Source organism: Ambystoma mexicanum, chromosome 10 (genome assembly GCF_040938575.1).
Source record: "Ambystoma mexicanum isolate Mex_15411 chromosome 10, UKY_AmexF1_1, whole genome shotgun sequence".
NCBI classification, from domain to species: Eukaryota; Metazoa; Chordata; class Amphibia; order Caudata; family Ambystomatidae; genus Ambystoma; species Ambystoma mexicanum.
The window spans coordinates 1,243,951,108-1,244,023,196 of record NC_090932.1 but is presented as its reverse complement, the minus strand read 5'-3'; the positions used below and the strand labels follow the sequence as shown (position 1 = coordinate 1,244,023,196).

At 44.6% G+C, this 72,089-nt stretch overlaps 1 long non-coding RNA gene across 1 annotated transcript; it reads right to left on the bottom strand.

The window, feature by feature from the left end:
* Positions 1-30,450: 30,450 nt before the first annotated feature.
* LOC138492199 (uncharacterized) lies at positions 30,451-70,471 on the bottom strand. The gene is made up of 4 exons (XR_011276162.1): positions 69,092-70,471; positions 31,228-31,340; positions 31,023-31,117; positions 30,451-30,894 (listed from the first exon to the last, which is right to left on the bottom strand). It is a non-coding gene; the product is annotated as an uncharacterized lncRNA (long non-coding RNA).
* Between the last annotated feature and the right edge of the window lie 1,618 nt (positions 70,472-72,089).

Below are 72,089 nucleotides of genomic sequence, written 5' to 3'. Positions count from 1 at the left end.
TGCCACTCCATTACAGGGGGTCTACACTGCACTGCTTAGCATCACCACACAGGCCTGTTGCCCTCTCTGTAATTCCAATTCTGGGAGGTACTTTGCTTCCACAGCTCGCACGGTGCATTACAGTGCTGAGTTCAGATCCCTAGCCTTTTACTACAGGGGGATACCCAGCATTGCTAGATATCATCATCCTGACCTTGCAGACCTCCCAATACCACTATCCTGCCCTTGTAGACCTCCCTCCTATTCCAGTAGATGGAGGTGCTTACACAACTCTAACAGTGCAATACGGTGAAGAGTTCAAATCCCTCGCCTTCTGTACAGGTGGAGGGCGGGCGTTAGGGGGTACAAAGCACTGCTAAATATCAAGATTGGGCCCTTATGGAACTTCCTCCTATTCCAATACTGGCAGGGGTCACGCAGGTCTAACAGTCCATTCCAGTGCCTGGTTCACATCCTTGGTATTCTATAACCCACAGAGCACGGCTAGCCACCAACACCCAGACCTGCTGCCTTGCCTGCTGTTACAATATGGGGAGGAGCTTACGCAGCTCATTCTATAGTGTGGCCTACACAGCACTGCTATATATTACAATAGTATGGAGGTCCTCTGCTATTCCAGCACCGTGACACATGTTGACGAGCATCACCCTTGAATAGAACGCCCCTCTGCTCTTCCGGCACTGAAGCACCTGTGCCAGTGGACGCCGGTGCTGCCACTCAGCAGCATCTTGTATCATTTCTGCATGTCCACACACACAACTAACAGCGCTGTCAGGTTATCTTAGACTGAACTTTCAGCGCCCTTCTATTTCAGAATTAAACACCTAACGAAGCGCTCGCACACCGTCCGCCATCGCCACTTTCAGCGCCCTCGGTATTGCATTGCAGAAAACACTAAAGTGAGAGGTGGCCCACGCACATTGGTTCTGATGCACAGCACCATCTCGCCATTACACAGCGCCACTGTTTGGTCCTGAATAGATGAGGCTAGCGTGCGTAAACTATTGGCATTTCTTAAGCGCAACAGGGAAGGAATTCGGCCGAACAAGAGGGACTTGCGCTCTCTGGCAAACACTACCTGAACGCCTTTCCTCGAAGCGCTAGGCACATACCCAGAGTGCATTGCAGGCTCGGGAGGAATGCACGTTTGAAATACTGTTACAGACATGTTTGATAAACTGGTGGTCATTCGTATGTTCCCAAAATGCATAGTTTTATGCAAAGCAGCCAACATCCTGCAGTGAATGCACCCACGTTATCCTACAGCTAGACCCGCCATTCAGTCCCGCCACTGACAATCCACCTCTGCCAACTACCCTCTCACCCGCGTGCAAAGTGGGGGGTGGGAGGGAGGTCCCCAGTACACTATGCCCATTTTCAGCACTGAAGTGCAACAGTTGCTTGCAAGCCTTATCAGGGCCAAGGAAGCCAGCAGATAGTTGCGCCCAGGGCTGGACTGGGAACTAAAAGAGGCCCTGGAAATAAAGTTCAAAGTGGCCCTATATGACACATTTTCAGCAAACCCAATGTTTTTCCTATGAGAAAATCTGGAAATACCACAGAAAAGAGGCCCAGGGTGCAGAGGCCCACCGGGAAATCTCCAGAGTTCCCTAAAGGCCAGTCCACCCCTGGTTGCGCCACATTGGTAAATTATGAGCCAGTTTGTTATGCCTTTTACATTCCAAGGCATACACGAGAACGTGCCCCTTTCCATTTGAGAGATGCTGGTCTAGTCCTATGCTTTGCATTATGGGGCTTGTAGTCCTGGATTTATAATGGTTAAAAAAGGACTAAACAATACTAAGAAAAAACTGGAATAAGCTTCAACCATCTCCTGATTGCAGCGGGCAAGTTGGCATGTGTGAGCGAGGGGGAGGGGTGCAGAAGGGAGGTGGGCAGGTTGCATCAGGGATAGAGAGGCTGCAAAAGGGTGTGACAGAAGGCAATGAGACTGTGGAAGGGTTTGAGGAAAACAGGAGGTTGCTGGTGTGAGGTACAGCGCCGGTCTGCAAGTAAGCACAGGCTGCAAGAGAGAATGTGGCCGCAGAGGTGGGGGGGCGCAGGTTGCTGTATTACAGAAGGACGTAGCAGGGGCTGCAGGAATAGGGGGTGCGGGCGGGATGGAAGCAGGATGTCACAGTAGGGAAAGAGGCCCGAGAAGCCCTATTAGCAATGGCGCGTTGCAACCTGGGGAATCCTGCTGCAGAGAAATAGTATTGTGCAAGCCTTTAAGTATTGAAATATATGATCGATTCCCCTTAAAAATTACCTGTTAAAATATGCTGTTGGCCACTGTATTTGGACAATTGTACGGTTTGATGCAATATTTGACTATGTGTGTCCAAACATGGCTTTTATGTTCTGTTACAGTGTTCAAAGTGGGTGAAGCTGCTGTTATTCCACGTTTCACTCCGGGGACGTACACCCAATTGCTGGTTCCACCCCACTCTACTGTGCGTTCAGATACATGGATCTGCCAGGAAATCAGCAATGTTTAATTCGGCCATTAATTGGCTCTTGACCCCAAGAGGGCTCCTGGGGGTCACCAGTGCTAGTTCTTTCGCCATTATGCCCCAGTTCCTGATAGCGCTAAACGGGCAGCTCATTTCACATCCTTCATCCGTCGCCTCCTCTCCAGACAATCACCAGAAACCCAAACTTGCCTTGGGCAGCCATCGGAAATTCCTGGGCCCATTCCACAGGACTACCGGCCCAGCGACCGACCGCGGCCTTGCTCTGCTGAGAGAAACCTAAAGCAAGGCCCGATGCCCGCGAGCTGTTGAGAGTCCTTCGACATTTCAAGGACGCACCCTGCCGCCCACTCACTCCGCCCCCTGGTCTTTGGCCCCGGGGGCACGTCTGGCTCTGGAATTCACCTGCTTTCGGAAGCCTGCAGAGTCTCAGTGTGACAGGCTCAGCTCCCCTGACACACACCTATGGGGAGATAGCCTTTCATCTGGGTGATAAACGGTCACTTCTGTCAGGAACCTGGAGCTTCACTCGTAGCCAAGCCTGTGCTTGCAAGATGGTGGCAGGGTGCGTCAAGGTGTGAGCTGCCGAGGCTGTGACCCCAGTCCTACCTCTATCTCCACGGGCAGAACAGGCTACAACCCCAATTCTACTAATGTCTCTGCATTACCTATAACCCTGGCCCTACGCAGGACACGTTCTAAAAAATAAGCGGTGGCGGACTAATTAGCAGGGCCCTGGGCGAATTGGCGTCCACCGCACACCCCTGGACAATGAGAGACGGGGGGCACGATGCGCCTCATTTTTTTTCTACCTCCCCGCTCCAGCACCTCGCAGGGAGCTAAATCACTGGAATAGGACGTGTCCTGCTCCAATGAAAACCGCCTTTCTCCTGCGTCGGAGCGAAAAAGGTAATCATGTGAATAGGGTGCTGATGCTTTGCATCAGCACCTTTTTGTTATTAAATGCGCCCCTCTACTGTGGGCGCATGTAATAACAAAAGGGCGCCTGTCGTGCCTTCTCCCACTACGCCAGCTCAGGGCAGCCCTTGAAAGACTCCCGTGATCTGGTGTGGCCGGGGGCTTATGGCGACCTGTGGGGTACGGCACCCCGGCTGGTCGCCCGGCCCGCCCTGCCCTAAGGTTGGCCCTGCTAATTAGCAACACCACATGAAGTGATGTCTGAGCGGCATGAAGTTACATCAAAGCAAAGACCTTTTTCGAAAATGGCGGGGTACAAATCTCCATGGGGTAAAATGTATGGATTAGCAGTGGGACATGTTTTATCTTTTGCCACACAGTAACAATCTGCATTGAAAGTACCTGCGGAGGAGGAGGAAATGCTTATTACTGACCAGTAATCTTAACTACACCTTGTCCTACTCTTCCTCGTTAGAAGTAGTTACGTCACACAGTCTTGGTGAGATTTATCCACATAACACTCAGAGACAGAGATGCTGCATACACAGTGATTTATTGAATTCAAGGTCTCAATTGCGCCACCTGCAATACTGCATGACCAAACTGCTGCTCCACATTCACCCACCGGTGGAAGCAGCAATGCCTAAAAAAAGTGGAAGAAGAAGCCCATCTGATGATTCCACAAATGTCCTGAATTCAAGAGCCCTTAACTTCTGCCCGCAAGGCTATCCCCCATCCACGTCAATTTGCCCTGAACTCTAGCTGGACACTGAGTACCCAGCAGTGAATAGGCCAATGAAATGATTTCCTTTATCTGTCTGGCGATTGACAAATTCAACACCTTCCTCCTCTCACCATGTGCCCCAATGGTAACCAGGAGACTGCTTAACCTCTTTAGAAAGGATGAGTGTTCTGGATATGCAAGCAGCACCTGACTAACATCAAAGTGAAAGAGGGCCTCCACTTCCACTGTCGATAACCCAAATGAAGGGAAGGAAGGTTGATCTGCTGCAATAGATGGAAGACTGACACTCTTTTAGGGTGAAAAGAGGTGTATGGCTGGGTAATGGCCTCCACGGAGACCATCAACCTTGGCGAAATAGAAAAATGCCCCAAGCTCCCCTATCCTATCATGATTTCAGTGACACTTTTGGTTTAAAATAAACACAGGGGGATTTATCGGTTTGTTTTTATGACCCCCATTGCTTTGGTCTATGTTGCGAAGTCAGACAGAAAAGTTGGAATGATTTAGGGAATTTTGGATTTCAGACCCCCCTTTCTGAAAGGCCTGTGTTGGGGAAGCTGGATGAAAAGGTTGGACTGATTTAAGAAAAAAGACACCCCTCTTCCTTAATGAAGTCGGGGTCAGCAGGACAAAAAGGATTACCCAATTAAATTATAGGCTATAGTTTTCAGCACACACTGAGAAGTGAGCTTTTTTAATTTCGAATTTTAACAGAATTCACCCCGTAGTGTTCTGCCAAATGGGGAATTTATTAAACTAATATTTTTGGTTAAATAGGCTAAGGATGTACACAGTTGTGCCCCCACCCACTATAAAGCGAATGGACTCAAGGCCAGCAGACTCCCCCAACTTTTGCTTTCCCAGTGCTCAGTTTTTCAAAGAAAGCCTCTGTTTAAGGTTCAGGATCTCAGGACACTCTGGAAAGAAAGGGCAAGACTCTGGTCACTCCACTCTCAAAGATGGCCTCCCACTCTCCACCATAGGACCCAGTCAGCTTTGAAGCCTTCCTAGAAATAGACAGCTCCACCCAGATGCACTCATAGCAATCACCTCTGGTGTTTCCTTACAGCTGTCAGGCGGTAAGTTGCAGCAGCCTTCCTGATGGTTTGTCTCCTGCCTGTCTGTCTTTCTGTCTTTTTCTGTGTGTCCACTGCCCTAGTGCAGTCCCCTTTGTATAGCAGCGATGACACCACCAACTTTACAATCTTGGGGAAGTACCGTGCAATAAGTCCTGCCACTAGGATTGCACAGTTACCCTTCTCTCTCCTCCCAAACCCAGCCTCCAAGCCAAGGTTGGTTAAGGGGTCTAGAGCAACATATGGCAATTCCCATTTGTTCTCCTTTCAACTTTTTGACAAAAACTAGTTATGTATCACAACTTCATAATTTTTCTATCACCTGCCATAATATACATGTATACAGCTAATCGTGGAGAATTAGATAAACCGACCACCAAGTCTGTAACATACAGCACGGCCATGTGGCACTTTTCTGCTGTTTCCATAAAAAGCACAACAGTTATGAATATGTAATTCAATAAGCATATCCCTGATTTCATTTTCCACCTGCTCACCAACTCTCACATTTGGAAAATGTTTAGATCAGCCAGAAACACATCTTAGATAGCCATTACAGTTCCATAAGTCGCAGGTTGATGCATTTTATATCCCCAAAGTCACCTGGAAATTACATAAAACATGGTACATAGATGAATTCCATCCACCTTATGATGGCTGAGAAAAAGGCCTAAATGATAATAGTCCTTTTAAATTAATTGTGAATCTTCATGTGAGACAAATGACCCTCCTCCTGCCTCCCGGCCATTTCTTTTCTCTGGGTCAGCCTGTACCCATATTTTTTTTTATCAGTCTCCTTTGTGTTGAAAGTTTGCTCTTTGAAGTGGTTGCCACCATTTTCACACATATTAGTCATGCTCCAGCCAAACATAACTTTTCTTGAAGTCAGTGCTTTCAGAGCAAGCAGGTCTGGAGAACACTGAATTTTGACACCTTTAGCAGGACATTTTATTGCAATTGGTAATTAGATGGGAGATGTGACATCCAGGCTGGGAGTGGGAGATTTCCTCGTGAAGTTCTGCCCACAGCCAGCGAAAGGGACTGCCTTTGGCTGGCATTTTTTCATGAAGACAAAGTGGCTCTTCAAATTTCACTGGAGTTTTATGGTTGAAACATAATACACAATGCTTTTTGTCAACCTGCACATCATGCTTTGTTTTCCTGACATTCTCCTGAGAGCAGTGATACTTTTTCACTTTTCAACATTGCTTTTATTTGCACACACCTGTGCAGGCCGTTTCTTTGTTTTCAATGTTTAAAGATCCTGTTTTCCATGTGAAAGGGATCTTTGATGCCTCCTTCTTTTGTAAATTAAAACGCTGCTTATTAGGGTGTAAGCACTACAGTCTCCCCTTCCATGTCTTGGTTGGGGGGTATGGCATGCCACCCCTTTCTTCCTTCTTTTGGGAGTGGGCACTCCAGCCTCCCCTTCCATCTTTGAGTTGGAGGGCGTGGTATGGCACCCCCTTTCTTTCAGCCTTCCTTTCCAGGTCCCTGGGGTTCCCACCAGACTCCACTCTCACCTCCAGGCTGAAAGTTAAGGAGGTTAGTTCTCTAATAAAAGTTAGAAAAAGAGTTTCAGTACATTTACACAAATATTTCCCCAGAAGATTTACATAGAATTTACAACAACAACAACATACCATTATAACATGACCTTTCCATTTCACAAAGCACATTTTATTTATTTTCTTCATTTGTACAATAACACCATTAAATTACCCCCTGTTATTTTTATATATATTCAGTAAAAAAAACTTGGTTAAAGGGACATTATGGTTAAGGTGCGCTACTAAAAACCTATGAAATTCAGTGAAAAAAACTTTGTTACAGGGACGTTATGGTTCCAAGTAAAACCGAAAACCCCCAAAAATTCACCAGTTATGTTAAAGGTATTTGTATCGCGCACCGTCACGAACAGAGTTGGTCCCCAGGCGCTCTGGCAGATTTGTAAATGAGAAGTTGGGATGGGTTAGTAGGTGAAGCTGAAGTAGGATAGTGAGAGGAGTGGTGTTCGGTGGCAGCTTCAACTCGGTATACACCGGGTGCTGAGCTTTGGTGCGAGTATTGGGTCGATGCCAGTCCTCGTGTGCTGTTGGTGTTGCTTATGTGTTGTTGCTGTGTTGTGAAGTGTGTGCGGGTTGTTGTGCGAGAGATGGTTGTGTGAGATTTCTGAGTGAGATAAGTTTGCAGAAATGCTGAGTTTTTTGTTAGTCGGTTGTATGAAGGTTAGCAGAAGTTCAGGAATGAACAACACAGTGAACCTTATTGACCAATCCCTTGCTCTGCTCATTCTCATTTGCATGCCTCTCAACCCCAAAATCCCTGTATGTAATATGTGTAATACGTGTTGTCCGCGGACAACCGTGGTGTCCGCGGACAAATAGAAAAAAAATCTGAGCGTAATGAATGTAAATTTAAATAGTGTGCCCCATTTCCCCTTTGAGGTTGGCTCTCAAAAGAGCCGTTTCTTTTGTTTTTTTTGCAGATTCTTGAGAGACACCTTTTATTTTGTATTTTGTTGTATTTGTTTTCTTATTTTACTCCTAAAATCTACACATGATCTTCTCCAAAGCAACCCTTGTGTTCCAAAACAGCATGGCATTTCCCATAAAAGATAAAGAAATGCCATCTTCTTTAAAAGAAACAGCATTACCAGTATCAATGTTCTCATTATTGCAAAAGAACATACCACCTCTAAGCATGGCAGCAAACATGCCTCGGTTGATTGCACCCCTAGCAATGTTTTGCTGAGGACAAAAAACAGAACTATTGTCCCATATTGCCCTAGGTACTAAACCAGAAAAAATAACATTGGCATTTGGAAGGACTTTCATTACTGCTTGAACCAAGTGTTCCAAATCTGCCAACAAAGTAGGGGCACTGACATAGCCCAAATGTAAAGCACCACAGTGCAAAACTACCACATGGAAACTGTTCATCCTGCCCATATCTTCACGAACTGGTACAATTCCCTGCACATTGAAATCAGGCACAGTGCTCCACACCACCTCCACTCCTTTAACATCAAAATTGTTTGCCACATTCCTGTATTTAGAATACTGCTCCAAACCATGCACAAACATATCTCCAACCACCAACACCCTGACTTTCTCCACCTCTGCCATCTTCACTACACACAGCCTCTTTCAACACAAATCCACAACCTCAACACCTGATTGGCTAATCCCTACAGTCCCCTTTTCATGCTGGATTTGCTGAAAAACGCCAGATGTGGCACGCCCTGTCCGCGGACAGCCGCGGTTTCCGCAGAGCGCGTAACTCTTAGAAAGCCCTACTACCCTTTCCACTTCACTCTCTTTACCATTCCCTCATTGGCTACAGCTAAGCAGTCACACAACCATACACCATTCACATCCAAGAACTGTACATCTAAGTCCATCATCATAGTTCAGCACTTCAAATGTACTGTTGATCACTCTGAGTACAAGTCTCATGTCATTGGAAAGCACCTACTACAAAAACTACTGTACAAGTCTCCAAGACTTCTACTTGCAGCTTCATGCATATCCACATGGATGAATACAAACTACAGGTATGCATATTTTCTGCACAGTACATGTACAGCTCTTGTATAAATGCATATAAACAGGGTAACTGCCAATTAACCTACAAAATGAACTTACTGTAATTTTTCACATCTGCTATAATCAACTGTCACTTGCAAACCTGTCTGCTTTCCAAATTCTTTTTTTACACACACATCTATCTAAAAAAGTGTAATTTCATATTAAAACATGGGGAAAATAAAAGTATAATTGTAGAAAAACACTTTGTAGTGTATTATAAAATTACACACAGCCAGGATGAGTTCATGCATCTTTATGCACTCACACAGATAGACACTATCATTAGAAAAGCTCCCATCTGAAACAACACCACTGCCTCTACATCACATCCTTCTGCTTTATTACCCACACCTTCACAAATGCATACATTCCATGATTTTCTATACCGTTTCTGTCATTTACCCTATAAAAATAGCAAAATAAGTATATGATTATTTCTTCTATCTCCTAACATCCAATAACACAGCCTTAAGAAGCCAAGTGAGTTTCATACCTTTAGTATTATACTCATTTGCAAAGCATGTTCAACTAACAGATTCTAAGTAAAATATATAGGCTGCACATAGGGAAAGGAAATTGCATGCACACACTATGTTCAGTTATCAAAAAACACTACTACTACAAAAACATAAAAGTCAACGTCTAAATTAACAACAGTGCTATAAACACACAAAATTACTAACTTCTTTCTTTTACAATTGCAGTGAAGACCACTCTCCTGAAAAGCAGCAGCATATGATGTACAAAAAACAACTCAGAAGAAACCTATTCATTACATACAAAAAAGTAAGTACAATACTGCCATCATTTTCTAACTGTTACTCAAACACACTGTGGATCTGATTCATGGAATTTGTGCACCGAAAAACGGGGATTTGTGCGCCATTCTGCCCACAAATCCCCATTTGTTAAACAGGGATTTGCGGGCAGAATGGCACACAAATCTACATTTTCGGTGGACAAATTCCATGAATCAGCCCCTAGAATTTTAGTATTGCAGAACAAAGAACTGTTTTAATTCTATACCATTATGTTTAGTAATATTGCTTCTCCTCACCACTAGCTTACTTTGTATTGTAATCTGAACCCCAGTATAGTAACACCAAATACAAGAATATCCTTCCCACTTGATGTAGCTGGCCATTGCACAATCACACACCTCCACATACATCCTTACCATCATACTCAGACAATCATGCACACAGCACACATGCATTGCACAACAGCCTAACCCATACCTTCTTTTTTTTCCAACAGACCCCAAAGAATGCCTACCAAAAAGCAACTCCGTTGAAAGCATCGCAGAAGTAGAGCAAATCAAAAGTGTCCAAAATAAGCATCCATCTCTAGCAGAATTTGTACAAAAAGTTCAAACAAAACAGCTAATACAGTAATTAAGCAAAACAAACAAGCTTCCAGTACAGAAACTTTGCCTTCTCTTTCAAAATGTAAAACGAAACAGAAAGTGATTAACAAGAATTCAGCTACCACTACTGCTAACACTGCTCCTATAAATCTTGATGCAGTGGCAAGTAACCATACCAAAAAAAGTATTTTACAAAAATTGTTCTGCCACAGAGTCCTTCAGAATCTTATAAAAACAGGAGAGAAATCATGCACAACCCTTAAAACCTACCATAGAAAATCAATCTTAAAATCTGTCATGGACAGTGAAATCCTTCTCAATAGGAAGTTATTTATTTTAGTTTTAAACAGAATGAAACCACTAACAAAACTAACCACTAAACTACAAAAAAGACTTCTCAATAAACGGAATGTCAACAAAAATAACTTCTTCAATATCTGTGGAGGTAAATGGAGTCACACCACAAGCACTTAACCATATTTTAATGAAGAAGCATACAAACAAAAGCAAACAAACACAATTGCCATACATTGCAGTGGACGAGGGTATGAAAATCTTAATAATGCCATAATGGAACAAGAAATGCTGCTTACAAAAATATCCCCAGAAAACTCAGTATCACCTCTCCATTAGACTGAACCAAAACGTCCAGTATACAAATGGCTGTGCACGTCAATGTGTAACATCGCCAAAAAATCTTTCAAATCTTTACGCCAGTTCCTCAATCAGTATGTGAAAGGCAAAGACAAATTCAAAACAAAACTACTACAAAATATCGATACCTGTCCAGTGCGCAAATACACAGGACTACAAGGACATTCATTAGCCTGTATTTCAGGACCTATTTGCAAAAGCACCTTCCATCATATCAAAATGATATCAACACATCATTCAACTATAAGAAATCTAGTCCACAAACTGTACTATGCTAAAACTCCTGCTTTAGCACTAGCCAATTTAAATAACAATCTTCTACATGGTACCGCCAAAGACCTACTCGAAGAAATAGAGCATATCCAGAGAAAATATTTTGAAAGTGAAAGCCACTTACAAAATGCAATAACTTTACAACAGACTAGCAACAATTGTACAGATAGCAAACTTCTACTACACACATACAAAAAAGAAATACTAAAATGTAAAAGTACATCCGCTCAAGTACCAAACCATGTGTGTGTGTGTTGCTGCAGAACATTTTATAAAAGTAGCACAAAAACTGTAGACATAACATACAAAATAGAAGACAATGAAGATTCCAAATGGTTTGAATTAGCTCTCTACCTTATAGCAGAAAACAAATATGAAATAACTGACCCCTTAATACTTTGCAGTTACTGCACTGCAAAACGTGACAACAACCAAACTCCTTCATGTGCTATCAAAAATAACTTGGAATTATTCCCAGTAGCAAAACCCCTGCAATAACTCAATGTATATGAGAGCATCATAATTCAAACAGTGCACCCATTTCAAGCAATAATACGCCTTCAACAAAAAACAGCAAAATTACCTCCCTCTGAATTAGTGAAAGGCATTTGTGGCAAAGTAGTTTACTTACCATTAGATCTGAAAGAAAATGAAAACACTCTGGGAGTGCAACGTCCAATAGATCAATCTTTAATTGTCTTAGTAAATTGACAAATTACAAAAGACAAAAAAAATTGGTAACAACTCGTGGACTTACATAAAGTTAGACAAGCCTTGCAATATCTAAAAGACAATAATGAATACTACAAAGAAATTAATATTGAAGAAAACCTGAGGGAAACCACTGAAATAATTTTCAAGAGTCAACAGAAACTGGTCAATTTCAACTTCTAAATCCTGCTACAGTATCCAATATTTTAGACCATTATACAATTAATCCATTTCACTCTAAAGACACCATAGATGATGGAGTGGAAACGTACCGAATGCGACAAACCAAAGGATCACCAATCAGCATATGGAAAAAAAGTATACAAGCACGTGCCTTTCCTCTACTCTTTCCTGCTGGGAAAGGAGGGATGTACGATGATAGACCCACTCAGATAACAGCATCAGAATACCGCTCTTTACGAATGTATTCTGAAGATCCCAGATTTAGACAAAATGTGCAATACATAGTCCACCTACTCTTTGAAAGTGAACTAGCTACTCTATGCTACCGAGTTGCACACACATTGAAATCAGGTACCCATTTTCAAAATATGTCGGCTACGCAATTACTACAAAAAGTGCAGGAAAAAGATGAGGTTCTACAATCAAGCATTACAAATCTGTTAGCAAACATGTGTGGTACAAAAGAATACTGGTTCTGACATCACAGAGATGTACGTTGTATGATAAGAAACCTTGGCCCACCCACTTGGTTTGTTACATTATGTTGTGCAGAATATGCATGGGAAGATTTACATGATTCCCTATGCATAGCAAACAAAAACAAAACAAACATAGATATACTAACACCTGGAGAACTGTGCTCTCTAGATCCTGTTAATGTTTCAAGATATTTCCATCATCGCTTCATTGCTATGCTGCACTTTATTTGCAATAAAACTGTTCCTCCCCTCAGAAAAGTGCAACACTTCTTTTGGAGAAAAGAATACCAAGGCAGAGGAGCACCACATATCCACATGCTTTTATGGATTAAAGATGCTCCTAAATTTGGTCAAGACATTGATGCCACTGTTTTACAGTTTATCGAAAAATATGTCACTTGTGAAATTCCATCACAAACAACAAATAGTGACCTTCATGCACACATTTTACAATTTCAAAGACACAAATGTGGGAAATATTGTCGTTGCAAATATAAAATACAAAGGGAAACACTACACCAAATGCCGCCTTGGTTTCCCTAGACCAGTTACAACAACAGGTCAGGTAAACAACTTCATGTCTTCAGTTAGACATAGGGCCTCATTACAACCTTGGTGCTAAGTGCACCAACTTTACCACCATGGTGTAAACTCCGTTTACACCATGGTGGATGGCGGATTTACCGCCCCATTCCAAGGTGAGTGGGGCGGTAAATCCCCATTTCCCATTTTCCCTTCCCCATTCCCATTTTTGCCCCATAGGGCATAATGGGAGTGGTGAAGGCGCTAATTACGGCGCCGTAAATTACGGCGGCGTAATTAGCACCATGGCAGGTTAGCGCCATGGATTTTAACGCCTGCTAAAAGCAGGCGTTAAAATCAGAATCAGGCATTAAGGGTTAACGGTGGCGTTAACCCTTAACGCCTGAGTTGTAATGAGGCCCATAGTGTCAAAGGTAAATCAACTAAGAACACATATTACATAAAAAGAACAGAAGAAGCAAAATATATCAATGATTACAATGCAATCATTGCCTTCTTATGGAATGCAAACATAGATGTGCAGTACATTGCAGACAATTCCACTGCAGTTGCACAATATGTTACAGCCTACTTAACCAAAGCATAAAAAACAGAGCTTCAAGACCTCTGGGATGACCTATCATCTGACAAAACATTGTCACAGAAATTGTACAGCTTAGGCATAAAAATGCTCTCTCATAGAGAATGTGGGTGCTATGAAGCTGCAGACCGTTTAACCGGTTCTGCTTTGTATGGAAAACCTGAAAATATAGTATGGCTAAGTCTTGGTCCTGCTAAATCTAGAAAAATAATTCTCAAATCATATGAGGACATAGAAAGAATAGGCAAAAATGATCCCAACAGCCAAGACATTTTGAAAAACAATTTACTAGACGCATACTACCCAAACAGGAGTACCACTTTGGAAACCGTGGGCCTCATTACACGTTGTGCGGTAAAAATTGCAAATTACCGGCATGGCGCCATTAACGTGTCCGCCCTTGCAAGAGGGTGCTAATAGCGTGCCATTACGAGTACGGGGACACGAGCATAGCGCCATGCCGGTAATGACCCTACCGCCATGCCGCTAAAGTCTCCAAAAAGTCCCTTACCGGCTTCGACGAAAGTCAGATAGCACCTCCGCCCTCACGCTACATGCAAATAGCAGTGACCGTTAAATTGCAGAACTGGAAATAGCGTCATCGCACAGGAACAGGAAGGAGCACGGCGGCCATCTTTAAAAACACAATCCATTGCCATCCACTGTCCCCTAGACCTGTTTTGAGTAGTTTTCAATTGGAAATCCACAGGGACACCCTCGACATGCCTAAGGCTGTTAAAAAAAACACGGACCGGCAGCGCAAGGAAAAGTTTACCACGGAGGAGCTAATAATGCTCACACAGACCCTTGCTGCTAATGCCGCTGTGGTCTTTTCGAGCGACATGCGTCAGGAGACCCTTATATGAAAGAAGGCAATCTGGGCAGAGGTTGCCTTGAAAGTGAGTGCTGTGGGCACCACCACCCGCAACGTGCGTGAGTGCAGAAAGCGGTGGGATGATCTCCGCCTCCGGGTCAGAAGCATCCTGTCTGCAAACCACAACCTTGCCACAGCAGGTGGATCTGATTCGCCCATTAAATTAAAGGAGTGGGAAGAGACCTGCGCCAACCTCATTGGAGTGGAATCAATAGAGGGAGTCGGGACAATGGAGCATGGCGTGGCAACCACTTCAGATGGAGGTGAGTGTACACATGAAAGTATGCACTGTGAATCTTCAGGTCCCCCCAAATGTGAGCCCAGATTCACCTCATGGATGCCCAAACATCCACACATGCATGCAACCCTGGCCATGTCAGTGTCAAACCCAAACACACACACATGCACACATCACCAGAGACAAGTGCCACACACAACCATGTATGGATGAGCCACTGAACTGACACATCACCTGCATCCTTACCAATGAATTCCAAATGCCCCACAAATGCCCACAACTGCATTATTAACTTATACTGCATTAAGTACATAGAACAGTAACCAATGCCATCCCCCTCTTTGTCCCCGACAGGCTCACATACAGACAGTGAGGATACTGGCACTGCATCTCAGGCACCCCCTGTGATTAAAAAATCAAGGGCACAGGACACAGAGGACACCCCCACGATATCAAGGGGCAAAGGTAGAAGAGTCCACATGCAGAGTGGCAAACATCGGTGGAGCACCACTGCCAAGATGCAACTGTCCACACCACCAACAACTGCCCCACCTCCTGAGGTGAACCCAACACCACAGATCCCAGCCACGGAGGGCCCACCCTCAGCTGCAACTAGTTCCACAGGAGAGGCGGCAGCCACTGCACCACTCTCAGATGTGGAGGATACTACAGATTTTCACATGGAGATGCACACCCCAACCCCCCCTGGAACCTCCAACATGGGAGGTTTCAGTAAACCACCGGTGGCTACACCTGTTGTCCTGGTTGCATCAGAATGTGCAGCAGCCACACCACCAGAACGCAACAGTGCCCTCGACCTGGCCAGCATCAGCCAGCGCCAAGAGGACATAACTGTGCTGGTTGGGCAGCATGTGGAGGAGGCTGCCCGTCTCAGGGCAGAGATTACCGAGACAGCCAGGCACTCCAGGGAGGCGATGGAGGCCTGTACAAACAGGCTGTGTGGGGAGATTGTGCAACTTAGGGAGGTCCTCACACAGATAGCGGACGCAATGGACCGCCAGTTCCCACCACCATCAGGACAGTCAGCCACTTCCTCATCCGACAGTTCGAGGCAGACAAGCCCCCTCCGCCGCTCCTCACGCACCACCAGGCGCACGTCTAGCTAGCCTCCTAATGCTGGTGGTGGCAATGGCAAATAGGGAATGCATGGTCAAGCTTCCACGTGTATAGCTTGATGGCAACAATGTGCCAGACACATAAGGAACTGTTTTGGGGGGTGGGGGGAAGGGTGTTTTTGGGCTGTTGTGGGGGCTGGGGGGAAGGGTGTTTTTGGGCTGTTGTAGGGGTGTGGGGAAAGGTGTTTTTGGGCTGTGGGGGTGGGGGGAAGGGTGTTTTTGGGCTGTTGTGGGGGGTGGGGGAAGGGTGCTGGGATGTTTGGGGACATGCACTCTTACATCTTTACATTTCTTAATACACTGGTGTTTGATCCATACACAGGCTTGGACTTCTTCATTGTGTATGTGTACTTTATTGGCGACAGGGTCCATTGTGCGCTTCCAAACAGACACCAATGCATTACTACCCATATCCATTCCTACAAAAAGAAAACATTTAACTCAGAATATTTGGTTGATCAGATGCTGTCTCACAGCACGTCCCTCCTGGCCATCCCATCTTGCATGTCCTGCATCCCCGTCAACTCCGTCCTCATCACCATCATCATCATCATCCTCATCAGGTGCTTCTATTTCTACGTCAGGGGGCAGTGGCACCTTCCATCTGATACACATATTGTGCAGCATGACACATGCCATGGTGATCTTGGCCACCTTCTCATGGCCATACAGGAGAGCGCCACCAGACCTGCTAATGCACCTAAACCGTGTTTTCAAAAGGCCAAATGTTTGCTCGATCACAACGCGGGTACGGGTATGTGCACGATTGTAGTCCGCTTTGTACCTGTTCTGTGGGTTCCGTACAGGGGTAAGCAGCCACCTCTTCAGGGGATAGCCGGCATCACCTGTATGGGGGACGAATGGGGTCTGGTTACTGTTCACCTCAAGAGCGGCCTGTTCATATCACACAAATCGACTTTGCATTGTGATTGAAGTCCACAATTAACAGCATGCATGCAGACGATCTGTGTGACTGCAATGTGCAAAGTTGAGCTCGGCCCTGCAAGTGAACATGCCCCATTGATGCCTCCTAAAGTAATTGACATGTCCTGGGTGAAGCCCGATCTTACGTGTCCCTGGGCCCAGGCAGAATTGGTACCACACTGCTAGTGTACTGCCATTCAAACATTTATGTTGCCATGCTGAGAGGCATCACTTCAGTGGTGCTATAGGTGCGTGGTACAATGCTATGGGTAGGGGTGATCCCTTTGCTTGCACTCAAGAGCACATTGCATTATTGTGGTTGTGCAGCGCTGATTCTGTATGACTGTCTCGACGGCATGTAGGAGACTTGTGTATTTTGTGGTGTTGAAGGTTGTGCAATGTGGATGTGGATGGATGTTTAATGTTTCTAGACCTAGATTTTTCGCTATGTTGTGTAGCTTATACTTGCATGTCGGTTCATCTCAGGTAGATTGCGGCCTTCCCAGATGGACATTGGCGTACATGTGTATGTGCATTTGTCCTACGGACGACAAGCTACACCCAGTTGGAGTATGTATCTCCCCCCCCCTAATCACACCCAGTTGGAGTATGTATCTCCCCCCCCAATCACACCCAGTTGGAGTATGTATCTCCCCCCCAATCACACTGCCATGTGCTTGCCCTGCTACTCACCAAGTAGCCACGAACGTTGTCCGGCTTGTCGCTCCATGTAGCGTGGGATGGTTGAGTTCCGCAGGACCATCGAATCATGGGTTGATCCGGGAAATCGGGCACAACAATGTGTGATTATCTTGTTTGCGTCACATACCATTTGGACATTGATGGAGTGGAATTGCTTCCTGTTTCGGTAGACAACTTCATTGTGATGTGGGACCACCAATTCCACATGGGTACAGTCGATGGCCCCAATGCAACTTGGGATGCCTGCCAGTGAATAGAAGCCAACTCTGGTGTTTGCAATCTCCTGGGCAGTCCGTGGCATGAATATGTGTTCAGGTGCATGCCTCAGGAGGGCATCAAGTACCTGGTTCAGCGTGCATGAGAATACTGGTTGCGAGATGCCATGCATATGCCCCACTGTATGCTGGTAGGTGCCTGTGGCCAGGAAGTGGAGCACGGTCACCACCTTTAGTAGAGGGGGGATGGCAGTTCTGATGTCTATGAGGCTCACAATGTCATCATGTATCATGTCCACGATGCTCGTGATGGTATCCCGGTCCAGATGGTACAGGGTGTGTATCTGCTCAGGGGTTAGGTTAAATGGACTGGCTCTGATCCTGGGGATTGGTGGCTGCCTCTGTGGTATGACTAGGTGCTGTGGTGGTGCTTGCTGTGCCTGTCTTGCCCTCCTCCTCCTCCTCCTCCTGCGTCTCCTCTGTGCTGCCTGTTGTTGTTGCTGCTGCACTGCAATCATGTCCTCCAGCCCATGTAATGCTGCTAGTAGTGGGACCATCTTGGTGTGGGAAGGGGTGTGTGAAGGGGTGTGGTGTGCTCCTTTTGTGCTGCCACAGTGTCCATTGCCTCCACCTGTGCTGATTGTGTCCACCTGTGGCAGGTGGGAACACTGCTCTGTTCTCTTAACGGGTGGTTCGCGATGCCAGTATTAGCGCCATGGCGGTAAGGGATTTTGGGGGCTTTACCATGCCGCTATTGGCATGTCCGCTTGGCTTGTGATGGTGTGCTATTAGCGGCATGGCGTTATTTACGGGATGGAGGGTCTTGCGCACGCGGACTTGCCGCTATTAGTGGCACCGTACTTAGCGGTGCCGCTAATAGCGGTGAGCCGGGTCGTAATTGGCATGGGGATTTAACGTTACCGGTATTCCATTACCGGTAACGTTAAATCCCTACCGCCTACCGTGTAATGAGGCCCCATGTGTCTATACCACATAGCCCAAAACTTCACGTACAAAAATAATATAAAACCAGATGAAAACAAAGGTAGATACAGAGTGACAAATTGTGAAGGCAGCTTAGTGAAACGTACCAAATGAAGCTTAATTAATCATATCAAATTGTCATTAAAAACTCCTCAACATAAAGAACTATATTACATGTCCCTGCTACAACCTTTAAAACCATGGAGAAAAGAAGAAGAGTTACTAGATATCTATGACTCCTATGAAGACACTTTCAAAGCAAATGAAAGCACTATAACAAATGTAAACTTTACACAGTAAAAAACAATGTTGCACAATGAACAGCAACATGAAGAGGAACTCCAGGCCCAACTAGATGAGGACACTCCCGACAGTAGTCAACCTTCTGTAACAGGAAACCAAGAACCACTGGGACAGCCACTAATAGCAAAGGAAGCAGAATTAGCTATGACAGAAGTAGAAAACACCATGTGTCACTATGAACAAGATACAGAAGGCTTCACTGTACTGAAATCAAAACTGAATAATGAGCAGCATAGCATTTTCCAAGAAGTAACAAAACAAATTGAACATGGTGTACAACATGAAAATAAAAACTGTACCTGACAAAACTACAAACCTATACTGCTATACGTCAGTGGTCAAGCTGGTTCAGGAAAAACATTCTCAATCAAAATCATCAGCAAGTTCCTTCAACAATTGACAAACAACAAACTGCCAGCTGTTGTAACTGCCCCCACAAGTTTAGCTGTCTACAACATAGGCGGTGTCACTTTACACCGATTACTACTTTTTCCAGCAGAACACCAAAACAAATTAGATTATTACAAACTTTCTACAGAACCTGCAATGGAACTACGTAGAGTTTTGAAACAAATGAAAATGCTACTAATAGATGAAGTGAGCATGGTCTCCAACTTAATGCTGGCTTTGATTCACCTCAGATTGCAAGTGGTACTCAAAACAGACTACAAATAGCTCTTTGGAGGAAAACACATTATTGTTTTCGGAGATCTTCAATTGACACGAGTGAATGGTGAACCTATTTTTAAAAGCTTAGGGCACAAACTCTGCCGTAAAACTGTTGGCAGCATAGGAAATGTCAACCTTTGGCAACATTTCCAATACAGAGAACATAAAACATGCACCAGTCTGCAGACGTCACATCCGCCAACAGTTTAAAAAGTATTAGAGTTGGTGTACTATCTCAAGAAGCACAATCAATATTAAAAACCCGGCACACCCATGTACTCTATGGCCATAACTCATGTGCTACTGATGTCATGGAAAAATTAGCACACAAAAATGTCAATTGTATGTCCTTGATGCCAACTCTTGCAAGCTGTTCAAAATTCAATGAAACAATGTTGAAAAAAGAAATGCAACCAATAATTGAAATTTGCTCCACAGACAAACTGGACGTACATGGTATGACACTACCCATGTGTCAACAAGCCACTACAAGACTAAATACCTTAGAAAACTCTATCTGCAACACAGCTGGTTTGGAAAAAATATTAAAATTATCTTTAAACTGTAGAGTAATGCATATACGTAACCTTGACGTGGAGCAATGACTAGTTAATAGAGCACTTGGTACAGTAGTTGTTGGCTTTCAAACATACCCATGTGACAACAACATTCAGTTTGTCAATATTCTCTTTGACAAACTATCAGAAGTTAAAAGGATAGGATGCTCAACAGCCCGATTTGTTCGCAGAGAACAATTTTCTCTAACTCTAGCATACGCAGTCACCATTCACAAATCACAAGGTCTTACCCTAGATAAAGCATTAATAGATATTGGGAGCACAGTCTTTAAAGAAGACATGAGCTATGTAGCAATATCACGTTTACATACACTTGACGGACTATTTCTAATCAACTTTGATGCAAGTAAAGTAAATGCTGATATTCCTTGCATTCTAGAATACAATAGATTACGTTCACTGTACACCCCATCTAAAAACATATCCTGTGCCACAAAAAGCGAAACGTTGTAAAAAGAAAACTACTTCAAACAGAAACGATACAGCATCTCACTGCAAATCCTCCAAAGAGAGTAAAAGAAGCTAATTCTTCATCAATTACTACAACCAAAGAAGAATATACTGCTCAAAGTAACTCAAGTATCTCTTCAAAGAAGCAACACACACTCCATAAAATGACTTGGCAACAGAACTATCAGGTCCATTCAAATTTTCAAATATAACTGGTGTAAATTCCTACGCAAATGTAGAAATAAATATTCTATTCCAATTGCCACCAATTATTGACATTTACTATCACAAAACAGTCCAATTGTGTTTGCAAATGTTAGTCCTTCATAGAAATGCAACCAACAATCGTGACAACACCTACAGTGTTCATGGAATAAGACAAGAATTGGACTACTGTGCTGGAATGATCAAATTGACTATAAACTCACAAGAAGATCCACAAGAATGTCTAATGTACTTACTACAACTACTGGAAAACAAAAACATACCTATAAATGAAATCTTTCAAATTTCATACATGTGGAAACATACATGCACTCTCTGCAACCATGTGGCACAGGAACAAATCCCTAATGAATACTTTGTGTATGCATCCATACCTAACTGTGAATCCATTCCATTTCAGCAACTTGTACAAAATGCAAACCATGGCAGATTATGTAATACCTGCATTTCAGATAATCGCTCAACCTTACAAATACAGACACAAAGTAAATACTTAATAGTAATGCTTTAACGTTACAATGCAGATGGTACCAAAAACAGCTGCAAGCTGACTGGATTCACACATGGTCAAATATCACTTGGTAAGAAAACCTTCACAACAATAGGTATAATCTACCACACAGGAGCCACAACCAATGCAGGTCACTACACTGCATATATAAAAAAGAATTTTGGATGGTTTGAATGTAATGATAGTACCATTACTCTAAAGCAAAGATTACCAGCAAATCTTATAAACACTTATTTAATATTCTTAAAACCAAAATGTAATAACTAATCTGTGCATAAACATTAACAAATCTTCAATTAGGAAACTATAAAAAGTTAGAATACGCCAACAGGTATCTAACTGCCCCAAGATTCTGCAACAACCAAACAAATAAATCAATACCACTAAAATATAACAAGACATAAACAGTTAGAATACGCCAGCAGGTATCTAACTGCCCCAAAACTCTGCAACAACCCAACAGATAGATGAATAACTTGAAAGTATAAATAAAAAACTATAACCAGTTAGAATATGCCAACAGGTATCTAACTGCCCCAAAAAATCTGTAACAAGCCAACAGATAGAAAATTACCATAAAATTATAAGTAAACAATTATAATACACCAACAAGTATCAAACTGCCCCAAAAATCTGCAACAAGCCAACAGATAGAAGATTAGCCAGAAACAACAAATAAGCACTAAAAACAAAGAAAGAAATATATTGTACCATAACATAAAAGGTTTTTTTTTAAATCCAGCATGGATTTTCTTTTCCCACAGACACAATGATTTAATAAACAAACACAGAAACTAAGCAAATTGCACAATACACTGGTTTGAAATATAGTACTTCTAAAGTACTAAATATGAGGGTCAACATAATGCAGAAATGTCTATTATACAATGAAATAACTCATTATGAACTACATACACTAACATGTGAACTCAGAAATACTGCTGCATAACACAACCATTCAAGCAAACATCTAACCATACACCACAATCCAAAATGTTTACTTCCATGGATATGTTATACTGCAGTGCTTGTTACCAAACTCTACAATCTTAATTGCACGACTTCGCCAAAACTTCACTTACAAACTCTACAAATCAAACAGTACACAAACCTTTGATTTGTGGATATTTGTTGTATGTTTGATTCTATGGGTGTGTTATGCTGCGGTGGTTGTGGCCAGGTCCTAGAGTCTTGGGTGCATGGCCGAAGGCTGTCTTCGGCCATGCACCCAAGACTATAGGACCTGGCCACAACCACTGCAGCATAACACACCCATAGAATCAAACATTTTAACTGTGGTGTATGGACTACTTATACGGGATCTTAATTACAATCAATGCTCTACTAACAACCCAAAACCAATATACTAAAGTAAAATAGCCAGTAGTGCATTCTTTGTGTCCGCGGACAGCCGTGAAGACTGCGGACATGACAAACACATCAGGGACACCTGCTACCTAAACATATACAGCATTTGACCCATCTCTTACTCCCCCACCCTCCCCAAGCACTCTTACACACTAACACACTCCCCAAAATGGTATTTTTCCCCCGTTCGACACTGCGCTGTCTGCAGATATCTGCGGATCCAAGATGGCGGGTGCATCAAAACAATGTGACGCGCCTCACGCTTCGCCCCAGCCAATCAGCGATCACGTTGCATGTCAGCGGACATGACGCAAGCCGATTAGCCAATCAGTGTCCTGTCCGCAAGCGAACAGGGAAATGTGTCCGCGTAGCGGACATAGATATCACGCATTTTTGGAAACCTACGTTTTGGTCATTTAAAAAAAATCGACTGGATGGATTTCCACCAAATTTACAAAAGCACGCTTTCGGGACCAAGCCGCTTCTCCTGCTGCAAATTTGGTGCAAATCCGTCCAGCGGTTTGAGCTGTAGGGGTGAGCAAAGTATTTTCCCCATTCACTCTATGGGAAAAAAGACATTTTGGGACCCCCCCTTATAACTTTACCCCCCCTGCACCAAACCTCACTAAAGTTTGCAAAGAAATTCAGAGGGGGACATATACTTTTTTTTACAATGTTTAGTGAGAATTCATCCAGGGAGAGCCAAGTTATAAGCCACCCAAAAAGTGCTCTTCCTATGGGATTAGCAACTTAACCGTAACTACATGGCCGCTACCGCAGGCCATGTAATATATATATAATATATATATATATTACATGGCCCATGGTCGCGGGCATGTAGTTATGGTTAAATTGTTAAACCCATAGGAAGAGCACTTTTTCGGCGGCTTATAACTTTGCTCCCATGGTGGAATCCTCACCAAAGTATATGGCCGGCTCGAATTTTTTTCGCCACGTTGGGTGAGGTTTCGTGCAGGAGGTGCAAAGTTATAGGGGGGGTCCCACATTTTTTTTCTCCATAGACTGAATGGGCAAAAACTTTGCGCACGGCTACAGCCCGAACGATGGAACGGATTTGTGCCAAATATGCGGCAGGAACGGGGCTTGGGTCAGAAAATGTGCTTTTGTGTGTTTGGTGGAAATCAGCCCAGTACATTTGTTGTCAACAAACTGAAATGGACGTCCCAAAAAATTTGTGATATTTGGGTCCGCTATGCGGACCCATTTCCCTGTTCACTCCGTGGACAGAATTCTCATTGGCCTGCGGTACGCCGTGCTGTCGGCGAACATTGGACACGGCCGGTGGTTGGCTGGAGGGAAGCGTGCTGTGTGTCAAAGGCTTTGGGAAACATCGCCATGGTGTATCGGAGGATAGTGTTGTGGTGTGTGTGGCAAGGATCTAAGCCATTGTGTGCATGGGTGGGCCTCTTGTACGTAGCAGTGTATGCAGTAATATTAGTCATATCTGGCTCTGCTCCGACGTCCCATTTCCCTGTTCGCCGCGCGGTAAAAATGTTGATTGGAACGCAGTGTGCGGTGACAGTATGTGTGTCAAAAGTGTTCCATGACGGCAGCATGTTGTATCAGAGGACAATGCAGTGGCGAAAGGTGCTGAAAAACATAGTGTACGGCACCTGGAGGTGGGAAGAAGGGATGGAAAGTGTGCGGGGGTGGGAAGTGCTTCATGTGAAATATCTCATTAGAAGAAGACGGTGGTGTGCCAACGCTATCCGTGAATGCTCCACTAATGCACGGATACTTCAACAGGCAACAATCTTGTGTGGTCATTGCAGGCAGCCTTCGTTATGGCATGGCAGCTGCAGCAGCAATGTCTTTCTGTGATGAGTGGTGGCAGGCACATTTGCAGAAGGGGAGTGCATTCCACAAGACATAAGGATTTAAACATAGTGTTTACTATGATGTGCTGTGTGAGGTAAGAACATAGCCCCAGAGATGCATGGCTGCAGCCCTGGCACAGAAAAGTATGTCCACTGGTTGAAAAGGTATGTCCACTGATTGAAAGTAGGTGCCACATTGTTGCTTTTTTGTGTGGTTCGGCTGTAGTGCACACAATGTTGGTTGCATGAGTGTGGTGATTGGTAGAACAACCTACAGTTGTCGGTGTATGGGTGGAGATGCTGCCGTGGCCAGTCGTGCAGTGTGTCCAGTGGGTGCACTAACGGAATAGTTTACATATGAAAGAGGTCACGGTGCAACTGGTTCTTGTATGTGCTTGCGTAGTGTGCATTGCGCAGATTAGTAAGTGTTGCAGTGCACTATGCACCATTGGCTCTATGTACGTACTAGAGGGTTGGAAGCAGGCTCAATGTTGTAAAGATCATCTTGTTTGGTTGGCATCCTTATAATGCTTTGTGATTGGAAGTGGGTAGCGGTGCCAGACACAGCAATATGTTTCTGCATTACGGTAAGTGGAACACGTGTCCTTGCCTCCCTGCACAGAGTGCTCATCGTGTGTGATACCTTTATGCAAGATCTGCACAGGTATGCCGTGGAAAGAGGCTTTGATAGTAACTTTCAGTTGGAAAGAGTGGAGGCTTTTTGGGGCACAGTGTATGAGTGGGGTTTCAGTGCCATGGTTCTCCTTTGTACATGTGTGGCCTCTGTAGGCAGTGTGGATGTTGTGGTCGTACATTATGGAGCGCTACATTTGGGGTACATGTCGTCCTCACGTTTGCTCCGTCACCACAAGAAGTTGATGACAGCTGTGATGCAGATTTTTCACACTGCCAAGGTGATTTTCTCCTCCATACCACCAAGAGGTGCATGGAACCATGCTGGTGTAATTTGCCAACAGCCAGAGGTCGGGAGGTGTTTCATACACAGAAGCATGTGTGACTTTATGTGCAGTGCTGGGATGTTCTGCACCAACTATGACAGTATTAACAAGCAAGATTTGCAGTGGTTCCAAGGTAAGGGTATTTCTTTGATCTCCATTGGCAATGCTGTTTTGTTTGCCACTCTGCACGCAGCGTTGCAGACAATCCTTTAGAACTATAAGAGAAGCGTTGATGTTCAGTCCGTACACATGTGAGGAGAAGCAAACAGGAAGTAATCAAAAGAGATTTTTTTAAAAAATGATCTGCAAGTTCATACATAACAAAAACAGGACAAAACATTAAAATAAACCTTTTGTTTTCTGAGACAGTACTACAGACCCAAACCTCTACCCTGTTTTACATTTACACTCCCAACCTCACCCTCCCTCCCTAGTACGAAAACTCTGCGGATTACACTGTACTTTCACTCTTCCAAGTGCCACATCCGGCCATTTTCTGGATAACAGCCATGGAAAGGAAATTGTGGAGTGAAAGACACTGCTCTATAAGATTGGTGGGTCTGGTGTGTACGCAAACACTGTGCCAGAAGGTCTCTTTGCACAAATAAGTGCAGAAGGGTATGGTGGAAGTGTGCAAGGTAAGGGGCAGGCTTCCTGGGTGTATGCATGAACTGTATGTATTTATTTGCAGTTAGTAACATGGAAGCTGTGCTGCGTGTGGGTCGTATTTTTGAACAGTGTGCAGTAAGTGGGGCACTGCAGAAAACAAAAAACAAATTTGCAGTGTACACATTAAGTGGCAGGCATCCTACTGTGGTGCATGCATTGTGAGTATGATATCATTTGATGTGCAATTGTATGCTATGGCATTTGTAATGCGCCTAAACACATGTCTACCAAAGTGCAACGAGGCAAGGGAGGGGAAACAATGGGGACACAGAGAAAACGACCCTACTAGACGAGGTGCGACTCACATTGCCCAAGTGTATCGGTGGAGGGAGGGGAAGGTACAGTACATGGGAAGAAGAACAAATGACAATAAGTAGAAATGAGGGGCTATTGTGCCAAGTGCACGGATAAGTGCACACAACAGGTTGTGTATGCAATGTTAGGCATGGATATGGGTTACATGTCTTGTTTAGGCTTGTTCCGTCGACTGAAGAGGTTGCTAAAGCTAGTGAAGAGGCTTTTTCCCACTGCCACTGTGCTTTTATCATCCATCACACCACGAAGAGAATGGGACATTTCTCCTGGAAGTTGTTCAAAGCCAGAGGCAGGAAGGTGTCTGATCAACAGAAGCATGCATACTTTTTTGTCCGCTGCTGGGATGTTCTTCTGCAACGTTGTGGAAATGCAGAATTTTTCTAAGCAAATGGCATTTCTTTGTCGCCCATTGGTAATGCTGTTTTGATCCAGTGAAGAGTTTACTGTAACAATGTCTGCAGAAGAAAACACAAAAAAGCAAATAAGAAGTGAAAAAATGTGTTTCTCTAGATGCATCTAAAAAAAAATGCTCTTTTGAGAGCTGCCCCTTACAACGAACTCCCCCTACCCTGGTTGCAAGTTATTCCCCCAAGCTTGCACGCTGCCCGAAAGCCACATCCGGGGATTTTCAGGATGGCACCCATGGAAATGGGACTGTGGAGCCACAGGGATTGTGCAACAATGTTTGTGGGTGTAGTGTGTACGCAGATGACTGTTGTACAGAACTGAAACTGTTATATGGAGAACTCTTCAATGTCATTGGTGGGGGCGTGTGGAACTTTAACATTATGCAATGACGGTATGCTGCAAACAAGACACTGGAAAGGGAAGAAGGAATGTTTCTGTTTCATTGGGACACGGCCCTCGCCGTCCTTGGGAAAACGCACGTGCGCATACTCCCCTTTGCCGCTAGCTACCCATGAGATTGGGACAATGGGACCATCGCAGCTGCAGGTGTGGCTCACAGCAAGGCCTGTTAATAAATTACTCCATTACTGTGCTTACTCAGCCGGACTGACATGGTTGCTATTAGTTGCAGACACACTGGGGGTCATTCCGAGGTTGGAGGTAAGGAATTACCGGCACCGGTAAGGATGCCGATGCCGGTAATCCCTTACCTCCGTATTCCGAGGTCCCTTTGCGGCTCCTTCCTTACCTCCTGCTTTTAGCAGGAGTAAAGTAAGGGACCCGCAAAGGTACTTCGGAGGTAATTACGGTACCGTAATTTACGGTGCCGTAATTACCTCCTTCCCCATTCCCATTGAGCCCTATGGGGCAGGAATGGGGAAGGGCAAAAGGTGAATGGGGAATTACCGGTCCCTCCAACCCTGGAATGGACCGGTAATTACTCCATTCGCCATGCCGGATTTGTGGCGGTTTTGGAGGCAACCATGGAGCTAATTACTCCATGGTTAGCTCCAAACCCGGAATGAGGCCCACTGTAGCACAACAGATTTGGTGCACCATTACTTACAGGGCAAACCTATGTGGCCTGCTACTCTTTTCTGAAAAGCTGCAAAAAGATTGCACAACACCTCTGCGGTGTGCCCTTTTGTAGGGTTGCAGTGGACAACTTCCACCTGGAAAGCAGGCCTACATTGTTCCACAACTTACATGCATGTGCAATGGCACATTGTGGTTTGCTTGTAAGCGTGTACTTAGGGCCCACCCACAGCGTGGGTGCAGTCCCATGGTGATGTCACCAATGTTCTCCTTTGGGATGGCTGTCCACTCGGCTCGTTTTGGGAGAAATGCGTTGTGTGCACATGCATGCGTGTCCTATGCACACTGTTGCGTCTTCTCTACTGCATCTTCTCTTCTGACTAAAAGTGCTCCACACATGTGCTGACCATTTTGGGTGATGTTGGCTATTTATAGGGTACAGCAGGTGGAACGTTTATGTGTATAGCTACCTGTAGGGCGTGGGTGGACTCCCCGAACTAATGAACATTCCTTCGCATATACTACACAGTGGCGATGTTACCAGGACACAGAGGAACAGGTACACATGCGTGTACTTGCAGTACGCACAAACATGTGCTCCCACGTGCATTGATAGGCGGTGGACAACCTGCAGACATGTGGAGCATGCTGGCGGCGTATGGATGCCTCCATTGTCATTATGAATAGGACGGACAGCTGCGGTGTCTCTAGGACAATTACCTTTTTCTTACTTGCGGTCATTGCAACAAGAAATGTGTGCCGCTGTGTCAGTACCCCATTTCAGGTAAAAAAGAATACCACACAAACTCTCAGCAACATTCTCATTATTACCGTTTACTTGTACACATGCATACACCCCATTTGGAAAGGGGTAGCAGAAGTGGATTCTTATTGTGGGGAAATGGGGATTTGCACAACTTGGTTGTGAGGGGAGGAAGAGATTGATGTATTACCGTAACGTCTCCCATGAACGGTTTCTGAGGGAATGGCAGGCTCCGATATGGTGAAGGAGTACAGGTGTGCCAGTGCTGTTTCATTTTGTCCAAAATATATACTTGTATGCAAACTTGAAAGTGGTACAATTGTTCACCAATTTCTCTACTTTGACTGCCACGCAGTCCATTTCCCTATGCACAGAGTTTCTTTCCTTTCCTATGCCCGTATGCTGCTGTGGAAGGGTTGCCGCTTGTACTGCCTTGCATTCTTTTCCAATATTTTCTCTTACCAAAAAAATAATGTGTTTGGTGTACATGAAGCAATATATATTACATCATTTACGGTTCACAGCACTGTGCGTACCAATGGGGTTACTATAGAAAGTCATTGCATCATGAGGGAAATTTTCATCCTGCCACTCTAAGTTGCTTGCCATTGCTGCGTTACAAAAACACACATTATGCTTCTGTACTATTGCATACTGCAGCACCCATGCAGTTATTAGACAAAGTTTATGGTCCTTACTACTTTGTAGTGACGTTCAGGTCTAATGCACTTCCCAGTCGTTACTATGGCCTTTTGTTTTTTGTTCCTCTTTACACTAGCAGTGCGGTAAGATTGGTGAAGGCAGACGTCACTTCTGTTGTTGATGCATTCCGTTATGGTGCACTCGCTATGCCTTTGTCCTGTTTGCTTCATAAGTACACAATTTGCAAACCTACTCTATTTTCCCTCGCAATGCTTGCACATGGTGCTGTTTGTCTATGTTCCTTGCTTTTGGTGATTGGTACCACTATGTAAGAGAGCACCTGACTTCCTCAGCAGGTTGAATGCCACACGATCTCCACAAACAGATGCATAATCCGCGACTGCTGTCCGCATTAACATGGTGCCAGCAGTTGCACTATGTTGCACAGTTCTTGTTTACAAACTAAGGGTAAAAACCAATTAAATTCGTTGACAAAAAACGTTGTTAAAGGGACATTATGGTTAAGTTGCACTAGTAAAAACCTATGCAATTCAATGGACAAACGTTGTTACAGGGACGTTATGGTTACAGGTAAAACCGAAAACCCCCAGAAATTCCCAAGTTGTGGTCAGCTATGCAACCATAACTCGCGCTACGCTGTGCACTGCAAGGACGAACACCCATGACATCAAAGATGACATCACAAATGTCATTCATGACATGGCTGACGACATCACATGTGTACTTAGTTTTCATGAAAAGCCTCCACAAGGGATTGGCATTGTAATTTTGGCAGAAAACTATCAGAGATCATTGGAAGAACTATTATGAGATAAACAGTTAATTAACCAATACATTTCTATAAACACCATTGCATTACAGAGTTCTTTCCAGTACATGACCCAACTCATGTAGAAACGTAGCCACTGCCTGCAGCAAGCATCATACAGGTGCACTATTCAAAATCTTCCCATGTTGGATAGTAAAATGATGAATGCTTTCGTTTAAAGGTTTTGTGTACTGTGCAACATGTAATAAGTAGCTAAGAATGCCTCTCTTACTACATAATGGTACTCCTGTGCACAATTTTTGCATATAAGGAGAAAGTCTGATATTTTTATGGGTGTAATTCACCCCTCTTATCACAACACACTAGTATCAAATATTACAAAACTTTATTACAATTCATTATATTTCATAAAACAATCATAACAAATGATCATAGTACATAAGACCATTATGTTTGAAAACCACACAAGTTTTAACACCATGAGTGAGTAATGTTTGTAAATGTTCCGTAAGGATCTTACACTGTGTGTACATCTCACACTCTGATTCCTGTGCCACACTACTAATGGCCTATTCCCTATCAATGTAATACAAACTACCCAACTTGTACAAGTTTCTGTCCTTGGACCACAACAATGTCGGACATTCTTCAGGGGACAAATTGCCTTGTGTCGTAATCTAGAACATTCTTCTTGTCCTAGGGGAGAACCCTGTTGATCAAGAAATAATGGACACCCTATTAGTAACTTATAATCGAGTATCAATCTCTACATGTGAAACATGTACAACATGGACCCTCATCCCTCAAAGGGTGCAGGGTATGTCTAAAATTACGTACCTCTGTTCCCAGTAGTGAATCTTGGGCTTTTTCTGTACAGTGTTGTAGATTCCCAATTTCTTACGGAATTCTTACACATCCTTTCTCACCCCTGTCTAAAAATAGTGTGCAATATAAGCAAAAATTAATAAGGGATATTGCTGCAAACTCCCGCAATCATCCACTTGATAGGCTAATCAAATCATACATAGGTGCTAGATCTTACCTATTTAGATGTAGCATTATGTTCGAAAATTGTGCAAACTCTCAGTTCCAAAGACTCCTTTATACTTTTTCCCATATCCGGGTCGGTGAAAAATATTCTCATGGGTCACCTGTCTGTAAAAAATGGACAGAAACTTATTCAAGTATCGCTCCTCTTAACATAGACAACCGACTAAGTCTACAAAGCCCTCTACATAGACCCTCTGCACAAAACATAAAGGTACGACAACGCACACAAATATGAGCATATACAAGGAAAGTACAGTTAGCAAAGCAGTAGCAATACTACCAGAAAGTGTTCATACCCTAACTGATTATCTTCATGCATAGAAATGATTGCTGGGTTTCAGGCTTACTTCTTCCCCTATGTATATGTATCATATCATGTGCATGAAACCTAAGGAAAGTAGTGTCAGAACATATAACAAGGGTAAGGTCAACAAATATAGCACCTGTCCCACTTTTAGTTCCAGCTCCCAGTGAAGACAAGCACCCAGTTACAGAACAAAAAAAGAGGGAGCCACACATGTGATGTCATCAGGCATGTCATGAATGACATTTGTGATGTCATATTTGATGTCATGGGTATTAGTCCTTGCAGTACACAGGGGTAGCATGAGTTATGGTTGCTTAGCTGACCATAACTTGCGCATTTCTGTTTTTTTTTTGTTTGATCTGTAACCAGAACGTGTCTGTAACATTTGTCCATGGGTCCCATTAACAATGTTTTTTGTCAGTGAATATATATATATAAATCCATCCGATTTTTCATCCTTCCTTTTCATTCTGCTCAACTTTCAATCGGCTCATCAATTAGTCGCAAAGCGTGTCGGGGATAACAGCTTTTCAACTGGTTGATGTGGACCCAATTTTCTTCTGTCTGTTCTCCTTTTGTGATGCAGATATTGTAAGCAAAAGGTGATATTTTATCTACAATTACAATGGCACCACACCGATATGGGAGGAAATTCTGCTCCTTGGCCTGATTCCTTTGAAAATTGTACAGGTAAACCTTGTCATCTACTTTACTTCATATTCTTGCTTGGTGGTCTTTTGATCACAGTAGGTCCTCATTCCTTCAGTTGACTTTTCTAAATTGCGCTGAGCATAAGCAAAAGCATGCTGGAGATGCTTCCTTAGATTTTCAATGTACTCATGAATAGTGGACGCATTTATCAGGGTCTGTTCCTGAGTCCTATAGAGAAGATGCTGTGGTAACACTATTTTTCATCTGGCCATGAGCTCAAATGGAGACATCTTTGTTGCAAAAGATGGTGTAGGCCTAATAGCCATCAAGACAAGCAGTAATTGGATGTCCCAACTGGGTCCAGAGCCTGCCACAAACCTCTAAGATACTCACAATTGTTTTGTTGTATCTCTCCACCTCCTGTTTGAGGCCAGGCGGTAGCCATAGCAGAGTTTTCTTTTTACCCCTAGAATCTGCCACATATTCGCATTTACCTTACTGGTAAAAATGGCTTCCTCGGTCCCACTTAATCCTTTGCGGGAGGGCAAAAACGAGAGAAGATTTTGTTGATCATTAGTGCAGCAGCTGTCTCCGCCTTACAATTCAGGGCTGGAAGACATTCTACCTACTTCGTGAACAAGCATGTCACAGTCAACATGTACTTGTTTCCTCTAGAGGAGCGAATCACTGGCCTGATGAAATCGCCTTGCAAATCAGATCAAGGCAATGTCATTCCCCTCTTTTGTAGGTGTGTGAGTGAACTGTGTTGGATTTGAGCACATAAAAGATACCCCTTTAGGTAAGTGTCACATTCCTGGCACATGTATGGCCAGTAGGTAACCCCACACAAGATATCATATGGACCCTCTATGACCGGCAGTGGCCACGTCATGGGTATGGTTCAAAGTCAGGCTCAGAATTAGATAGGTACCACCAACTGGTTACTGCTAGATGGGGATTTCCTAACCAACAAACCGTCTTGGATCCGGAACATTTTGGAAGACTTCATCAACACCCGGAGATCCTCTTTACTGGCATAATCTGACTCTGTTAGAGGAAAGCTTATGGGGCCTTCAATGTGTCGATAACATTTCCCAATGATCGGGTCCTCTTTCTGTGCAGTGATCAAATCTACATCTGGGGTATATTTACTCCACTGGGCTGTTGAGAGTTCGCTGTTAGCCTGACTTTGTGACCTGGTGACAGCTGCCATTTGGATTTCACCCAGCAGGGATTCCGTTTCTATGAAATCCCCCTGCATAGCTCTGGTTTTAGCCAGCTGGACAGTCAGGTCATTCCCAGTCTTATCTGAACCTTCTATCTTCGAATGACCTCTTATCTTCTTCCAATGGATGGTCATCTCATTGGAGGTCACCAGATCATCGATTGGCTGGATCAGTTTGGCATGCTTTAGGGGTTTGTTGTTGGCACAAGCATGCCTCGATCTTCCAGTTAATCAGGTGCTCAACAAACCCATTCCTGACATAATAGGAGTCAGTGATTGTGACCAGTTCACTGAGTTGGTGGTGCACTGCAGTGAGGATGACTTGATAAACAGCCATCAATTCTGCAACCTGACTACTTTGGGATCCTATTTTTCTAACCAGCAGAGGGTTCTGGGATATCATTCACCCAGGCATTCCCAATGCCAGCCACCAGTTATTTTTCCCCATTGTTATCAACATGGTAAGAGTACCCATCCACATAAACTGTGGATATCCCCTGACACGTGTCATCTTCATAGACCTTGTGTGGCGAAGTTAAGTATGCCTCCATGTTGTTGTTTGTCATTAGACTTTCTTCCTCGAGACAGTTTTCTAGAGCACAATCATGCAAGTATGCCAACCCTGCACTAAGGCCTCTTACCTGTCCCTGCCTGTGGACCATTCACTAGCAAGCACCGAGGGAGCAGGAGCCCCCCCTAGCACTGCGTCGCTGCGCGGGAGTGAAGCAGGAGCTTCTCCCATAACTCAGAGGTAGGGCCCTGAGCTCTCCTTTCACTCATTCTGCAATCTGCTGAAACTCAACAGAAAGCGTTAATTTATTGCGCACAAACGTACTTTCTGCAACAAATAGACATCAGCTATTGCAACGTCCGCTATCTAGCGCTATCATATTGCTGCAAAATCTTTGTATTCTGCGTGGATCCGTGGCCGCCATTCCAAGATGGCCGCCCAAATCACCCAACTTGCCTACTTCATGGAATAGGCATCCTCCAAGCTGCCGACTCTCCTTATTGGCCCATCTGCCCTTGAAAGCAGCCAATCCCTAAGCCGGGAGGCATATTCGGCCTCCGACAACAAGGCCTGCACTAAGGCCTCTTACCTGTCCCTGCCTGTCCACACCTTCCCAGCCGCCGGCCGGTTACTCTGCCCGCTGAACCGTTCCATAAGGTACACTTACTAAGAGACTATGTGAGTACTGTGAACTTGTACCCCATTGCACCGTATTATCATGCACGTTGCACAACTCTCACTCGCCACCAAGCCACGCTTGCAATTATAGTAGGACTTGCCCCATGCTACCCGTTATGCTCTTGTATCTTATTGACATTTTAATGTACTCACACGTTATCCCAAGGTACAACAGTGAACTGCCTCCTATTAGTGCCTGTATTAAATTCAAGCTGGATATCAGCTCTTAGCATACCCCTTACTGTATACCTATTTACCTGCTACAATATTGAGTGACCTTGTTTCCTGGACTATAACATCATCTATCTGCTAGCACATTATAGACGTAGCATGAGTGTGCCTAGGACCATGCATCAGAAACTGTATTTGCACCCAGTATAGCGCTACATAGACCCTGCACTAGAAACTGTACTTGCATCCAGTATAGAGTTACATAGACATTACATTAGACACTGTACTTGCATCCAGTATAGAGTTACATAGACCTTGCATTAGAAACTGTACTTGTATCCAGTATAGAGTTACATAGACCTTGCATTAGAAACTGTATTTGTATCCAGTATAGAGTTACAAAGACCTTGCATTAGAAACTGTATTTGCATCCAGCATAGAGCACCTCCCCAACTCAACTTAGTACTATAAGTCCTTTGCCTTATTTAGAGTGATAACTGCACCAGATGCCAGCACAGAGTACAACTTAGCCTAGAGTGTTTTTGTCCACTTGCAGTGAAACCGAATCTAGTTGCTACTACACGCTAGGTTTAGCATGTCAGAATCATCAATTTCTCCTATTTTATAACTACACTCAGGTACTAGTACTGAGAACATCCTAGTCATAGGCATTTTTGACAGATTGCACCAATTTCGAATCTAGATGTTTGCACTTCCCAGACCTAGTACTCGAAAACGCTTGCAGCTTCCCATACTAGGACTGTAATTACCTATTAGCGTATAGCATCTAACCACAACTAGCACCTGCTAGTATAGAACAGAAGCTCCTCCCTATCAACTACACTGAATTAACATTCAGATGCTAGTATGACCACAGTATAGCCTGACAATGACCTTTGCCAGCTCGACTAAACTAGCCCAGACTGCACTACTTACCTGTGCTATCATAAACATTATGGCCACCACCATCAAAACAAACCCTCCCAAGGATAGAAACCTGAGACTTAGGTCTAGACTGTCTCCCATCTATGAACCTTATAGAAACTTCTCCAATAACGCTAATAAACTAACCACTACTCGGCCCAAGAACCCCTCTCCCACACTCACGCAAACTACTAATACCATTGGCCTAACTCCTACTAAGATTCATACTGTCCAAAATACCCTCCCTCACAAAACTTCATTAACAGCCAACCCTAACAGCACCTTAATACTAACAGGGTCCCTTATTAACTCTAGATCAGTGGTAGACCATGCTACCAAAATCGCAGACATCTTAAACAATGACAACCTTGACTTACTAGCCATAACTGAGACTTGGCTACATGAGGCAGCAGGACCAACTCTCATGTTAGCAATACCTGACAACTACCAAATCATTAGAGTGGACCGGCCTAATGCCAGAGGTGGTGGCCCAGCTATCATCTTCAAAACAACCCATCCTATTAGACTTGCCACCTCAGCTCCCTTCACGTCTTGTGAAGTACTCACCACCAAATTGCCCCTCTCCAACAACCATACTCTAACTCTCCACTTGATATACAGACCCCCTGGGCCACTAAGCACATTTGAAGACGACCTAACCAGTCTTCTAGCCGACAACACTAAAGATCACTCTGCTGGGAGACTTCAATCTGGGCTTTAATGATACAGAAAACAAAAATGCTGAATCTATTGCAGCCTTACTAATGACTATGGTCTTACTCAAAAAGTCCTCTCCCCAACTCACATTAAAGGAAGGACCCTTGACTGGGTATCCGAACTAAACTGCAATATCAACATTACCGATATTGTCCCACAATCTTGGACAGATCATCACTTAATAAATTTCTCCGCCACACTAGAGCTCCTTAGCCCTAAGCCTAACAATATGGCACCGCCGCTGCCAACCAGAAGCAAGAAGGATATTACTGCTGAAAAACGTATCCCTCTCCTTCTCCTTGCTATCTCTGGAATGGAAAGTAACAACCCTGACGAATTAGAAAATACCTTCAATAATTCTATGACTAAGGTACTGGACATGATTGCTCCTGTCAAACTGCGCAAAGCTAGGCAAGTAGCGCACCTGAATGCTTGGTTCACTCAAATCCTTAAGATTACAAAAAAGGAAACTCCAATCTTTTTTGGCATCACTCCCCCTCTGAATATAACAAAATTAACCTAACGGAATTTGCAAAAATGTACAAAAAAGAAATAACCAAACCAAATAAAACACCTTCAATGACAGGATTGAGAAAGCTAAATCTAACACTAAAGAATTATTCTCCATCCTCCGCGAACTAGAATCCCCAATCCAACTGGTAGACAATGCCCCAAAGGATAAAGCATGGTGTACTAACATACAAAATGCCCTATCAAATAAAATCTCTTCCCTACAATGTAGAATCGCAAAAATAAAAGCCACACTGCTACCCCCTGACCAACAAACTACTCAACCTTTGGAGACTAGGACAACCAGACCATTTAGATTCAAGACTATTTCCATAACTGAAACATAAAAAAATAATACTCTCCCTTAAACCTTCAAACTATAAAGGAGACACTTGCCCAGCACAGATAATAAAGGATGCAGCTAGAGACCTAGCCCCTTTTATCTCTAAGCTCATAAACTCCCCATTTAAATCTAATACAGTACCGGCTAATCTTAAAGAATCATGGGTCCGCCCGTTACTTAAAAAACAAACCTTCGACCCTACTTTCCCCACCAATTACAGACCTATCATCACCATGCCATTTCTACTTAAAATCCTAGACAGAGCTGCTTACATACAAATCCAGAACTACCTGGAAGCCAACCACCTACTTGGCTCACGACAATCGGGCTTCCGCCCCCTCCACGGCACTGAAACAGCGCTGTTTGACCTCCAGACACAAATTGAAGAATTAAAGGATAATGGAAAAATAGCTTTGCTACTCCTACTGGACTTGTCGACAGCGTTCGACTTGTTGGATCATGCCGTTTTATGCAACCATCTCAAATCTGCCGCCAACTTCACTGAAGATGCTATAGCTTGGGTCCAATCCTTCTTAGCTAACCGGACCATGAGAGTCTTCTCTACTTCAGCCTCTGCCGACCCCGTTAAAATAACCTGCGGTGTCCCACAAGGCTCCTGCATCTCCCCGACCATGTATATTATGTTTACCAAGCCTTTGTTTGACAAGTTGGACAGACTGGGTGTCACCTACACTAACTATGCAGATGACACACCGATGCTCATACCCCTTTCGTGCAACTTCGAAGCGGACTCAGCCTTGGTGAACAAGAATTACACTCTCATTCAGGCATGGATGGCATCCCACGGCCTATGCCTGAATGAGGAATAAACAGAGATATTAATCTTAGGATCTGAAGTCAACATCCAAAAACTTAGCCCAAACTACACATCCTTCAACATTGGTAACAAACCTATCAAGGCGATGCCTGTAGTTAAAACTCTAGGACTCTACCTGGACTCCTCTCTCACTCTCAAAAAGCAAGTCAACTCCTTCGCCTCATCCACAACTTATACCTGCAAACTCATCACAGCATCTAGACCATACCTCTCGTGTGCTAGCTGTATCACACTAGCCAATGCTCTAATCATGTTGAGATTAGATTATTGTAATGCCCTGTACTCAGGAGCTAACAAATATATTACAGATAAAATTCAAAGACTGCAGAATAATGCCCTGAGGGCAGCGTTGAACATCCCGTACAGAGAGCATATTACTGAATTCAGGAAAGAGGTAAACTGGCTGAAAATAACAGACAGAATCCTCCTTAAACAGTATCCCTCACCTCCAAATGCCTGAATAACCTAGCATCTCCATACCTAGCGGATAAAATAACTAGGAGAACAGCTACCCGCCCCGTGAGATCTGCAAATTCATTTATGCTGGAGATTCCCAGGTTCAAACGCGCAACAGCGGGAGGAACCAACTTCCCGGTTAAAGCCGCTCAATGTTGGAATAAACTACCATTCGAGCTGAGACTAGAACAACCCTACCCTAAATTCCGACATAAGGTACTTAATTGGCTACATACCAATGACACTTAACTGACGACTTACACCTCCACCTCGCCGGCCCCTGTCGGACCCCTGCTTCTGCTAAATCACACTGTACTCTGGTTAACCGTGCATGCATGGTTGTCTGTTCTGTCATATATGTACGCACTAGGGATATACGACGATGTATATATGCAAGGTTGTACATATATGTGCATATGTATGTGTGCATATACTGATACGCATAAGAATGTTTCCCGGACTTACCAAGGCTATTGCTGCGTATTATTATGTGTATATAGTATTTTATGTATTTTGTGCCTATTACAATCATTTGTACCGTGTACTGTTACCATGTACCATAACTACTGCAATCATTTGTACTATGTACTGTTACCATGTACTGTCACTAAGCTATAAGATTTCGTGTGTTCTGCTGCTCCCGTCTACCCAAGGGTTTGGTGCGCATTACCAAACAAATAAACAAACAAACATTGCACGAGGTGACTCTTCTTGTTTTGGCCATATCTGACCTCCACAGGAAAGCCTTGTATGGACAGAATCCAGGAAGTAATTCTGAAATTACTAACGTTCGCTGCCTGGATTCTGTCACTTTGTAGATACTGCAAGGGTTGGTGATGAGTCTCGACAATGATGTGCTCCCCCTGTATGAATGGTCGGTAATTCTTCAGCACACACACCATTGCCAGGAGTGCCTCCTCGCAGTCAGTGATTTTTTTCCTCCACATAGGACGAAGTCTTGCTCGCGTATGAGATTACTTTGTTGACCTTGTCATGTTTTTGGTACAATACCTCTGTTCGGCAAGTATCTGAGAAGCCCATCTCCAAGAAGAACTCCTTGTTCCTTATGGGGCAAGACAAACAAGGAGCCTGGGAAAAGCTTAATTTCAGTTGTTTAACTGCCTCAGATTGTTCTGGACCACACTCCCACTTGACTCTGGCCTTTAATTAAATGGACCAAGGGTCGAGTGACCGCTGTCTAATCTTCAATTAACTTTTGAATATAATTAGTAGGTCCAAAAAAACTTCTTAATTCTCGCAGAGTGGTAGGGTCTTTTCATTTCAATAAGGCTTCCACCTTCTTCGCCTGGGGATTAAGACCCTCAGGTGTGATCTTGTGCCCTAAGAAGTTCACTCAGGTCTTACACCACTGTGCCTTCTGAAAGGACAGTTTTTCTCCACCCTTCTGCAACTGGCTTAGAACATAGTAGAATTCGCCGATATGTTCCTCCACAGTTGAGCTCTTGATCAAAACATCATTCACTTAGACCAGGTTTTCCCTTTCACCCAAAACAGGTATGGCCTTATGAAGAAGATGTTGAACTCATTGCCGGAGTTTATCTATCCAAAGGGGTTTCAGGCCCACGTGTACCACTGCCCCCCCAAAGGTAAAGGCAAGCTTGCACTGGTCTTCTCTTTTCACGGGGACTGTCCAGTAACCGTTGGTCAGGTCAATGGCGGTGTACACCTTGCACCCTTGGATGTGGGCCAGTCCCTGATCGATGTAGGGAAGGGGCCATCTTGACCTGTTTTTTCAACTCCCTCAGGTCTTCACATAATCTCCATTGGGCGTTTGGTTTGAGGATCCCTAGTACCGGGCTGTTAAAGGCACTGTGGATCATACAAATAATCCAACATGATTCTAAATTCTTAATAATCTGTGTGAGTGACTCCATGGATGTGAGAGGTAACCGGTATTGTTTCACAAATACGGGAGCCATCTCAGGGTCTGTGGGAATGGTGAGTCCACTTGTAATTCCAGGAAGACCGGTTTTAGCTTTTGTCTTTGCTCCTCTGTCTCACAGGCATCAGCAAGATTGATCCTTTCTGCGATCATCTGCTTGAAACCTGAAAAGACATCGGACTTGGCAATTTCAGTGGTATCCTCCAGTTGGGTGGAGAGATCTCTTTTGTTGGTGTGGACCTGGACAGGTGATTCGAGAGAGTGGTCCTTGAATCTGAATACTACTTCCTCCCTCCTAAGGTCACAGGTCACCTCTTCCACACTGTAGGGGCAGGAAGAGTATACCAGGAAATTCTCCCATGCAAAGTAAAATATCTTTTCTGGAGGAATACCGTTGCTGATGTCGAAACAGTCATTTAGGATTAGTCCCATTATTTCATTACCTAAATCAATAGAATAATGTTGGCATCAACTGCCATTCCAATAAAGGTGTCTGCACCCAAAGTGATACTTCGAGGTTCGCTGTTATCCACCAATATTCGAATGGTGTTGTGTTCTAGGTCTGTAAGAGGTGTCAGATTTAAATATAACCATTGTTGTTGGAGATGGGCATTTAGATTTATATATGCGTCCTGATGTTTGAGGTTCTGACCTCGCTTAATTTTGAGGGGAAGAGTAAATTGTCGCACCTGTCCTGGGGTGGCAACCTCTTCTTGCACATGAACTTCAACCGCATAAGACAACAATTGAGCTGACGGAATGCTTTTTCAATGTTGTCAAAGCGCCTGGATTTACTCCCCTGTCGGGACTATGCTTTATTGTTAATTAGGTTCAAATTGATTGCGAATCAGTTGAGAAGGTCACTTCCCAGATAAAAGGCGGAAGGGACATCTCTCACAACCCAACAATTATGGTCTATACTTTTGTTTCCAATGGACATTTTTTGCTTACACCTGGTAGGCAGGAGATGTTTGGAATTTGGGGTTTCCAGACCTACTTCCCATTTTTCAATCAATTTAAATGCGGGAATGATCTGATCTTTTGGCGGTTTCCTGAATAATTTTTCACTGATGAAGCTCCTTCCATTATTCAGGCATACTCTGGCGAGCACCAGTTTCTCCCCCTCATTTACCTGAATATGGAAAAACTGCTCGCCCTTTTTCTGAACGTCTGACGGAATTTGAGCAGACTCTTCCTTGTCTGGTTTCACGGGACTCCAGTTTTCTTCTGATTTTGGACTGGTGTAAAATGTTAGGGTGTTCCCTTATAGTGTGGATTGCCACTTAAACCTGGGAAGAAGGTTGATTTTCAAGAATCGAGAAGGGTTCCCATCACCAGTTTGTTCTCCAACAGAGATGACTGTGATGTCTGGGACTTAGTTATTTTTTAAATGGAACTGTAATTCTGAGAGCTTTGATCAATTACTTGACAGGTACCATTCAGGCTTACATGATTGGTACTCATTTTTTATTTGATAGGGTGGTTAGTCCAGAGGACCTTGTTTGCACAGTCGATCAGAGGTGATAACCTCCTCAGGAGATTGTTCCCCAGTAAACAAGTTGTGCCCTCTGGAGTCAAAACGATCACCGGATGTTTCAGTCGGTGCCGTCCAATTTTTATTTTCCAGATCTGGGGTCCTTCAACAGAAATATTATTCCCGTCTAAATTTTGGTTTGGAGTCATCCGGGAAGTCATGTGAGTGGAATCTGGTGGCCCTCCACTGGTCCTGAGTTTAGTTGACCAAAGGTCCTTTTTGACAGGAGGGTGGCTTGGGATACAGCATCCACCAGTGCTGATAATTCACACTGACCTTCCACCTTAACCAGTGCATACAAATCGGCCTTCTTTCTCCTCCAAGGTGCAAAGAAAGTGTGATTTGTTTGACAACCCGGTGGTCATTTTCTTAATATTGAACTCTGACACTGTGTGATTTTGGGCAGTTTTCTGTGTCGGAGCTCCGGAATCTGTAAAAAAAACATTACAACTCCTTGGCTGTGCCCCATACCTGGCAACAGTTCTCAGAACCTGTTCAGAGAAAGGACACCCCCTCAGTTTCACTTCTGTGTGGCTGACATGTTTGGGGTTGAATAGTTTCTGGTTCTGGGTAAGTCTCCATACTTACCAGTCCCATTCAGGTTCTTTTGGGACCCATTTTCTTTCGGAGGGATCCCCCCATTTTTGAAAGAAAAGGTCTGTTACCTGAATCCTCCAGGGATTCTTATCTTTCAGAGGGGATAATCTGGAGTTCTGCCATAAAGTGGGTTCTTCTTTGGCCTCTCCTACTTACCCTTGGCTCTTCGGGTTCTAACATTTTGGGGGTAGAAGAGGCTCTTTCAGGTTGAGAGGTTTTTACGGTGTGTGTTTGGTGAGCAAGGAAGCTTCCTCAAGGTCTTGGCATCTCCCCTCCACTCGGGCCCCCTCCTCCGGAACCTGTGGTTTGTTGGTGGTTTCCTCCCAACAGTTAACCCCAGGGCATCAGACCTGGGTGTTGGAGAATTCTCGGAAGCAGGGTTAGGTTGAGAGTTGGACTGAGCCCTCACCATGCGCCCCAGATCATTGGTCAATTGCTGAACCTGTCGCTCCAGTTGCAAGACCTTGTCTGGGTGGTAGGGAGGTCTCAAATCATACCTCTGCTGCTCATGAAAGGGGTAACTGTCCCTTCCCCCGGAGTAGCTCAGGTACTGGAAATTCCCCCCATAATTTTCCATCCGCAATCTGCCTTCTCCCGGTATCCGGGATCTATCGTCCTGGAACTGGGGAGAGAGAGAATTGTTTTGGAAGTTCTGATTTGGGGGATCTGGGGAAAAAGTTCAGATTGGGAGGTGGAAAGATACTTCTCTCCTGAGGGAAGTTTGGATGGAAGTTTTCCAGGGCAGTACTTACCTGATTAGTTCCCCCCCCTTGGGCCGGGGGAGTGTATACATACCCCAGGATTGGTTTAGTTCCCTTGTACTTAGGGGTTATATAGGTGGCATGGTCAAAGGGATCATTGTTCTGGGCCCCCTCCTGACTACAATTAGATTGGGCCAGGTTGGGTGGTCCCCTCTGCTTTCCATTTTGCTTGCTGGTAGGGGGTTACATTTAGGCCCTCCCATCTCCAGATGCAATGGAGGGGTAGTTGTTATCTCTGCCACCTTTGTAGCAGCAGGGGTGTTAGATGGTTTGGGGGTTTTGGTGGTATTTTTACTCTCTGCAGGCTTTTGGACCTCATAAATCTCGGTGGCCTGTTCAATCACCCGATCCAGGGTCTGATGCTCTTGAAAGTCACGCACCAACTGAGTCATTATGTATTTGGGGAGATAATATATGTAGTTATGAACTGCCTACTATTGGTGTTCACGCACTGCAAAGTCTGAGCAAATGTCCGCTTTAACTCCTGCACAAACTCCCTAGGCACCTGATCTTCCCCACACTGCAAGTTATATGCAGTCTTACAGGCCTCTTGTGGGTTCCTATGGGTGGAAAAATGTTTCAGTCTGGCTGCCTTATAAGTGGACCATTTATGATGATCCTGGTCCTCGAGTCCTGCAAAGAAACTGGAGTACTCAGGTTAGAAAATGCTATACAATTCACATAATTTCTGATCTGGAATGATGCCATCATCTGCTTATAAAGTTCCAGATGCTCCCATACTGAATACTTGCAATTCTTGTGGTATGGGGTCAGGAAGCTCTTCATGGCTTTGATTTGTCTTTTTGGGTCTTTGACAAAACCCTTGCTCTGCTTCGCTGTCTTTTTCTTCCTATGCACCTGAGTCCATTCACCTTCTGACTCAGAGCTGCTAGTGGTACTCCCTTCCCTGTCTTCTAGGGGCTCCCTGTCTCTATGACACTGGGAATTTCTCCCAGAAACTCGGGGTCTGGACTCCTCTCACCTGAACCAAAGTGAACACTCATGGTCACTCTCCCTGTATTTCCTTTCCGGCCCCGGATAGAACCCAGTTTCCTCACCCCTCCTGCTAGGGAGTCTGGAGAATTCCCCCTATTCCCCTGAATATACAGAGGTTTTTATAATGCCCTCGATAGGCCGAGGGTCTGGCTTTTCCCCTTCAGCGAAGCGGGCAAGGTGGTCTCTTTGTAGTCATATCTTCAGCCAATCTAACTCCCTGACTTTCCCCTCATAAGAGTTTTCATGTTCTAAAGTGCTTATAGTATTAGTCCTTACTTCCCAGGACACACTGGTCCAGCCACATTGGCTTCTGTGTGGTAGAGATGAATACTCATCAATATTAGACAGGGACTGGCCTTCTTGATCAGTTGGGCTAGGCCGGGGTAAGTCTAACGGCCTCATGTCACCCTATTCTTGATAGGTGGCATGCATGAGGTTGGTTCCCATTTGTGCATGAGAGGTTGTAACTGACTGGCATGAGCCCCTGTCGGGAAGGACTCCTCACCTTGATCAGTGGGCCTTATCCCACATCCTGATTGGTCAGGGTGCCTCAGGCCCCGTTTATAATTTTCAATTTCCTTGGTGAGGCTCCCAGACATGTGTCTCTCTTTATTTATTTGCTGTTGGTAGTCAGAGAGATGGCTTTTTAATTCTGACACTGAAGCCTGATTAATCTGATGCACCCTGCTCTGAGCTACCAACTGATCCTTTGTTTGGTGCACCTCATGCTGAAGTGATTAATTCTCCCTCTGTGTGCCTTATAGGCTGCGTGCATATTCAAGGCGCTTTTCCTTCTGGAGACTAATCTCTTTCTCTTGTTCATCCCTACCATTCGCTACCTCTAATAGTGCAGCTTCTATTTGCCTCACTCGCTCTACAATCTTGTTCCATTCTTCTCTAATTCTGGTCAGTTCCTGGGAACCGGACTGTCCCTTTTCTACCTCCATTTCCAACTGATTTATCCTCTGTAGTAGGACACTGTTATCCTAATTCAAGAGGTCTTTTTCCTGATCAAGCTGCGTCCTCTGTTGTTTCTTACCTGCTGATGTATCTGATCAAAGCCATTTTGGGAATCATCCCATTTGATAATTAATTGACTATTTTCAGTTTTCAATTGTATTGTTTCTTATTGGGATGCGATAATGTCCTCCAAAACGACTCTACTATGAGCAGCCTGGTCATTTAGCTTGTGTTGCAGTGTGCTGAAACTTTCTACACACTTTTTATGTGAATTTTTCAGTGCCCAAAACTGTGTTTTACTCTCTTGCTGCAGTGTTTTTAACTACTCTTTGAGTTGTTGAGCACGATCCGGGGCCTGTGACAGGTCTTCAGCCTGATTCATCCTACTAGCCTCACTATTTTGCCAACATACTTCTACTAACAGCAAATGAAAATTGAGCAGTTAGCTGAGCCATTTGTATCTGTTCATCATGAGCAGTTGAGGTCTTATAAAATTCCTCAAGTGCTTTGTGCAAGATTGATAATTATGATTTTGCCCACACGTTTGGTTTAAAAGAAACACAGGGTGATTGATCGGTTTGTTTTTCAGACCCACCTTGCTTTGGTCTAAGTTGGAAAGTCAGGCTGAAAAGTTGGAATGATTTGGGGAATTTTGGATTTCCGATGCCCCTTTCTGAAAGGGCCGTGTTGGGGAAGCTGGATAAAAAGGTTGGACTGATTTAAGAACAAACACACCCTTCTTCCTTAAAGAAGACAGGGTCATCAGGACAAAAAGGACTACCCAATTAAATTGTAGGCTATAGTTTTAATCGTACACTGGAAGTGAGCTTTGTTAATTTTGAATTTTGACAAAATTAACCCCGTAGTGTCTTCTGAATGGGGAATTAATTAAATTAATATTTTGGTTAAATAGGCTAAGGATCTACACAGTTTTGGCCCTCCCCCACCCACTGTAAAGGGAAAGGATTCAAGGCCAGCAGACTCCCACAGCTTTTGGTTTCCCAGGGCTCAGTTCTACTTACATAGCAAGCCTCTGTTTAAGCTTCAGGAAAGCCAACTGCATTTCAGGACACTCTGGTAAAATAGGGCAGTGGTCTGCTCACTCCACTCTCAAAGATGGCCTCCCGCTCTCCACCATAGTACCCAATCAGTTTTGAGGCTTTCCTAGAAATAGACAGCTCCACCTACATGCACTCTCAGCAATCTCCTCTGGTGTTTCCTTACAGCTTTCAGATGGCAAGTTTCAGCAGCCTTCCTGATGGTCTGTCTCCTGTTGTTCTGTCTTTCTGTCTTTTTCTGTGTATCCCCTGTCCTAGTGCTGTCCCCCTTATATAGCAGCGATGACGCCACCAATTTTACAATCTTGGGTAAGTACCCTGCAATAATTCCTGCCACTGGGTTTGGACAGTTACCCTTCTCTCTCCTCCCAAACCCAGCCTCCAGGTCAGGATTGGTTTAGGGATCTGGAGCAACATGTGGCAATTCCCATTTGTAATCACCCTTTGTTCTTCTTTCAACATTTTGGCAAAAGCTAGTTATCTATCACAACTTCATAATTTTACTATCAACTGCCATAATATACATGTTTTCTCATTCAGCTAATCCTGGAGAATTAGATAAGCCTACCGCCAAATATGTACCATGCAGCACAGTCATGTGGCACCTCTCTGCCATTTCCATAAAAAGCACAACAGTTATGAATATGTAAGTTATTAAGCGTATCCATAATTTCATTTTGCACCCGCTCACCAACTCTCACATCTGGAACATGTTCAGATCAGCCAGAAACACATCTTAGATAGCCATTACAGTTCCATGAGTCACAGTTAGATGAATTTTATATCCCCCAAATCGCCTAGAAATTACATAAAAAATGCTACATAGATGAAATCCATCTGCCTTATGATGGCTGAGAAAAAGGCCTAAATGGTAATAGTGCTTTTATTTTTTTTATTTATTTGACTTATATTCAGGAAAAAAAACCTGTAATTTTGTCAAAGAGTGTGGCACAGTGTTGTCCTGCAGTTTGTTACTCTTGGTTTCATCAAAAAAGGTTTCATCGAGAATGGCTTTCCACAGATCCGACTTGTTAGAGTGCTTGTAGGAGACTTCTGAGGTCGTCTGACTATAGGCCCACTTGCCTTAGTCCACTGCAGTAGGTTCAGTGGGCTGGGCCTCGTTTATCTGTTTGAAAGCCATTTCGAGTAGATTTGTCATGGCCATTGTCCACCGAGTGGTTTCGCCGGCGATGAGTCTGTTCCACAAAGTTTCTTCTTGAATCATCCAATGATTCGTGATCAGCGGTGATAGGTAGGTGATTCTATTTTGTTTCGTGCAGGGACAGTTTAGAATTAAATGTCTAATCGTTTCCACACTGTCTGAGATTTTACATAGTCGACATACTTGGTATTTGTTTGGTTTGTGGTAAATTTAGTCTTGCTTTCATAAACAAATATCTTTTTTTCTTGTCCGGGAATTTGCTCACGTATTTCATTGGTACCTTTGGTTTGTTGAACGTGGGTGGGAGATGTTGTAATCATTTATTTTCTGTTGCTGCCTCTATTGTTTTAATCCAATCCCTTTCTTCGAGTTTCTGTTTGATTTTATCTGGATTTTCTTTTAGGTCTGTTTCCGTGCACAGTATTTCAGACAGGTAATAGTGCTTTTAAATTAATTGTGAATCTTCACGTGACTCAAATGGCCCTCCTCCTGTCTTCCGGTCATTTATTTTCACTGGGTCAGTCTGTACCCAGAGTTTTCTTTGTCATTCTCCATTGTGTTGGAAGCTTGCTCCTGGAAGTGGGTGCCTCCATTTTAACACATATTAGTCATGCTCCAGCCAAGGGTAACTTTTCTTAACGTCAATGCTTTCAGAGCCAGCAGGTCTGGAGAACACTGCATTTTTACACCTTTAGCAGGACATTTTATTGCAATTGGTAATTAGAAGGGAGGTGGTACATCCAGGCTGGGAGTTGGAGATTTTCTTGTGAGGTTTTGCCCACAGCCAACAAAAGGGTCTGACTTGGCTCTTCAAATGTCACTGGAGTTTTATGGGTGAAACATAATATATATTGCTTTTTGTCAACCCGCACATCATGTTTTGTTTTCCTGACATTTTTCCTCAAAGCAGTGATACTTTTTCACTTTTCAAAATTGCTTTTATATCCACACACCTGTGAAGGCCGTTTTTGTTTTCAATGTTTAAAAATACCGTTTTCCATGTGACAGGGATCTTTGATTCCTCCTTCTTTTGTAAATTAAAAAGCTGCTTATCCATTGGTAATGACAGGTTGGCCCCTTTCCACAGGGATCTTTAATTTAACAACAAAGGCCATGTTTTTGTCTGAGTGTTTGAAATCTTTCTATTCCTTTGAAAGGGACTTCTGTTTGGGGTCTTTAAATGCACCCCAGAAGGGTCAACTCTTCAGAAATCTGGGCACCATTTGGTCTACAAATGCGACTGCACCCCAGGCATCCCGGAACACCCAAATAACTGGCCATTGTGCCCACAAGGAAGAATGGGCCAACCCCAGTTTAAATTCCTTGTGGTGAAAATGGGTAAACGTCAAATGATATGATATGGTATGCTATGGCATTTATAACGTGCCTATACACAAGTGTTTCAAGGCACAGCGAGGCAAGGGAGGGGGGAACAGAGGGACGACAGAAAAAATGATCTTAGTGACGTGGAGATCGCACAAGTGCAGGGGGGGGAAGGGGAAAGTTCAGAGGGGGAAAGGGGGAGGGGGCAGTGCAGTACATGGGATCACCAGTAAAATAATAAATTAAAACAATAAGTAAAAAGTGCGGCCAGCTGGTGGCAAGGGTAATTGCAGACGTCAAGTGCTAGTAGGGGACTGTAGGGATACAGAAACAGCCCCCGAGTGCAAGGGTTGCCAGGGGGGTAGTGCAGGTGTGCAGCTGGTGGTAAGGGGACCAGGGCCTGAGATCAGAGGGTAGCCAGGTGACCAGTGCAGTTTCAGTTTCAGCCAGGAGTTTAGCAGGGGAGACGAGGAGAGAAAGCAGAAGCAAAGAGGAAGGTCTTGAGGGGCTTCCGGAACCAGAGTCGGTTCTCCTCAAGTTTCAGACAGGCAGGGAGGCTGTTCCAGAGGGAGGCCACAGCCGAAGAAAGAGATCTACCACCAGCTAGATGCTTGGAGAAACAACTGACCCTGAGGGAGTTGGAGGCGAATGAATGAAGAGCTTGAGGAGGAAGATATTTAGGAAGAGAGAGTTGAAGGTATTGAGGCCCCATGCCCTAGAAGGCCTTGTGGACAATGCAGAGGGGTTTGACCTTAATCCTCGCAGCCACTGGGAGCCAGTGCAGAGATTTCAGTCCTGGGCCTGAAACCAAGGACAAGTCTCACAGTCCTGTTTTGGATGAGTTGCAGAGGGCGCAGAGTAGAGGCAGGCATATTTAGAAAGAGGCTGTTGCAGTAATCCAGCCTAGAGTGAACCAGAGCTCTGGAGACAGTGAGCCCCTGGGGGAAGGAGAGGAAAGGAAGACTACCTCTGAGGAGGTGCAGCTGGTAGAGTGACTTCTTAGAGATGTCAGAGATGTAAGGAGAGAAGGAGAGTGTGGAGTCGAAGATGACCCCAAGGGTTTTAGCCTCACAGGTGGGAGCAGGAAGAGGGCCAAGAGAGGGCATCCAGAGAGTGACAGGAAAGGAGGGAGCAGGTGTGCCGATGAGGAGAATCTCAGTCTTACTGGCATTAAGGCAGTGATCATTGGTGGCACACCACTCCTGGATAGCAGACAGACAGAAATTAGAGAAGGAGAAGAGGTGATGGATTCCCGAGGCAACACCCCATTCTTGAGACACCAACCTACAAAGAACGCCCAGTTCCGACAGAAACCTTGAAATTAGAAGAGCGCCATGTCTCCTAAAGTGCCTGAGACATGTAGTCTGGAGAGCTCTGTCTCCTCTGGCCCTTCCTTTTAGAATCGAAGCTGCCCATGTCCAACTGCAGTTAGGCAGGAGCCCCCACCCCTGGTCACAGGTTCTGGACTGAAAGGCAACAAAAGGGATCCACCACTGATAAACCCAGAAGCATTTCTGATGTGGCCAGAAAGGAGTGATCAGGATTACTTCTGATCTACTGTCCCTGATCTTCTGAACTGTTTTGGTTATCAGAGGGACTGGAGCAAAGGCGTAAACCAATGCCTCAGGCCACAAGACTGAAAATGCATCCATCCCCCAGTTTGATGGATCCTGACACCCGTATTAGAAATGCGGGAGCTGGGCATTATCTGCAGATGTGAAAATGTCCAACAGAGAGGTTCGCTAAACCTGAACTATCTTCTGAAATACCCAGGAGATAGTTCCCAATCGTTAGGTGGAGGAAATACTAGACTAAGATGGTCCGCCACTGGGCTGTTGGAACCCTTGATATGCGAGGCAATCAAGGAGATCAGATGTTTATCCACCAAAATCCTAATTTCCCAGGTTAGTCTTCCCAAGGATCGCAACTTCAAACCCCTGGCAATTGACAAAATTTAAGTCTGTGGTATTGGTCTTCTGGACCACTACTTACCGATCTCGGATGGACAACAGAAAAGCCAACAGGGCCCGAAGGATTGCCATCAATTCCTTCCACTTGGAAAGCTTTGCCCACTTGTGGGCTTCCCAAAGACCTTGCATGGTAGTCTTACTATACAAAACCCCCAGACCCTTGCACTTGCATCTGTCATAATCACCACCAAAACCAGAGGTATCATGAAAAACTCTATACAAAGTTCTTGCAGTCCAACCACCAGTGTAGCAGGCCACAAAGCCTCATAGTCATCAGAACAATCTTCTCAAAGTCTTGCGACATCAATGCCCACCAGTAGTGCTGGTAACACTGCTACGGGCGCATATGTGCCCAAGAGGTTACAAAACTTGCTGCCATCAGACCCTGGACCCAGAGCCCAGCTCCAGCTGGACCCACTGTCCAGCCACATGACCATGTTACTTCTTGTGTGATGACTGAGCCCTTGTCCTCCGGCAAGTGCACCAATACTGATTCTGTGTTGAAGACAGCCCAGATGAACTGCAGTATTTATGTCAGAATCAGGTGCAATTTTGCGTGGTTCAGCAAAAACCCATGTTGAGTCAAAAACTCATAAGGACTTTGTACCCTCTCAAGGGCTGCCTGCCAGGAAGGCCCTTGCACCAGCCAATTGTCTAGAGAAATACTGCATCCCTCCCTCACGCAATAACGAGGCCAGAACACTGTTAAATACTGAGCAAATCCTAAAGGGAAGAACCCTTAACTGAAAATGATCTGAACCGACCGTGAAGAGGAGGGAGCAATCATGGCCTGGGTAGTTGGCAATGTGGTAGTAGGTATCAAGAAAATCCAGCGATATTGTCAAGGGGATGCTGCTATGGAGGTTCTCCATCTGGAATTTGATTACTTTCACAATTTTGTTGAATTTTATTGTATCGATGACCAAGTGAAATCCCCCTGAAGATTTTTGTATCAAAAACACTTATGAGTAACAACCCCATCCATGTTGCCCTCCCTCCCTCCAGGATGCCCCCAGCAGGTTGGTTTCTTCCTGAGCAGAGCCTTCAGCTGCTCCAGGAGATCTTTGCTCTTCTCCATGTGCCTGATGAATGGACTCACCACTGTGTCATCATAGGTCACAGAGCCATGCTGTACATAATTCCCAACACCCAAATGTCCTTGACTGAGGCTCATAATTGTTGATGAAACACTGACAGCCTCCCCTGAATCGGAACCCTGGCATAGTCAAGAACCTTGCTTGACCATTTCACCAGCACCTTTGGAGCTGCTGGAAGAATTCTGCAGTGACCCTTAAATAAATGTTGTCCATGTACTGCACACCCGATATCTTCATTTATCCAGCAGTACTGGCCTGGAGGAGCTGGTCTGACCTCTGGTTTCCTTCTGAAGAGTCCCAGCATGTGTGTCTAGATTGTGTGCATGGTCAACCTCGTGCCTCAGCTCCACTCCAAACAACATGGTCCTTATAAATGTGAGATGTAATACTGCAGTCTTCTGTCTCCCATTCATAGTTCAGTGTCCTACATGGACATGTCCCCGGGCAGTGTCAGCAGTGCCCATGGTGAGAGCTGCTGCCAAAACCCCACCATACACGAGGTCAGACAATGTCTCAGCCAACATGTACATGCCCACAATCAGGTCAGAACAGTCAGTTCCTGGTTACATTGCATCATATAACTTCTGGAATTCATTAACCAATGCCTGTGATGTACACAGGGATTATGTGAAATCTCTAAGGGATTAGTGTGGCACTGTACTTCTTCAAAATAGCGTCTACCTTACTGTCAGTTTGATCTCTGACTCTGATTCCTCTGCTATCATGTATGGTCTACCTGTCAGCCTTGATGACCTTCCATCCACACTGAATAGTATGGAGTCCACCTAAAGTGTTGTTATCAACCTATCCCCTTCTCCTGTCAAAGGATGGAGTCTTTTCATGAAGCGCACTACATTGATCTTCTCAGGGTATCTTCATTTTTTCATCAGCTTCTTCCGAATGCCTGAAATCAGAGACAGCCGCAGGTTCACTGTCCCTGCAAATTGTTAAGTGAGATCCTCTTGCACCACTTCATTAGTGGCCTTTTACATCTCAAATGTTCTGAGACCATGGCCATGACTTTGACAATTTCCTCATTTGTGGGTTATAATCTAAGGCCCCAAACTGAAGGTCCTTGTGAAAAAGGTCTACCTGTCATTACCAAAGGAAACACAGCATTTTCATTCACAAAGGCAGAAGAAATGCAATGGTCCCTTTCACATGAAAAATAGGATTTTTAAACACTGACACAAATACGGCTTTGCATGTGTGTTTGCAAGTTAAAGCAAGACATGAGAAAATGTGCCCCTGCCAATATAAAGATGTCAGGGAAAAGACATGTTGTATGTGTTGACAAAAGTTAAGGTAGATTATGCTTCACATACAAAATACCGCCAAACAACTGAAAAGAAAAGCCCACTTTGTTGCTATGAAGATTTCATTTAGGCCCAATGCAGACCATGTTGGCTTTTTGGAGGGCAAACTTCACAAAGATCTCCCCAACCGAAAGCCTGGCTTGCCTCCGAGATGTTTACAACTGCAATAAAATGTGGCCTGCCTGAAAGTGATGTCTCTGAAGGCTGGGTTATGTGCAGAGACAAGTGAACCAGGCTGATGCATGCCCAGAATGTAGAGGGGAGGTATGAAAAACAGGGCCTACAATTAGGAGTAGCTGAACTTTGAAAGAAATACAATAAATGGATGCCTTTCAGAATGCAATGGTGGTCCCTTCAGATAAGAAACAGGCCTTGTGACATTAAAGGGTGGCCCTGCTCATTGTCTACAGTGTGAGATCTATGTGTAGCAAATACATCATCCATTTACGATCTGTAGCCACCAACTTTAAACAGCAAAACTTCAAACACAAAGAGACTAATACAAACTCTGATTAAAGGCTGGCCCAGAGAGACATATGGCCTGGAAGCAGGAGAGCAACCATTTGTCCAACATGAAGATTTACCATTAATTTAAAAGGACTATTGTAATTTAGGCCTTGTTCTCAGCAACCATAGGTCATACTTTCTTGATTGGCATGTCATTGTTTAGGTAATTTCCAGGTGATTTTGGTGATATAAAATTCATCCACCTGCGACTCAGGGAACTGTAATGGCCATCTAAAATGGGTTTCTGGCTGATCTGAAAATGTTCCAAAGTTGGCAAATGGGTGGAGGGTCGATTTAGGAATATGGATAAAAAATTGCATGTTCCTAACGATTATGCTTTTTGTGAAAATAGCAGAAAATTGACAAACGATTTGCATTATGGTGCAGACCTGGCTGTTTTATTAAATTCCCCATGACTAACTGAATCAGAAAATATATATAATATGGCAGTTACTAGTAAATCGCAACGTTTTTGATAAATAACTTGTTTTTGCCAAAAATTGCCATGAGTACAAATGGCGATTACAAATGGGAATTGCCATATGTCTGCTCCAGACTCCTAAACTAATCCTTAGCGCTGGGCTGGAGTTGGGAGGAGAGAGACTGGTCAGTATACGTATGGCCTAGCGCACACCTATGTGTTCAGTAATTTCAGTAGTAGGTAAGAGATTAATGGGGTGCCGGGGAGAATAACAACCTTGACACTGGGTTGTGTTAACCTATGTAGAACCAACAGATGTCCACACTTTTGTGGAGCCCTCCCGTCCCCTGCACACCTGATAAATTGTAAAAACAATCAATAATTTTGTCAATAGTCATAATGGACTTTTGAGAAATGTTTATCAAAAACGGCTTGAGACACTGATTATGTCAAAATGATGACCATCAATTTAATTACTCTATAAGTCATAGGCAACAAATTTTGCATTTGAATTCATTAGATATCCAGCATTTCTGTTAATGCGATTCTAACATTGCTTTTATAGCATGTACATACATATTTTTAAGTCACACTTAATTTTGGCGCAATAATCTTCATGGGCACACAATATGTTTATCACACTTTCCTCAATTCTGTGGAGAATTGCCTTATGCCAAATATTGTACATCAAAAGTGTTAACATATATTACTCGACGCGTTTCGGGGGTGGTTTTGTCCCCGTATTCAAGAGTTGTTTGCCCTCTTTACTTTCTTTTTCTTTTTCACCTACAATATATAATACAATATTCAAAGCTTATGTTATAATCAGTTTCTGTCATGTTATTTTTGATCACCATATAAAATAGTAATAATCACCTGGATGTCCGATGTTTTAATTTGATCTTCCTAAAGATTAGAGGTCTTTTCAATGTCAACCAAGGGGTTGTATAGTTTCACAATTAAAATACAACCTAAAAAAATGGAGAAAAGGCTAAATTAAAATTGGGGAATTCGTCCTGAATTATAGAATAGGGTTTATGCACAGTAGAGGGAATAGAATAGTCGATGTCATACATAGCGTGCATTGGAATTTACCTGTGGTTTCTTATCATGTATTGCCACTTCATAAGTTGGAAAATGTGAACGTGAGGCTGCCGGGAAAGTTCCGTGGTGTAGAGGTTTCTAGGTCGGATAAGAATCCAAGTTGCATCTGAAAAACACATGTGCATGTGTTTTAATAGATGGTTAACATAACGTCACCTGAGGGTTTTGGTGCGTTTTTTGATTATAGTTAGTACTAATCTACTTAGCGACCTACTTTGCTGAAAAGTGATAGTCATACAGCCCTACTGCTGTGGAAGCTGTGGGTCCCTGTTCCTTCGTGGGCTCTATATTCTTATCTCCCAAGTGTATTCCAATAATTGGGCAAAGTGCTTAGAGCTGGCCAGATTACTTAGTGTATCAATCTTACCTTAGAAAGGAAAAAACAAAGCTCCAGGAGTCGCTACTGCCTTCCTCGCTGTTCTTCATAATTGACGTTCAAAATGGATGTTATTTATGTTGTGACGTCATCACGTAGAACAAAATGACGTCACTATATTTACAACATCAACGTGTGACGTAGATGACGTCCTGATGATGCAGGTAAGTACAATCTATTCATGTAGAAATTCATCGAGTGGGTGAATCATCTTTTGATTATTGTGATATATTCACATCTCCATTTCAGGAAGTCGGTGTATGGAACTTATGTTGTCACCTAAAATTAGTAAAATTTAAGCACTTAGCGTCGTGGTATCTTCCCCCTACCCGGATTCTCATGTATTGAGATCCACTAAAGTGAATGGACTCGGGCATTTGATGTCGTGGTATCCTCTCCCTACCCGGGTTCTCATGTATAAAGGTCCCCTGGCGGAATGGCATTGGGTATCCAGCTGTTTATTATTTCAAAAAGAACATGCTCACATTCTATATTTTTGTTAACATTGCATTTTTCTGGGTACATGATAAACAAATCTTACAGAAGCAAAACATTCAATCCAAGCCCTTGTGTTAGATATTTTGTACACCTCAAATGATTCATGGGGGTCAACACCCTTAATTTTTTATTGGAGGTTATTGTTGTTATTTGTTGCAGCATTCCTAATACAACTGGTGCCCCCGTGGCAAGGCACTCAAATACGTCTTCGGCACTCTCAGTATTCCCTATCTGTTGGAGTTTCCACCTCTGCTCAGTAACACTCAGTTTGTAAATTGAGATGAGTGGACTGCATCAGTAGGCTTTAACTCAAGAATTGTCTGGCACTCTATTCTCAAGGTCTAGATCAGTCAGTGGACTTTTTTTCAGACCTAATCCCAGGAAAAATCCCCCTCTTCCATATCTGGTGACCAATGTTCCATCCCTTTCATTTTTGCATGATGGTTTTTGAGTCTTTCTGTCTCATCTTTATGCGTCCAGTGGACAGCAGTTTATGCTTTCAGAGTGACATGGTTGGAAATGTGCCAAACGGATACATATGCATCTTCGCAGATCCATATATATATATATATATGAACTGATTTGTTTTCACTAAAGTCAGATAGCCCCCCTTGAGATCGTCCATGGACATTTTGTTGTCTTTTAAGGTTCTGTATTGGTGGCTGTCACATCAGCTTGTAAGATAGCAAAACAGAGTGCTTGTTATGAGGCAGGGTTAAGAATCTACCCCTGTCAAGAGGGGTCGGGACCCCTCTCAAACTGAGGTTGGAGGCCTATCAGAGTTTTTAGCAGAGCCAGTCCTACCCCTCTACTTGTGCCTCTTTGCATGAAACAAGTACCACCTTGTCTTGCCCCATACCTCTTCCGCACAATTCTGGCCAGTCTCTTTCTGTTTGCCCTTTAGAACTAGGGTTCCCAGAAGGCCTGGCAATGAAGAAGAAAATGAACAGCCCCAGATAGAGAACCAGCAAGGAACTGCTGGACAGCGAAGCGACCCGCACAGCAAACCGGTAGTCCAAACACACTTCAGGACATGGACAAATGCAGGAGAATTAATTTCACCTTCCTCAAGCACATGGAGCAGTCCACACAACAAACCGTCAGTCCCTGCACTCTATGTAATGCGCAGAGACAGTTTACTTACCAGCAACCCTGCCACGGAGCGGGTCCCTCGTCAAATTGGCAGACCAGATATGTCAGCTGGCTCTAAAATGAAATGGAACATTGATTGTGGTTTGAACAGGCCGCCATTTCTAAGTGCAGGTGCCTCACGTACAAAAAGAGGCAGGGCCAATACCCCCACTTTATGTGTTTCCTTAACTGTAACGTCTCCCCTTCGGAAAGGAAAATCAATGGTTGGACCCGGGAACCAGGTGAGGGAGTGAGCCAATGGAGGATGAAGGGAGAGAATGAAAAGGGGCACAGGGCACAGGAAGGTGTGGGCTGCTTGGGTGAGGTCAAGGGAGCAGAAGCAGGACCAAGAGATCAATCACATGCAGGACGGTGCAGAGAAGCATGGAGAAGGATTGCTGAAATACTAAACACAAATACAAAAATACTCTGCAATCGGAGGTATTGGTTGGTAGGAGAAAGTGGAACGTGGGCATGAGTGCATGCCTGATGTGACAGTGAGATACAGAGTAGGGGATCAATGAAAGTGAAGGAGAAGGTGATTTGGAGAGTGAAAAGAGGGTGACTGTTGGTTAAGGTATGGGTGGAGTGTAGAGTAATAGTGAAGAGCACTAGTGATGAGAGGGGAGAGTTGTAGTAGATGGAGGAGGAGAGCAGGAGTAAGAAGGAGAAGATTGGAGGAGCAGCGGTGAAGAGCGAGAGAGGGAAAGACAAAGGAGAGTGGGAAGAAAAAAAGGAGGAGATTAGAGGAAGCAAGAGGATGGATAGAACATCAGGGCGAGGCATGTAAGGGCGTGGAAGGAAAGTACCAAGTGGAGCCTGAGTGTCTAGAAGGCACCTACACTTGTATTCATATTACTTCTTTTGTATTTTACTCATACTACTTCTGTTGTATTTTGGAACCTAGGTTTAGATTTCACCTAGATTGTTCCCAGACAAAGAGTCAGGGAGTTTCCCCTTTGGCCATCACAATCAGTCAGTCAGTGACTGGACGTTTGAGGATGCCTGGACTAGGTAAGAGTGGGACGCACTTAGCAATCCCTCTTGCAATTCCTTTAATAAAAAACCCCAGAAATGTCTTCAAGAACGAATATGTTTTTGAGTCCATTTATGACGGCTTCCAGATACTTGAAGAGATTTTGCAGAAGAGCTTGTACTGAAGACTGACATTTTGTTCTAGGAAAAAAGGGGTTTTCATCTTCCATGTGAGTCAGGATATTGGCCCTCATTACGAGTATGGCGAAGTGGTAAAAAAGTGGTGGTAATCAAATGATTGCTACTTTTACCGCTCTGCCAAATGCCGAGTTTGACCTTGCATTATGCTGGAGGTAAATCCTCCAATTCAACGCAGAAAAATCGGCAAAACCACTGACATCCCCTATGGACTCAACCAATGAGGACTAACTCTGCCTACCACCACTTGTAATCTGGTGGTAAATCTGCCGGACCAAGTGGCGGTAATAGTAATTCCGTTTGGCAGTGTTTCGGCGGATTTAACTCTGGAATACTGCAAAACTCATAACGATGGCCATTGTCCTTGCAGTATTTTTTCCTATCCCTAGTCTCTCTGCTGCCTTGAGAGTTGTACTGCATTTTTGTTGTATCTTGATGGGGCAACTAGTTTTAAAAAAACTTGATTCCCTGTTTGTCACGTTTCACCCGTGAAATCTGGTATCTCATGGATCAACTACTTCCTTCATTGGGCCCATGGATTAGGTCTGCATTTGTGGAAGCCTGTTCTGGGGTAAATGTTCCCCTCTCAACTTGTATGAAGGAACCACGCATGTTGAGGATAGTGCCCTCATAGTCAGAGGCGAAAGATGTCCCTCTGCTTGACATGTGCAGAGCGACACCATGGCCCTCATAACACACTTTGTGGTCCCTTATCAACTGACGTTGGAGGATAAGTCTACTGTTTCCTTCGAGGAGGGGTCCTGGGTTTACCCTTGCTTTGTTTTGTCTGTATACTTCATTGCCTATTAGCATGGTTTGCTGCATCACTTTCAGGCTTTTCCGTTTGTCTCATTTTGTGTAGACTGCGGGTTCATTTTATTATTAATACCCGGCGAGAGCTCAATCAGGGGCTGAATTAAATAAACATTCTGATTGGCCCTCGTCGGGGCATTACCTGGCTGGGAATCCCTCGGCCGGGATTCCATGGCCATAGTTCCTGACGGGGACATGGTAGACCCTCAGCCATTCGTCCCCCGCCGGGGATTCAGTTATGTCTATTTTTTTTAATTTTCCCTCCCTCTTCCCCACCTCCCCCAACCCCACCTACCTTCTTCTCTGTCGTCTTTCGGGAGGGAACGCGCTGGGAACACTTATGTCCCCAGTGTGTCAGCTTCCGATGGCAGCCATGGAAAGGGAAACCGGACTCCGTTTTCCCTTTCCCGGCGGCCATTTTCTTGGTCTTTTTTTTGTTGTTGTTTTTTAGAAACTGCTTTTAGTACCCCCGTCACGCAGATCTTGCTTCGCTCAGGCCTATAACTATGGGCCCCGGGGAATTACCTGACTCAGTGATGCCCCCGCCGCTCTGGGCATATTGCTTAAATAGCTGTGTTACTTATTCATGAAGTAAGCAATGGAATGAAGGAGAGGGGCATGGGAAGTGTCTGGCGATGGGAGTGCCCCTCCGCCCCAACAGCTAGCGGTTGGCTCTGCCTTACTTACCATGGCAACATAAAAACATCATTAATTTTACGTAATATATGGCAGCGAGCATGCCCATTTTTAGTGTTTTTTTCGGATCTCTTTGTTTGATTTGCTGTGGAACCTACCAATAATTTTATACCACCGGCTCCGATCCACTGAGGCCTATTCTCAGGAAGCTTTGTTTCTACCTTATCAAAGACCCACCACCAGCCCAAGAGGAGACATGCCTTGCTCACTGCAAATCCTGCTTGTGAACCTGGGCCTGAGCTAAGAGAGGCAGCCCTTAGAGCTCGGAGACTCTGCGCACGCGCACATCAACACAGAAGGAATCGCAGGCAGGGCTGTCACCACTTTTGCAGGACCATGCAAGGAATTAAGTAGGGGCAGGGGTGGGCGACCCCATTAATCATTGTACGACAAGACGATGCTCAACCACTCCCTCCTACCACCCCATGCCATCTCTTTCCCTGGTCTATCCCTCAAACCTCTTCTCTTTGCCCTCACACTTAGAACCTCGCTATTTTGTGCACAGCAAACACAAACAGTTGCTGCTATTGCCAAGCGGTCCTTTCTGTCAGACAATATAGTAATCTGCATGCAGAGTAATTGTTGGGTAAGAACTTTCTGAAGCCCCCTAAAGCCAGCAATATTATCATATCCCTTTGCGAAACATCATTTCAATGTCCTCTACACTGTTATTTGACTCATGTCATTTGCATTTCTATACAGTAGTCCTAGCTTTATGTTGCCCATCATAAAAGGGAAAAGCCTTCCTCCGAGTTTCACTACTGCAGTTTCAAAGCACAAACAAAGAAGACATAGCGTGACAATGTATCCTTGGCAGTCAGCGTTTGATTCAGGGCAGGCATGCAGCTTTTTGTTGTGTACGATGTGACGATTATTTAACGTGCCACCGAAATGCAAACTGTGATTAGCATGTCTAACATGTAGACATCATGGAAATAAATCAGACATTTAAAAAAAGCAGGATTTGTGGCAGATTGGATAGCCAACTGGGGCTATGGAGCGGAAAGGGGTCACGGCAAATGCACCCCTTTTTCTGCCTAAATCACTGAAATACTCACACTTATTAGAAGGACTTGTCTCAGAAAATTGTCAATTCAATGATCTCAACTCATTGTTGTGTGTCCTGCAGTTCTCCTGCATTTCTTAGAGGAAAGAGCAGTCCTAAAAGTATCTGCCAGGCCACCGGGAAGACATACTGATGGTGACATTATATACCAGGGGTGCTAAGTACGCATGTGCTCCGGGGCCTCCCTCCAGGAAAGGCCAATTGTGATATAGTCCCAATACATTGCAACAGGACTCTTTTTTGCCATCAACCCCTGCCGGGATAACCAAAATTCTACGCCCTTGCTGTATACCACCAGCACACCCCACGCCATGGCACTAGAGGTGGTGTGCAGGAGCACGCAGAATTGAAGCAAACTGGGCTTCCCTAAGCGCAGGGCCAGGTGCTGCCAGTCTGTCCAAGGCTGTCTCTAGTATCGGCGAACTCAAGGGCGAGGAGCAATGGGTATGGCCATAACCAATGTGGAATGCTCGGATTACTTACCGGTAATCTTCTTTACTCCTAGTCCTACTCTTCCTCGTCACAGGACTTACCCCATGAGGGCCCTGACTCCGACACAGGACCTCTTATTTATTTTACTCCTTATAATGCCTCCCCTTAACCCACATCACCCAGTTTACATAACTAAGCCGGAGCATGGGACTTTCCCCGCAGGGAGGGAGACGAGGGTTGTCAGTACTGTGACAAGGAAAAGTAGGACTAGGAGTAATGAAGAGTACTGGTAAGTAATCAGAGCATTACCTCCACACCCACTCTTCCTCACCCCAGTACTTACCTCATGAGGCATACCATAGCAGCAACGGGGAAAAGGTCCCATTGAGACAAAGAGCCAATAAAGTGCAGAAAAAACTCACACCTTTAATAACTCCAAATTCTCATCCCCACTGACAAAACCCCAACCCCAAAGGAACCAATCCCAGAGTGGGAGACATTCAACCGATAGTGGTTGATGAAAGTGCTTTGATCTGCCCAGGAGGCAGCCCTACAAATCTCCTGCAGAGAAACCCCCCCCCCCTTGCGTCAGACCAGGAAGCCGCCAAACCCCTGGTGGAACGCCCCTGAATGTGTGCAGGTACAGGCAGACCAGATGCCACATAGGCCATGGAGACAACAACATGGATCCATCGGGTAATGGAAACCACTGAGGCCTTGCGAGCCGCACCAGCAGGACCAAAAGTAATCAGTAGACTATCAGACTGTCAGACTGTCAGAAAAGGGCAGTCCTAGCCAAATACTCCAACACCGCCTGCTGTACGTCAATGGCATACCAAGCCACCTCTTCCGGCGTTTGCGGATCCTGAAAAAAGCCAGATCTTGAGAGGTGTGAAACTGAGACACAACTTTAGGTAGGAACTTTGGATCACACCTCAACACCACTGAGTCTGACAGTATCCTCAGGAAAGGGGGGTGACAAAATAGAGCCCCAATCTCCCCCAGCCTACGAACAAAAGTGATAGCGATAAGAAATGCAGTCTTCAGCATAAGGTGTTTGATGTCAATCTCAGAAATGGGCTCCAAAGGCGGCCGCTGAAGGAACCTTAAGACAAGAGGGACATCCCAAGGGAGAAGCCCTTTATAAGCACAAGTACGGGAAGTAGAAAAACCCCAGAGCAACCTCCTCACCAACCACTCCCCATTCAGGTGGCCATCAGAGTCCCACAAGAGGAATTTTATGGAGGCCCATTGAGAGCAAAGCGTGGAGATCGCTAGGCCTTTGTCAAAACCCTGCTGGAGGAATTGCAGAATAGCAGGCAGACCGGAATGCAGGGAGGGGGATCCCAGACCGCCCACACCTATCCCAGTGACTGCCATACGGCTTCAGAGTAGATGGTCTATGAGCATTCATGATAGACTCCACCACAGGACCCGAAAACCCCTGATACATCAACCTAGACCGTGCAATAGCCATACTGCCCATTGAATCTGTCAGACTCCAAACCCCAGACCAGCCTGCAGGGGACAAGGCCACTTCAGAATCAGCCACGATTTCCAGGACTGGACTTCCAGCAGAGAGGGGATCCAGCTCTGGCTGGGCCAGAACGGAGCAACCAACAACACAGTTGGCCTGGACTCCCTGATGCGCTGAACCACCCGGGGAAGAAGGGGGAGAGGAGGGAATGCATAAAGGTGACCCCGAGGCCACCTGACAGAGAGGTTGTCCAGCCCCCACGCCCCCTCAGCCTGAAACTGGGAGAAGAAGAGGGGAACCTTCGCAGAGGTCGGAGAGGCAAAGAGATCCAGAACAGGGGTCCCGAACCTGACACAGATCTCCACAAATAACCTGACTGATAGAACAAGTTCCGCAGAGGAGGGGAACCGGCAGCTGAGAAGATCCGCTCGAACATTGTCCACCCCCTGACATGTGAGGCCACCAGGGAGACCAAATGCAACTCCCCCCATGAACCTATATGAGCAGCCAAGGCATTAAAGGAGCGGACGGACCCCTCCTTGTGGTTGACCTATGCCAATTCTGTGGTATTGTCCGTCCGGACTAACACTGCCCAGCCTTCCAGAAACACCCTGAAGTACACCAGAGCCCGGAGTATGGCACACAACTCTCTCCAATTGGATGATCGATGGCTCTCCTCGGGAGCCCACAACCCCTGGTCCAAGAGGACCCCCAACGTTGCCCCCAAACCACTTCTGCTAGCGTCTGTAGTAAGAGTGGTCACAGGAGGACAGACCAGGGACACCCCTGCCTGGAGATTCATAACCCCCAACCACCACAGTAGGGAGACTCTCAGAGCTGGAGACACCGGGATCAAAGCCTCATAAGCTTGAGAGGATGGGAGCTAGTGGGAGAGTAGATAGGATACCAGAGGACGTAAATGAAGACGCGCCCAAGGAAACAGAAACGCACAAGATGCTATGTGCCCCTGCAGCTTGAGCAATAGGCGAGCCGAGACATACTGCCTCCTGAGAATCCTGCTCAGAACAGTCAGCAAGCGATTGGGCCTCTTCTGGGACAGAAAAACTCTCCCCATCCTGGTGCAAATCTGAGCCCTGATGAAAACCAGGTGAGCCACCAGCTTGGTGAAAACTCTGGGGGCCGAGCGCAACCCGAACGGGAGCACTCGTAACTGGGATCCCACTGCAAAACGGAAGAACTTCATGTGACAGGGGTGGAGAGCCATGTGGTAATATTCATCCTGGAGATCCAGAGACGCCACCCAGTCCCCTCTGCACAACATTGGGAGAATGTTCTGCAAAGTCTCCATTTTGAAGTGTTCCTCCCGGACGAAGCAGTTCAGTGCCTTGAGGTCGAAAATTAGGCGATACTTCCCTGAAGGTTTAGGGACCAGGAACACCTGCGAGTAGAAACCCTGACCCCGAAGCGGGAAAGGAACGGGTATTATAGCCACCTTCAGCAACAACTCGGAGAGAGCAGTTGCCATAGCCAACCTCTTGGTCCGTGATCTGGGTACAACAGTCCGAACCATGCAATCCTGGACAGTTGGAGACAGGAAGTTCACTTGATAACCCCTCCGAATGATGTCCTGGACCCAGGAACCCTAGCACCACCTGTCCCATACCAGAAAAACAGCCAGAGATGCCCGCCCACCGGCCTGTCCAAACCGTCAAGATTTCTGTACCAGACCTGGACGTGAAGAGCGTGGAGGACCCCGGCCATCCCTTGTTCTGTAAAAAGATTGAGAGGAGGAGCCAGGGAAAGACCATCCACTCCCTGCACCCACACCAGGGGAAGACTTCTTGGTCGTCGAGGTAGACTTGCGCCGCAATTTGTCAGCACGAAACACTTTATGCACTGTATCCTCAAGTGAATGACCAAAAGGTTTGGACCCATCAAAAGGAGGTTTTAGAGCAGCCGCCTTCTGAGAACCTTCTGTTTTCCAATCCTGAAGATGCACATGCCTCCCGGCCACCAACACACCAGCCCCCATGGCAATGCCACGCACTCCATCAAATGCCAGATCGGACAAAAGTTCAACCTGTCTTTGCATCTGTGATAGCAAAGGAGCACAGTCAGAACCCCCATCCATAGACTTTTTCGATTTCCTGGAACCATTTAGCACAGATTCCGTCGTGTATGAACCGTTGATATTTGCTCTGTGGGCCAGATGTGCACCAGCATGAACCTTCTTCAGGCTGGAATTAACCCTATGGTCCACCGGGTCCCAGACAGCTGCCTCCCCGGCCAACATAGAGGAGCGACCCACCAGACTGGCGAGGATATCATCAACTTCAACTGTACCCGAGAGCAATGTCTCACCCCCCTTTCAATGTGTAGAGCTTGGCCATAAAGCGGGCCATTGCAATCTTCTCTGGTTCACGCCATTCCCGAAAGGATCTTATTCCGGATATCAGATACCAAAGGTACCCCATCCTTGGGGTATGCCCATACTGGCGAATAATGGGGTCAGCCCCCACCACTGGTACCAAGGGCTCTGAAAACCCCATGGAGTCCCAAACTTGAGCAAGCACTTCCTCCACCCCTTCCCTGACCAGATATTTCCCTTCTGCAGTAGGAACAGGAAGCGGCAGAGGACTCAGTGCCAGAAGATGAGGACGATGAGAAAGACAGATGCCGGCACTTGTGCCCATGCGCATGGCTGTGACTGCCTCCAGCATGATGCTTTAGCAACTTCTTTAAATCTTTCCTGGATAAGGAAAAATACTTTGACTTCTTCTTTCTCCTTCTGTGCAGTTCAGGTGAGGCCGAGGAAGAAGACAGGGCAAGGTGCCTGAGTTTTGCAGAGTGTTTACCCATGACGTGCATAGACAACAAACAGAACACCAACTTGCTGAGTATACATTTAAATGGTAGACCAGGAGAAATCCCCACCAATGGGGGAGACCAAACAATGTATCCACCTGGGAACGGGCCGTTCCTTCCACAGATCAGCTTCCCTCCGGAAGCGGAACCCACCCGCCTCCGCAAGGTACATCAAAGTGCTGGTATGCCGTGCCGTAACGGAGCGCTCTGCCAGATCGGCAGGAGAAAAAAGGCATTTCAGCACATATATAACCCCCACCTCCTTACTGCACCCCGGGCCCTGGAGGACCCGGGCCGTGATGCCTTCACTCCGGCCTAGAGCCAGGCAAAAAAACGGGTAAGGGTTCCTGCTCAACAGGGACCCCGAGCCCCACAGGGGGCCCGGGAGCCTGCCGCACCTGAAGAAGTCGAAGGCCCCACCACACAGCACCACCAGGGGGCCAGCAATCGTGTCTCCCCAGAGCCCCGCACCGGGAATAGTCCAACCTGCCAGAGGCAGGGAAAATTAAACTTGGTGATGTGGGTTAAGGGGAGGAGTTATAGAGAGTAAAAGAAATAAAAGAAGGTCCTGTGTCAGAGGCAGGGGCCTCATGAGCTAAGTACTGTGACGAGGAAGAGTGGACGTGGAGGTAATAGTCGACACAAAGCATGAGTTCTAGGATTTTGGAATGAGCGAGACTTTCCAAAATGTATAAAGCCAGCATTGATGGCAGCAGTCAAACTTCACGGGGATGTTCGAGGCAATGCTAATACAATCAGAGAATCTTGACTGAAGTGTACAACTTCGCTGCTGACAGACTGACCGTGATCCAACTGGATGGCGTGGGGTCAATTGGTATACGAACGGGTGGCCCGCAGCATTTCAAGACAGTGGTGATGGAATGAGTGAGACTTTGCCGCGGTGGTGCATGACGTTAATTGTGCCGAAATGAATGAGACTTTGCTGGAGTGCCTGAGTTCGATGAGATCACAATGAGCGAGACTTACAGTCATGATAACATGCGTGCGGCAATGACGTAGGAACCGGGGCGATTGAACCGGGGAGATTTTATTAGCGTGCGCCGTGCATGAGGTCAGAATGAGTGAGTTTTAGCCGCGGGAGTGCTTGTTGGGTATGCGTGTGTGAATTAGCACGTGAGTGCGCGTTTGTTAGCAGAATTAGTGTATGAGATAATGATGAATTTGGCGAGTGCTTTTGCGGGAGAGAACAAGACAGAACATATTTTTGCAGGTACAATGAACACACAAAAAAAGCTTAATTTCATAAAACACAGTTATTAATTGTAGTAAAGCCTTATGTTAGACATTCAGTGTGCACTACTGAATCACAGACCAGCTGCTGAGTCTAAGTTAGTTCCAGGCAAGGCTTTATTCACATATGTACAAATCTGTACATTACTCCAGTTACTCTTATTATAGTTACAGCACGCGTAGACATTGACATGGACATGGGAAGGTATAAACATCACTAACAAAGGAGCTGACCCACCGGCCATCCATTCAACCCAGCTCAGGTCCCCAACTGACACTCGCAGAACATTCACACACAGATCCACCCAACATTCTCCTGAGCTGCATTCATGCACCAACATTCTACAGCAAGCATCCAGGCCAGTGGCAATACAAGACTACATTACAACATCTCCCTTTCATACCAGACTCACCACACACAACATCTCCCTTCCATAACAGACTCACCACAGACTCATCACAACATCTCCCCATCTCCAAAACATCTAACCAACAATCACCTTCCATTTGGACCTGCCACATCCAAACACAGAGTCTGCCACACTCTGGCATCAACCATACACAGCCAAGGGAACCAATCATACATTCGGGTGAGGAAAAGCAGGGGGGGATCACGCATTTGCCCCACCATGGACCCGGTGTCACCACAAACATGACACCCTGGGGATACATGGTCCAAGTCCAACCAACTAACACACAGCAAGAGGTGTTGCCATGACAGGTCAACAATTGCAGAGGGCTACTTAGATCACTCCTCTTCCTCTTAACACCATCACATCACATCCGAATACAAATCGCTCCCACTTATCTCCCTCATACATCCCACAGAATCACCAACACGCAGAAAAGCAACTACCACCTAAACCAACAAACAACTACAACTATTCAAGGAGAACATCCGTACATGTCACCTATCACCAATATCATTCAAACCAGAAACTACCAGACCCATGCCAAGACACCGAAAAACAAATGAAATGCTCCTGGTAGCATTAACTTTTTGTTTAACATTGCTCTAATAATTAAAACTATAACAACTTAAAATAAATGTGGGTACCCTACCAACCTATACATTGTTTATTTTCCTTAGTGCACTGTATATACATTTCAAATTCACATTAAGCGTAAATTTTAAGGCCTTTCTTCTATTACTCAATATTCTTAGCTCAAAACACTACACTTTAAAAGAATTTGCATAGCCTTTATAGACTTCAAACCTCCTGTAACTTTTACTCATAAGTGCGCATCTAAAAAACATTTCCTCACCATCCATACTTTTATGGATGTCCCCATAGACTTTGCATTTTAAATTTTGCATAAACTTCACCTTTTGATATAAGTGCGCAATTATTGAAAAATTTCCGCACCATCCAACCAACAAAAAAAACTTGGAGGATGTCCCCAACAACATGACCTCAACCACACCTGCAAAACCAAGCGGTGTGGCCTACAGAAAATTAAAAATGTTCCTTTTAATGTGACTTTACCTTCCTGTAACAACAGGACCTCAACCACACCTGCAAACCAAGCGGTGTGGCCTACAGAAAATGTATTTTTTCCTTTTACTGTGTCATGCAATAAAACATATGAATTCGACTTTTCCTTCCTTTGCTTATTTTTCCAATATTCACCAATATAAAAATTTTTTTGGGCCACAACACAAAACAACATTCCACAGGACAACGGCCCATACATAGCTTAGGATGTCACCATAATTACAAATATCACCATACTTCAAAAATTGTAATTAGTTTCACCATACTTCAAAAATTGAAATTCGATCCTTAGATCAATTCCCCAGCATTGTTGAGTCAACATTAAAAACATTTTTAAAAAAATGATTCACAGTCCCACAATCATACTGTACGAAAATGATTTCCACTGATAAAATATTAGAAGTCACTGTTCAATTGTTGAAGCTAAACAAAACATGCTGCATTATATATTCCAGCATTATATAATCCAGTCTCATATGCAGCTTCACATGAAATCATTTCCATATACCCTGTAAATAAATATTGTTATGCAAATAACTTCAGTACATTACTCATTCCTACTGCAATCAACAGCATGTTACCATGATGGCGAAATGACAATGCTCCCTTCAATCGTGGTACCATATAAACACAGCTGCTCAGATCTAATTCAAATGTGCAGCTTTAAAATCAAATAAAATGCTTCCTCCAATCCTTGTACTGGAAGCACACGCCTTCTTATATGTGCACACAGAAGGCAGTCCACATTCCTTCCGTGTGCGTCCTCACGCTGATAGACGTACGCACGCCCTTTCCTTTAATGTTGTTTCCTTAATGTGCCTGAATGAAAGGACGTAAACGTCAGGCTGTCAACTGCCAAAGAATTACGAGCGGATTCACAAATAATGTTCACAGCTCTGCTTCAGCTTCGCCAATACCCCAAGGATTCCATTCTACGTCATCATTCTGCCTGACAGCACCGAGCAGAGCGGACCTCGCAGGAGTTACATTATCAACTGTCACTTCACACACAGCATTGTTCAAAGGGCAAGTTCCATGCTGCCCACCTGTTTACCAAAAACATCCCACTCATAAGGCTTCACGGGAAATTAATCACCACTCGATCTCCGTATACAGATAGACTCGAGATATCACTGGTAAAAGTTGATTTTACTCGAACACACGGCACTTTTCTTTCACGGCAATATTCATTAGGTTTCTAAATTTCCTAGGTAGTTGAATGGAGCACAGGCGCCATCTGCTGGACTTTTGTGGGATCTAAATTCAAAGTCACTCAAAGTCTATTTGTATTTCCAACAGAGAAGTGGATTTCTGCTATCCTGTGATGCTGTTAGACTACAAGCAGGTCCTTTTCAACCTTGCAGGGATCTCTGGGGCATTATAATTGTTGGGGACCTCCCTCCCAGAGTCCAGTCCAAAGTCATTTTTAAATCCATTTTGCTGGGCAGGATGGTTATATACAGGGCTTTGGGGGAACGGTGGGTCTCTTAAACGCTGCTTCCCCCCCACAGCACTCCTTACTGTACTTTTATGTTGCTGCAGCTCCTCAATCAGCACATTTAGAGTCAGCTTCATCTTCTTTCACATGTTCTCCATAGTTTCTGGTTTTCCTCGTCGCCATTTGTAGTAAAGCCTTATGTTAGACATTCAGTGTGCACTACTGAATCACAGACCAGCTGCTGAGTCTAAGTTAGTTCCAGGCAAGGCTTTATTCACATATGTACAAATCTGTACATTACTCCAGTTACTCTTATTATAGTTACAGCACGCGTAGACATTGACATGGACATGGGAAGGTATAAACATCACTAACAAAGGAGCTGACCCACCGGCCATCCATTCAACCCAGCTCAGGTCCCCAACTGACACTCGCAGAACATTCACACACAGATCCACCCAACATTCTCCTGAGCTGCATTCATGCACCAACATTCTACAGCAAGCATCCAGGCCAGTGGCAATACAAGACTACATTACAACATTAATGTCTGGCTATTTCAAAGGCAGAAATGACATTTCACACACCCATAGCATAGCGTTGGCAGTTTCTCCCTCATATTAAGTCGCCCACGGTCAGAAGTCGGTGCATAATGCCGTCGACATTGAGCTCTGTTTGATTTGCCTTATGAGACAGCGCCCTCAAGTGGCCTCGTACATTGTCCTGCTGAGAGAATGAAGGTTGTTCTTGAAAGGGGTGGCCTCTTTACGAGGGACATTGTCAGCAACAGACGGACATCTTGTCAACAAATGTTCAAGATGTTTTGGAAGAGCTTTAAAATTAAGTACCTTTCGATCAAGGCCGGGTAATACACAATAAGCACATTAGGCACGAGCCCATCGACCCCAAGGTTAGGGCGCCCTTAAGTTCCAGCCCACACAATGGTAACCATTCGTAACAATTTGTTGTTTTATGTTGCAACCGCATTGTCTGCAGCCTGCGCAAGCTCTCCTTCCACACAACAGAGACTGGATACAATGCTAACACAACAATGTAAAACGACAACAAATGGTTACATGTGGCTCTAGCTATCGTGGAAAAGGCCATGTACAACGGCAGCTTCTAAGGCAGTGAAAGGGACATACGCAGAGGTTTAATTGGACTGGTAAACAGCATAACCCATCTACTTCCAGAGTTTGTGTAAACGTTAATAACAACTGTGGCAAAACAGAACACAAACATCTGGTTTCCCGTAGAAAAATGTAAGTTTGAAAAAACATGTTTTTATATTTGTTTAAAACTCTACAAACTACAATTCTAGGGATACGTACCCCAAAATGCCATTCGCGCAACACTGGCAACTGAACTGCGACTCGGGCAACTTGCAGCCAGAGATACCCGCGTCAACATCGGACTGTCCACATGGGATTACATCTCACCGACGCCCATACTTTCCTCAATGATCTGTTTTCATTGAGGAAGCGTAACTGTCCCTAACAACTTTGCCCTTTGACATGGTTTTATAGTTATGAATTTATGACCAATAAAGAGGCTATAAGATGAACACACATTTTATTTAATATATACATTTGGATGTCTACATTCATGAAATAACTACTCACACTTGTGAACCCTCTGACTCAAGCAAACGAGTATTTGCTGAAGATGAAAATATGCATTGCACACATCACTTAAAAGGAGCTCATAACTATCGTTTATTTTCCTTGAAACATTAACAAATAAAGAGATCGCATCAACATTATTTAATATTCATTTATTTACATTTGTATAGCGCACACAAACGGCCCCTATGCATGGTGGTGCTCTTAAGTACACTTGCTTAGTTACAGAGACGGTACAGTTAGAAAACAGTGAAGACAGTGATGGCACCTCGACAACATTTTGGAAGTTAGATGCATCTATACAGTTGTGAATTTTTTGTCGTCGCCCTAATAAATATAATTTAAAGCCTAAATCAATCTATTAATATACACCATCACAATCTTAATTCTAGAACTATTTTGTTCAAAACTAAAACAAATATAATGGCCGCATCAACCTTAGGCGTCATGCTTGTACATATTCCAGATGTTAGGCGAATACTGTGACACTCTACACACGATGACATCATATGTATTGCA